General features: G+C 32.9%; 5 protein-coding genes and 1 pseudogene across 6 annotated transcripts; 3 read left to right on the top strand and 3 right to left on the bottom strand.

Moving 5' to 3' along the window:
* The first annotated feature begins 1,672 nt into the window (after nt 1-1,672).
* LOC137819211 (uncharacterized) lies at nt 1,673-2,837 on the top strand. The gene is made up of 3 exons (XM_068622991.2): nt 1,673-1,847; nt 1,936-1,997; nt 2,546-2,837. Exons 1-3 carry the CDS (start codon nt 1,790-1,792, stop codon nt 2,660-2,662), a joined length of 237 nt encoding a protein of 78 aa, XP_068479092.1. The 5' UTR covers nt 1,673-1,789; the 3' UTR covers nt 2,663-2,837.
* A 20,030-nt stretch (nt 2,838-22,867) lies between these two features.
* LOC137818535 (AT-hook motif nuclear-localized protein 11) lies at nt 22,868-28,165 on the top strand. 2 transcript variants are annotated; one of them, XM_068622022.2, is made up of 6 exons: nt 22,868-23,797; nt 24,206-24,673; nt 26,838-26,905; nt 27,036-27,167; nt 27,393-27,554; nt 27,639-28,165. In XM_068622022.2, exons 2-6 carry the CDS (start codon nt 24,253-24,255, stop codon nt 27,876-27,878), a joined length of 1,023 nt encoding a protein of 340 aa, XP_068478123.1. In that variant the 5' UTR covers nt 22,868-23,797; nt 24,206-24,252; the 3' UTR covers nt 27,879-28,165. The 2 variants fall into 2 exon arrangements, with proteins under 2 accessions (XP_068478123.1, XP_068478122.1); XM_068622021.2 differs by having other exon boundaries at nt 22,881-23,343.
* A 9,147-nt stretch (nt 28,166-37,312) lies between these two features.
* Nucleotides 37,313-38,763, top strand: LOC137819657 (F-box protein At4g22280). The gene has a single exon (XM_068623559.2). It carries the CDS (start codon nt 37,409-37,411, stop codon nt 38,513-38,515), a length of 1,107 nt encoding a protein of 368 aa, XP_068479660.1. The 5' UTR covers nt 37,313-37,408; the 3' UTR covers nt 38,516-38,763.
* A 5,314-nt stretch (nt 38,764-44,077) lies between these two features.
* Nucleotides 44,078-45,003, bottom strand: LOC137819641 (kiwellin-1). Its single transcript, XM_068623543.2, has one exon. It carries the CDS (start codon nt 44,803-44,805, stop codon nt 44,239-44,241), a length of 567 nt encoding a protein of 188 aa, XP_068479644.1. The 5' UTR covers nt 44,806-45,003; the 3' UTR covers nt 44,078-44,238.
* A 10,270-nt stretch (nt 45,004-55,273) lies between these two features.
* On the bottom strand, nt 55,274-56,007 carry LOC150024774 (inositol-tetrakisphosphate 1-kinase 1-like; annotated as a pseudogene).
* A 5,161-nt stretch (nt 56,008-61,168) lies between these two features.
* On the bottom strand, nt 61,169-62,094 carry LOC137819574 (kiwellin-1). The gene has a single exon (XM_068623464.2). The coding sequence runs from the start codon at nt 61,894-61,896 to the stop codon at nt 61,330-61,332; it is 567 nt and encodes a 188-aa protein (XP_068479565.1). The 5' UTR covers nt 61,897-62,094; the 3' UTR covers nt 61,169-61,329.
* Between the last annotated feature and the right edge of the window lie 9,995 nt (nt 62,095-72,089).

The raw sequence follows: 72,089 nt of genomic DNA, 5'->3' as shown, positions 1-72,089 counted from the left end.
ACCCAAACCAAATGGGAGATACATATATTCAAACACCAATTATAATTTCAGAAGTTAATTTGTTGGAGATCTCACATCGACTAGAGATAAGGACATTTCATAATATATAAGTGAGTGCAAACCTCACCTCATTGAGCTGGTTTTATGAGGTTGAGTTAGGCTTAAAGCCCACTTCTTAACATGATATCAGAGCTATTTTCGAGCCTATCCTAGCAAGTATTTGTTGGGTTTATCAGGCCACCCGCCGTCGGACCGTTATCGGACCACCCATAACATATATCTCCACGCACGACGTGAGGAGGTCACCTCATTGAGCTGGTTTTATGAGGTTGAGTTAAACTTAAAGCCCACTTCTTAGCATAATTTGTTCACCATTACCCACAATCAAATAAGTATTATCCAAAATAGTATCATATCACTCTCTAATTTCAGACTAGACCAAAAGAAGATTTATATAAAATAAATTTCTTATATTTAATCTTCAAGAATCTAAATTTCATCAGCACTATATATTTAATCTTCAAGAATCTAAATTTCATCAGCACTAACACATAAAACTGTAAGAAAATTTCTAGACAAATCTAAATAATGAAGTTTTGTTTTTAACATGTATATTCATAATTTTTAGGCCAGTTTCAAATTTATTAAAAATCAATTAACTTTTTCATTGTATCCTAAAATATAATAATAATAATAGTAATAACAAAACTTAAATAATAATGAAGAACAATAAGAATCTAGTTCCAATATGCCTAGTTATTGTTGTTGAAAAGAACTTATAAATTGTTGAGTTCTTTTATTGTTTTAAAAAAAGTCCACTTAATGATCACATTCTCTGTTATGGGTTATTAAATGAATTGTACCAAGTATATTTAAAACCAATTTTATGAGAAAAAAAATAGTTGTTGGGTTATAAATTAAAAGCTTTTCCTATTCACTTTATGCGTTAGGGAAGATTTTCATATTCATGGGAGTAGTCTAATTTTGCTTACATGCCTCTTCACTGTGAGTGCTAATTTATAAGGATGTTGAAAGTTACATTGGATTGTGTTATTTAGGTTGTGAAGTTATTTTAATTGAGTCAAAAATTTATATGCACTGAATACTTAGACATTTTTTTACCATTTTTATTGAAGTTAAAAAAACATATTTTTTGAAATAATATTTAGTAATCTATGGTGTGCAAGAAAATAAAAAAAAATATGAATATGAACCTATTAAAATATTTTCTTCTTCTAATACTATTGGTGTCAATATAATTTTTTGAAATAATATTTAGTAATCTATGATAAATAGAAAATTTGTTTCGGAATGAAATGATACTAAACAAATTCATACTTTATTATATAATATTGAAATATTTCCACACAAAAATTTCCGTAAATTAATAATATAGAAAACTAATATTTGGTCTCATTTTTTACTTTGTCTCTATGAAATTATTTTGTAAAGTAATTATTATAAAACAATATGAGAATTTGATCTTAAAATTATTTTGTAATTGATAATATAGTTATAGAATAGTCATAAATTGCTTTTTTTTTAAATACTTTTTAAAATGTGATACTTTAAATTTATTTTAAAAACAATTTTTGAAAAATCTTTGAATATGTTTCTATTTTAAAAAAGTAAAAGTTTTTTTATAATAAGAAAAAAATACGCACAAAATATTAAATAACTGATGTATCTAAAGAAAATTCACTAAAACAAATTTCTAGGGTTAGGGTTTAAACTATCATAACCCTAACTCTATTCATCAGTTCAGTGTTGATTGAGCAGCAGAGGAACAATGTCGAAGAAGAACAACCTCGCCAAGAGAAAGAAGCAATACGAATTCGATCTCCAAAGTACTGTCATCTTCGATTTCTCCCCAACTCAATCTCACGTTTCAATATTCATGTTCTGATTTTCGTGTTTGTGGTGATTTTCGTTCAGGGGAGAAGCAAGAGAAGATAAAGAAAGAGCAGAAACTCCATGCGAAGAAGAACAGGATGAAAGTCAGTGTTTGCTTCTCAATTTCCCAATTTTTTTCCGCGGGGATTTTTATTTATTTGCGGTTTTAGGTTTACTGTGTTTCATTTGGATTTTAAAAAGGTTTTAGCTTTTTTATGCGACAAACTGGTCGTTGAATGCTGAGATAGTGGGTCAAATTTAAACTGTCATTTTTCTTAATTGGTTGAATGCTGAAGTAACCAATGGTGATTGCCCATTGGGTTTGGATTTAGGGTTTAGTGCAGAAGGGGCTAGTTTCTAATGTGACGAACAGAGGTTTGAAGTTTTATTAGTAGAGATACTCACGTTTAGTATCCAACTTTGACTGGACCAGGATTAGCTCCAAAGCTGTATACCCTGTTGAGAGAAAAAAAATTGAAAGCTGAAATAGGGTAAACAGAGTGTATGCTATATGATCTGAATATTAGATTCTAACTTTGGACAGGAAGGAAAACCGAAAGTAGAGAAAGTTTGAATTGTGTTTTTTTGTGTGTATGTGTGTGTTTTGAAGATTAATGTCTTTTGTTGGGTTTTGTTTTTGCTGGGTATTTAGGTTGATGGAAGCAACAAGAAAAAGAGTGGATTTCAGGTGGGGAAGAGAAAAGTGAAGGTCAAGTTGACTGCCCTTGCTAAAGCTAAGGCTGCCCAGGCAATGGAGCTTGACAACTGAGGTTTTTCATCTGCAATTTTCTACAATGTATTGAGATTGATGAACGACAGTGTTGTTTTAAGATTTAATAATACTTTGTGTTGTATTCTGTTCTGTTCAGATACATAACTATGGTAGTGTAAGGTGTATATTATTTGACAAATTATATTATAATATTATTGTCTCTCTTTTACTATATTTTCTTCCTATCAACTGGTTCTACTTCTACATCTTTTTTGATTGATTGATACGATTTTATACTTGTGTCTTCTTTATGCTGTACTCGCTGCCTATACACTATGTCTGTCTTGCAAGTTATTTGCTGAGATGAAGAGAGCTTAGCATTTGTTTCCATGATGATGTCTAAAATTAGAAGAACTGGTGAGGTGCAATTGAGTCACTTTTTTGGTTTCAATTCTAATGGATGTATGACCAGAAAGGTTTCATGTCCACAAAAATCTCTTTAGTTCAGCAATTTTATTTAATTTTGAGGCAAAATGGTATACTTTTCTACAAATCAGGGGGTTTAAACTCTTCATTAAGATACCTGAAAAAGGCAATGGATTTTCTCATGTTAAATTTGAACATAACTAGATCTTGTTCAAATCTTGTGTGTATCTCTCTCCCCCATAAACATTTATTAAAATGATAAAAAAATGTCGTTAGAAAGTGTAAGTAATTGACAAAATGCGTTTCACCACTAAAGGTATTGTCCAAATTTATCAAGCCATTCTAAATTTGAACTCATGCCATGACTATGGTAGCAATGTGCAGATTCGAAGCATTAGATTTTATTCTATTTTTTGCTTATTCATTTTTTGGAATATGCCCGGTTTGTAATGCTTGCTAAAAATACAAGATCGAAGGAGATTGATTAGAGAAACTGGTAAAGAAAATAACTTAAGAATAAAAGGTAAATTTACTAGGATTTTTAGTCTCTCCATTTGCTCTATTAGTTTGGCTTTAAAATATTTTGTAATCTTAGTTCAACAGACAATTTGGCTACCAAATGAAATGCATTGCTTCTCTATTACTTCAAATTATATATATATATATATATATATTAAATTTCAATAGTTAAAAATGTAAGATGTGTCTGGAGAATTTTATAAGAAAAAAAAGATAAATAAGATTAGTTTTTTTATTAATTAAAGTTAATTTATCTATAAGTTAGTTTATACAAGTTATTTAATAAATTTATTTTTACTTACAGAAAAAATAATTTCATTTTTCTTTTCTTTTCATAAGTATAAAGCCTCATATTTATTAAGAACACTCACTTTTTCATTTAAAATCCATTTTATAAAACAAATTCATGCAAACGAAAATAGAAGTGTGCTGAAGGAATTAATACTTTCAAATGTGCTTAAGAAATAAGTAGATTTTAAAAAATGAAAAATATTTTTGTAACCAATAATAAACAAACGAGTTTTGGGTCAGACTTGCGTGAATGAAGCTGAGCCCATAATTGCACAAGCAATAGTGACCCAATAAGTCTTAACAAATAAAACAATTAATATTTACACCTATGAGTTTTACTTAACACTTTTCATTTTTTCTATAACTATTCCTTCGGAAACTACATTTTACAATGAATTAAAATTTCAACATATTTTAAAAGGTATTTTCAGAAGTGTTAAAATTTTAACACATTTTCACAAGTACTTTCAAGAACCTCAAATTTAGAAGAAAAAAGAAATGAGACAGTAAGAGAACAATGTTTGTATTATTTTGAAGAATTCATGGCAATCATGTAGAACCCAAATACTTGTGTGTGAAACTTAAATCCTTAACTGTTTTTATTTGTGAATGTAAGTTGGTTGGTTTGTGTTACTCATCTGCGTCCATATCATTGGAGTGTTTGTTGTATGGAAAGTGATTAAAAATTGAAATCCAAGAGTGGGAAGTTGCATTAAAGAGATGGTGACGAGACGTAGCAGACAGCCTTATTTATTTGTGAAAACCAGATGGACTTGACAGAATGTGATCCAGTTATTCCTCCTTCCCTGTGTTCAACATTCATCACACGCCTTGCCTCACATCACATAGTCAATGTCTATGCCTACTATATTAGGCCACCTATGTTTTATTGTAAAATTCTTATCTTTTTTTAATCATATTTTCTCTCAATACTTTTGTTTATTCTAATACCATCACTACAAACAAAATTATGAAATAAAAACTAATTTTTAGAAATCAAAATAATTAGTTACAATAGTAACTAAATTAGAGACCATTTTAGAAACTAAATAAAAAATTAGTTTCTAAATTAGTTTCTATTATTGTTAAATAGTTTCTAAATTGGTATCTACTTAGCAACCAAGGTTTTAGAGACCAAATTTAGAAATTAAATAATTGGTAGTTAAAACCTTGGTTGCTAATTAGATACCAATTTAAAAACTATTTAACAATAATAGAAACTAATCTAGAAACCAATTTTTTATTTAGTTTCTAAAATGGTTTCTAATTTAGTTACTATTGCAACTAATTATTTTGGTTTTTAAAAATTGGTTTCTATTTCATGATTTTATTGTAGTGCATGTTTGAATCCGGATGAGTACTATTCACTCTGATCGAAAAGCGAGATACAATCTTGTTTGGTTCTAGTGTTGTGCGAGGATGTAAGGGTGTGAATTTATGGGAGATGAATGAAAAAGGTCTCTTATGAGTTGTGAAAAAAATTAGAAAAATACAGGTAAAAAATGTTAAAATGTCAAATTTGTCCTTATTTTTTTTTTGCATGTTCATTGTTCATTGCTGAAGGTTGTAGTTTGTTCACATTTTGAATTGACCATTAAAAAAAATTGTTGCAACATAAGCGTGGTGCACCTTTGCTTGAACCCTTTGGTTCTTCTTTCTCGTGTGAGCTTGAGGTGTTGTGTTCGATTTGGTTGACTATTGGTTCTGTGTTGGCTCTTGTTGTTGTTTGATTTTACGTTTCTTATTGATTGGTTGGTGGGAGAGTTGAGTACGTGTTGGTGTTGTGTGAAGTGTTGGTGTGACAAAAGGTTGTGGCAACTATGGTGGAATTGTGATGGTTCCATGGTGGGTGCATGCTGGGAAGTGATGTTTATGAATTGATGTAAGTTTTGATGGATGACAAAAGTGTTACATAATGTGTGTGTTCTAGCATTAGACAATCTCTGTTTTGCAGACTGTTAGTCGGTCCATGTTTTGGTGAATTAGACGGTCTATATATATTGCTTAGACGATCCTTGTTTTGGTGGATTAGAAAATCTACATATATTCTAGTACATAATCATTCTTTTTGGATTAAACGATCTATATATAATGCTTAGACAGTTTGTGTTTTGGTAGATTATGCAGTCTATATATATTGTAGTAGACAATCCTTTTTTTTGTTGGATTAAACAATCTATACATTGCTTAGGCGGTCCCTGTTTTGGTGGATTAGACGACCTATGTATATTGCAGTAGAATGCCCCTAGACAATCTATATATATTGTAGTAGACAGTCCCTATTAAGGCGTCCATGTGCATTGCATCTTCTTCCTTTAGCTTCTTCTTCTTCTTTGTTCCCTCATGTTCTTTCAGTTTAAAAAGGAAGAACAAAAATGTTGAAACTAAGTTCAAATTACACCTTCTCCATTATAAAGACTCATAACCGATTATCAAAGACTAAAAATTGATTTTGGAAACACCTTTAATCAATTATCCCATTTTACACAATTGATTATCAACTCCCATAATCGATTATCCAATTTAAACAATTGATTATACCATGAGTTTTTGGAAAGGATAATCAATTATGCATCTCACATAACAAATTATGGATTTTTTTATATATTTTGGTTTTGTAATTTGCATTTGCATTTATTTATGTTTATATGGTTGTTGTATTATATGAAAGCCACTTTGAACATTTCATAATTCATTTCCACACCTTTTTGTAGGTTGATTGCAAGTTGTGAATGAGAGTTTGAGGTTTAAAAAGTTCACTTCCTTGTTCAAGTTTGACATGTTGTTGTTGAGGTTAGAGTTCCTATAATTTTACATAAGCAGGATTGACATTGTGAGAAAAATCTTACTCTCATTCATGTAAAAAAATAAACATGTTTAGTGGTTTGATTTTTATTTATGTCTTATTTGCAACTTCAATGCTTTTTTAGAAAAAAATTAAATGCATATGTATTAAATATTTTTTTTACGTATTATTGTATAAAATATGTTATTATTATTTAGATTAAATAAAAATTGTAAACAATGAGTTAAATAAATTAATTTATTATATTAATGTATGGAATTTTTATTATTAGTAATTTTAGTTTTTAATTCAAAAATGATTCTTTCATTTTTATTATTATTTTTGAATAAAAAGTGTTTAAGTATTTTATGTATTTTTATGCATTTTGTGTTGTAGGTGTTGTGAAGGATGGTATTGAATTGTGTTGTCTCGACTGTGGTTGGTGACTTTGTTTAAATCTTCAAGAGGCTGGTTCACAAACTATTAATGATATGGTTATATGTTTTGTTTGACTTTAGAGTTTAGCTACATTTGAATGGCAATTGAACATTTGCATAACTTAGACTAGCTTACATAAGGTTGAAGTGTGAATCTTGTGTGTAATCATAACCATTAATCCTAACTTTAACACTAAACCTAAACCTAAATTCTTACCCTAACCATAACTTTAACCATAAACCCACTATATACCATAACCCTACCTCTATCCCCATACCTAAGCCTAAGCCTAACTTAAACCCTCAACTTAACCTTAACTCACACCCTAATCTAACCCTAATACAAGTTTTGTAGCCATGACTTCTTCTTCTTCAAATAAAGGACAACGAAGTCGTAAGAAAAATAAAGGAAAAGTCCCAACAACTGATGGTGCTATAGAACACCGAGAAATTGAGGGCGTACTAAATCAAACATGATTTTTTTAGTCAACGTGATTAGATGATTGAGTACTAAATTTACGGGAGATGAATGAAAAGGGCCCCTTACGAGTTGTGAGAAAAAGTAGAAAAATACAAGTAAAACATGTTGAAATGTCAAATTTGTCCTTGTTTTATTTTTCGTGCATGTTCATTGTTCATTGCTGAAGGTTGTAGCTTGTTCACCTTTTGAATTGACCATTAAGAAATCGTCGCAACATAAGTGTGGTGCACCTTTGCTTGAGCTCTGGTTCTTCTCTCTCACGTGAGCTTGAGGTTTTGTGTTCGGCTTGGTTGACCATTGGTTCTGTGTTGGCTCTTGTTGTTGTTTGGTTTTACGTTTCTTATTGATTAGTTGGTGGGAGAGTTGAGTACGTGTTGGTGTTGTGTGAAGTGTTGGTGTGACAAAAGGTTGTGGCAACCATGGTGGAAACATGATGGTTCCGTGGAGGGTGCATGGTGGTCTCGTGGTGGGAAGTGATGTTCATGCATTGATGGATGAAAAAAGTGTTACATAATGTGTGTGTTCTAGCATTAGACAATCTTTGTTTTGCAGACGGTTAGTCAGTCCCTGTTTTGGTGAATTAGACAGTTTATATATATATATATATATATATATATATATATATATATATATATTGCTTAGACAATCCTTGGTTTGGTGGATTAGACAATCTATATATATATATATTCTAGTACACAATCATTTTTTGTTGGATTAAGCAATTTATATATATTGCTTAGATAGTCACTGTTTTGGTAGATTATGCAATCTATATATATTGTAGTAGACAATCCTTTTTTTTTTGTTGGATTAGACAATCTTTACATTGCTTAGGCGGTCCCTGTTTTGGTGGATTAGACGACCTATGTATATTGCAGTAGAAGGCCCCTAGACAATCTATATATATTGTAATAGGCGATCCCTATTAAGGCATCCCTGTGCATTGCATCTTCTTCCTTTAGCTTCTTCTTTTTCTTTGTTCCCTCATGTTCTTTCGTTTTAAAAAGGAAGAACAAAAATGTTGGAACTAAGTTCAAATCACACCTTCTTCATTATAAAGACTCATAACCGAAAGACCAAAAATCTATTTTGTAAACACCTTTAATTAATTATCCAATTCAAATAATCGATTATCCCATTTTACACAATTGATTATCAACTTCGGTAAATGATTATCCAATTTAAATAATCAATTATACCATGAGTTTTTGGAAATGATAATCAATTATGCATCTCACATAATCAATTATGAATTTTTTTATTTATTTTGGTTTTGTAATTTGCATTTGCATTTATTTTATGTTTATATGGTTGTTGTGTTGTATGAAAGCCACTTTGAACATTTCATAATTCATTTTCACACCTTTTTGTGGGTTGATTGCAAGTTGTGAAGGAGAGTTTGAGGTTTAAAAAGTTTACGTCCTTGTTCAAGTTTAGCCTGTTGTTGTTGAGGTTGGGATTCCTATAATCTTACATAACCAGCATTGACATTGTAAGGAAATTTTTACTCAAATTCATGTTAAAAAAAACATGTTTAGTGGTTTGATTTTTATTTATGTCTTATTTGCAACTTCAATATTTTTTTAGAAAAAAATTAAATGCATATGTATTATTTTTTTATGTATTATTGTATAAAATATGTTATTATTATTTAGATTAAATAAAAATGTAAACAATGTGTTAAATAAATTAATTTATGATATTAATGTATGGAATTTTTATTATTATTAATTTTAATTTTTAATTTAAAAATATTCTTTATTTTTATTATTATTTTTGAATTAAAAATGTTAAAAATATTTTCATGTAAATATGTGTTGTTGAATTTTAAGTATATTTATGCATTTTGTGTTGTAGGTGTTGTGAAGGATGGTATTGAATTGTGTTGTCTTTGGCTATGGTTGGTGACTTTGTTTAGATCTTCAATAGGTTGGTTCACAAACTATTAATAATATGGTTATATGTTTGACTTTAGATTTTAGCTACCTTTGAATGACAATTGAACATTTGCATTACTTAGACTAGTTTACATAAGGTTGAAGTGTGGATCTTGTCTGTAATCATAACCATTAACCCTAACTTTAACACTAAACCAAAACCTAAACCTAAACTCTTACTTTAATCATAACTCTAACCATAAACCCACCCTATACCATAACCCTACCCTTATTCCCATCCCTAAGCCTAAGCCTAACATAAACCCTCAACCCGCACCCTAATCCTAACCCTAATACAAGTTTTGTAGCCATGACTTCTTCTTCATCAAGTAAAGGACAACGAATTCGTAGGAAAAATAAAGGAAAAGTCCCAACAACTGATGGTGCTATAGAACACCGAGAAATTGAGGGCGTACAAAATCAAACATGCTTTTTTAGTCAGTTGATTAGATGATTGAGTATGAGAAGAGGTTTTACACGAGGCTAGTGTTGACACCTAAAGTCACGAATTTTCCCTTTGCATAGTCAGGGTTTTACTTTCAACATCATTTGCACTTCCAAGGTTTGAAATCAATTTCTAATGCTGCAAGTTCTGCACTTTGAAAATCTTATGAGTGTTTTATTCCAATCTAAAGATTGGAGAAATTGGTAACCTCTATAATGAGATTAGCAAGAAGAAGAATAAAATCACACCTTTAGATTGATTGACTTTTGCTCATTTGAAGTACAAAGATTAGAAATTGACATATTCAAACATACCTAAGAATCTAAGCTACGATCATGACATGACACTTACATCCATGATCAAACCCCAAATGCACGAGCGAAATGTAAAAAATGTAGGTAGTTTGAATATTAACGACAAACTACTGCATTACCCCTTCATGCACATCTTGAGTCTGTGGGCTAACAATTTTGCTCAGTTGTTCTATGAAAACAATTTTATGTTTTGGGTCATGAAAAATAATATATTGATTAATTGGTCTCATTACATCATGCACCATATGATTAAATATCAAGACAACAACATGTCTCTTCTATATAGCATTCACCACACAGATTATGGCTTAATGCAATGTAAACTTATCCATCAATGCAATTGTGAAACTAGGGTGGTCACACTATTTTGGAAAAAAACCTTCACTAAGTTGAATATCTTTTAAGTCAATGGTGTCTAACAACATGGTAGAGATCACAACGATGATGAACAAGATGAGGAACACCCACCAATACCAGACAACTATGTTGAAGACATTGCAATTCAATCCTTAATCCCTCATGATACTCTCATGTTTTCACAAATTTAGAATAATATATAGGACTTGCAACAAAGATTAAATAATTTAACGATCAATGTAAATATAAATTTTAACATTCATCAAAAAATTAATCAGGTGGAAAAAAATTGATGAATTCTAAGACTCTTTAATAGTTGTGATCTAATTATTGTAATTTTACTGTTTTTTCCACATAATATTGTACAATGTTATGTTTAATATTAATCTGACCTTAGAATGTTTATCACAATTTTAATATATTTTATTAAATTTTACTCTATTCACAATTTATAATTATCAAAATTTATTTTTAGATATTTTTCATTCACAATGTCATATATTTTGTATCTTTTCAAATGAACTCTTTAACCGTAACAAAAATAATATTTTAATCCAAATGATTTTAATGTACAAATAAATAAATTATATTTTATTTTCAATTAATTTTGATGACAAGAGCATAATTATAATTTTATTAATTAAAAAATATGAATTACACACATCACATCGTACATAAACTTTTACAAACTTTTTTCATTTTCTTTCAATTTTTTTTATTTTTTCTAATTCAAATAATTTATATTTTTTCAAATTCTTCTATCTCCTCTCGCTCAAAATTATCTTCAAATCTAAACAAAGAATAAATGATAGTATACAAGTTTATTTTATTATTTGAAACTAATTGTTAAATTTGTATATTCTTAAAAATATGGTTATTATAAGCTGGTCAATAAAATTAGTGGTTGATGGATTGTCAATTTTTATTCAAAACCGAAATAACTTTATTTTATTATTAGAACGCCTTTGGACATTCGGAAAAAGGATTAAAGTGAACGAAATTAAAAACAATTTGTTTTATATATTTTTTAACTCTCTTAATTCCTTTCTCTTTACATTTATAGTGTGGTCAAGAGATAAACATAGTTTTATAAATCTTGTCATTGATTTTATTTTCAGAAAAAAATTCTAGTTAGGAGTTTGGACTTGTTATGAAAAAAAATTATTTTGAAATTTGATTGAGATAATTGATCATTGTTATAATAATTAATTATATTAAAAATAATAATATTTGGACGTCATAGTAAAAAAAAAGCTTTTATACTAGTTTGTTTTATCTGAATTGTAAAATAAAATATTTCCATGATAAGATTTAGAAAGGCACAACGTACAATTAATGGTTGGAAATCAAATTAGAAAATAAAAAAGTTAGTTAAAAATAAACATTTAACTTTTAAGAATTGATGAATTAAATATTATCATCATCTAATGATAATATCTTGAAATTTAGGCTAAAATGTATGAAAAGTAAAATCTAACTTTTAATCATAGTTTCTAAAACCTTTTTTGTTCTATCAATCAGATTATAGTATCATACTTAAAAAAAAAATTATATTCAGACGTAAGGAAAAGATATTTTTATTTATTTCATATATTAAATAAATATTCAATGAAAAATTTGATCCCATGTTCCCATTCTACATGCTATTCCATTTCACTACCGACAAACATTCAAACACAACCTAGAGTTAAAATACTACAACTAGGGATGAATTTATTTATTTGCTACATTCTACAAGTATGAAATACTTTTAAATAATTCTACAAAATAATTTATCTTAGTTTGGCAATGAAATAGACCAAAAACCATAATTTTAGGGAAAACAAATCTAAAACATATTTAACACACATTTTATTATAAAAATCATAGCTATTAAAATTAGTTAAAAATATATTTAAAACTCAAAATTAATTTCATTCACCTTTGAAATAGACTTATCCTTAACATTATGAAAGAGGTTTGTTTTGTGGACCAAACAAAAAAGTTAGGAAAATTGTCTCTTCCTGTTTTTGTTTTTTACCCTCAAAACTCAAGTGAAACATTTTCATTCTATTTATATATCCTTCCCCTTTTGCTGTTTTAATTATGTAAAGTGCAATTTTAATTATGTGGTCTCATCATTGGTCTCTCTCTACACATAGGTGAATTTAATAAACCAATTTAGCCATTCATTTAAAAGAAACCATTAGGTTTTGTTGATTAGTTGATGCATAACTTTGTGCTAATTATTAATCTAATGATAGCTTAGATAAAGCAAGCTAGGAATATAGTTGTATTGTCATGAATAATGGAGTGGTAGTTGTCCTTTTAAATGCATTTTTTTTTGTGTTCTTAGAAGAAAAAGAAAAGATGTGAATGGAGTTCTAAGGAACAACAACTAGGGTTTCATAGTCAAAGAAATACTCATAAGTTGTTGAGAAAAACTTTTTGTATACCAAAAGACAGCACTTATTCCCCCAACAAATAGAGGTTGAGGGTTGCCTCATCATCCAACATAATCTTTGCTCTTTTAATTCCTATCTCATCTTTTTCTTTCTCCATCAACTTCACCACTATATATTCAAAATGAATGTGAAAGAGAAAATATTGGGAAAAAATATATTGATGGGTTATTTTATCATTAGTATCATTAGATTGGTTGTTTAGTTTATATGTTGGTTTTCTTTATTATTAGGGTTTGGGTATGTTTAATCATTGTTGCCATAATGACATCATTTTGTCATAATTTGTTATATTGGAAGTTTGCCTCTAATTATTTTTTGTTGAAATAAATTAAAAAAAACACATTACATATATGTGATCATCTAAAGGTCAACCTAGATAAAGTGTTTTTGTAATGTTCAAAAAATTAACATCGTTATAAAATCGCGTTCCCTCAAGACTTTTGATTGTTCATACACATTCAATATCATGTTCTTTTTTACATCTTATTATTATATAAAATCTCACTCTATTCTAAAACCTTCTTTTATTTATAAACAAAGTGTGAATATTTTTAAAGTATGATTTTTTATCTACAATATAATATAAGAATAACCAGCAAGGAGTATGTGCTTAAACAAAATAAAATCCTTAAGTATATTGTCATAAGTTTGATTTCGGATTATATGCATGGAATTTTTTGTTGTTGAGAGATTCACTTTTGACAACATCTACATTTAAAATAATTATTTGTAAGATTTTATAATATTTTAATAATAAATTTAAAAAATAGGGAAATAAAAGTTAAACGTTAATTTTTTTAGTTTATTTTAAAATCTTTATAGTTTTTCAGAATTTTTTTTTACCTTTACTTTGTCTGTACGATATAAAAATAGTTTCTGATTGAAGAATTTTTGACATGTGATGTTTCGGGAGTTGGAAGAGTACAATTTGATTTGATTTGGAGAATTGGAACTTGGTTTTGATAAATATAATTAACCCTATTTTTATTTCAAAAAAATTCTTCTACTTAATAAAAAAATTCTTCTACTTTTCTTAAGTGGATGGTTAAGTGGAGATTTTACTGGTGTAAAGTTGATTTTCCTAAAACTTATCTAAATTGATTCGATTGCATGAAAGGATTATCAAGTTATGTTTGTTTAAAACACTTCAATTCATATAATCAAAGCTAATCTTATAATTTTATAATGTTTTTTTATCGATAAAAATAAATTAATAAATATGAATGTTCTAACTCTATACCCATATGCTACGGTGTCAACGTAATCTTATGAAAAAAGTTCAAAACCTTACAATAAAATCAAAAAACCAAATCCTCAATCCTTTACAAACTTTCTTAAATCTCTCGGCATAAAGTTAATAAAAGGATCACCATCATTCTTATCTAAACCCAATCCAAACAAGTAATATATATCTAATCAACATCACAAAGTTGTCCAAAAAATCATAACCCAACAAATCTTATATTGGAACTAGTTAACAACAATTCTCCACAACTATATATTACCTTCCCCTATGTTAATCCCATAAAGCTCAACATGACAAAGAAAGACTCCAAACAACAACGATATCTTACCTTTAAGCGTTGCTAGATTCCAAAAGCTGAGCTCAACACTTGCAACTCTAAGTGAAGAGAAAACCCCCAAAGGTGAAATTGTGAATCCAACAATTTGCACAAAACTATAAATCTAGGTTTGATAACTTGATGAAGTTAGTTTAATAGTTGAATGTGTGTGATAGGATTTAAGCACTAGTCAAAATAAGAGAATAAGGCCTTGAAAATTTGGCAGTTATCCATGTCCAAAATTTTACTTGTACCATCATGAAAATTTGTTGACCATTTGGTATATTATTGTTGAAGATGATATTGTTTCTCATGGTCCATGTATTCCACCCATTTCTATATGATGGTTATTTTGTGAATAATATGAAAGTTGAAGATATGAAAATCCCTTGAAATTGGAATGAGACTCTCAACGTGTTTTGATGTTAGGGTTGTGTAAGCATAAAAATAACACTTATGATGATTTTGTGAGGGGGTATAATCCTTGTTTATGTTGAAATCTTTTGAAAAATGTTGGTTTTGGCTATTTGGCGATCTCTTAGCTTATATATCGCTCAATCATCCTATCATTTAGAAAAAATTGAAGCGGTCTGTAATCATTAAACTCACTACTAGCCTTCATTCAAGCAACGTGTTGGTTGTTCAAACAATAAAGTGTATAACTCAAGAGATGATTTGTAGCTTGAGAGAGAGGTTGTGATGATTCTCTCTCCTTTTAAACCATATTGCTCAAATTGAAGAGGACATTCAAGCAAATAGTTGGAGGCTGAAGTGTTGTTTTAAATGCTTAAGCATGACAAAGACGATGCACACATGTCTTGAATATGTGTGTGACACGTGTCTTGGACACTTAAGTGTTGATTGAATGCTCAAGCGCAATGGCAATGGGGGGAGATTCATGAACTTCTTAGATTATTTCCATCAAGTGCTTTTTTCTCAAGCACTGACGTAAATACTCAAGCAATGAACACTCAAGTAATAAAATGGTTACTAGAGTAAGGAGGACCCAAAGATGGTGTTGTTCTTAGGTTGCATTTCGCTTAATCAACAAGTGTATTGCTCAAGTGAAATGCTTGATAAGTACATTGTATACATATTCAATATGTATTGATGGTGTGAGCTATAAAAGGTATGATTAATTATACATGCTATGAAAATATATTATTAATTATGGGATGCGTGACATGATGTATTCATGATATACATATGCCCTTTATTGGTTGTCATTTGTGAATAGTAAATTCTAATTGAATTGGCTGATATACATGTATATGTGTTGATTTATATGTATATAAGATTTGACCTTGGTCGAGTGTCCCTAGACGAGTGATTTACATGGTTATTAAAGGGTGTTATAGGATACCTAAGGTAATATCATGCCTTGAGTGACAATAATAAATATGACACTCATTAATAGAGTTGTCTTAATTTCACCAATGATCTAGTCACATAGACATGACTTTAAGACTTTGTTTGGATTAAAGGGTGTGGGGAAGTGGAAAGTTTAGGGTTGGGGGAATGAAAGTGTGGAGAAAGTTGAGGTTGTTTGGATTGGAGTATGTTAGAGTGGATGTGTGAGGAAAATTTATTGAAATTGATGAGTAATGTGATAGTTGTAAGAATATTATAAATTATTTTAAATAGTAAAATTTGTAAGATTACAAATTTACCCTTGTATAGAAAAGAAGAATAAATAATGATTAATCTTTTTTTTTGCATATTTTAGTTAATTAAAATAATTTTAAGTTTCATTTATAAATAATTATATTTATTTTTTTTATTATTAATAACATTAATAATATTTATTATAAATAAAAAAATAAAAATAATTAATAATAATATTATTATTTTTTTAAATTATTTGATTTACATTTATTATCATTATTTCAGTTAATATTATTATTTAAAATTTTATTATTATTTTATAAATTAATTTTAAATATTATTATTATTTTAATATTTTTATTATTAGTATTAATAATATTTTATATTTAGATTATAATTTGATGATTTTTATTAAAATTTATTATCATGTATAAAGATAAAAATGACATAATTGTATTTTGTTAGATGCTGATGTGGTTCTCTCATCTTTCTTTGCAATTTACTGAAGATGTAAACAGTACTACTTCAGACACCCACTCACTCTCATTTCTTATCAAATTAATAGATCCAAACATAATATCTTCTCACTTTCCGTCTTCGCCAACAGTAAATTGGTTGAAACAAACACACTGTAAGTGATGAGAAACCATACTTATATTTGGCTTGGTAGCATATGCTTTGTGTCACCCTAATATTCAGAACATAGGCCACTTAGGATATGATGAAATATCTCTTATAATATACTTATTTTTTTTATATCATATAAAATAATTAATATAAAAAATAGTTCACAAAAATATGTCACTCCTCACCTCTTCCTTAACTTTTGTTTTCAATATTGGGTGAATTAGAGAAGAAATAAATAAAATAAAAAAGGTAAAAAGGATGTATTATTTGGATGACCTATAAGAAGAAAAAAATATTAGAATACTTTTTAGTTGTTTGTCCATATGAAAAAGAGAGTAAAAGTAATTTTTAGGGTATATTTACTAACCCTTTTATTATATTATGTAATGAGAATTCACCAAAAGAAAATCCCATAGTTTGTAATTGTTTTTGTCTCCCTTAATTTACATAAAGAAACTCACCATTTTGATAATGTAACATGTTGCATTTGCCATTTTAAATGATGAGAAATGAAGAATAGAGACATGGAAAAGAAGAAGATATAGAAAGACATCAAAAGAGAACTACAATTGCATCTCTCTCTTGTATATTATATATAATATGAAAAAAAGAAAAGAAAAGATTGTTAGAAAAGTGTTGTCCTTGTCAAGTTGAAAACAAGAAGCATTCCCCAAAAGAGGTATATATTATTATACAGATGAAAGTTATGATGAAAGCATTAATATGGAGAATGACTAAAAATGTTATTAAAATTTGTAAAAGAAGGTGAGAAGTACTAAGGACAAGATTGGATTAGCATGTGGAGAGATGAGGTTGTGAAAGACAATATAAAAACGTTAAAGTTGTGTTCCAAAGGTTAGGACATTATGGTATAAACCGAGAGATAAAGTACTTCCATATATGGAATAAGGAATCTAATCCATGATCCCATGTGGGCCAAATCAAGCACTTCATTTTTAATTCTATCTCCTTCAAATTAGATACTCAATAACACACACATGCTCCACACACCTTCTTCTTCATCATTCATCTCAATGCCTTTGGAGAGAGAAACACACCACATGTTCAAAATAACCACATGCTTTTACCATCTTTACACTTCAACAAAAACTTCATATAATTACCATATCTAACTTTAGTTTGTGATAACTTATACAACACATTTCTCCAAATCTCTACTTTTACTAAACATAATAATATTTTTTAATATATAAATGGATGAGATAATGATATTTTATAGTATATAAATGATTGTAAATTTTATTTAATAAATTAATTTTAAAAAATTAAGTTATACTTAAAATATACTTTCTAATATTTATTTTATTAAATTGTATTAAAAAAATAAATATTAGTTATATATTTACCAAATACCAAGTACATACTACTAAAAATTTATTAAATAGAAAATTTTAAAGATAAAAATAATTAATTATTATATTAATACATTTTAGAAACTAAAAAATTATTGGTATATAAGTTAGTTTCTATTATTGATACATAATTTTTGAATTGGTATCTAATTAGCTCTGAAGATTAATTTGGAACTAATTAAGTAGTAGTTAAAACCTTAATAGCTAATTAAATATCAATTTAGAAACTATTTATTAATAATAAAAACTAACTTAGGTACCAATAATTTTTTTGTCTCTAAAATAGTATTTAATTTAGTCAATATAATAATTAATTATGCAATAATTTTTTAATAGTGATAGTATTAATTAATAATATATATATATATATTAATATATGATACAAATAAGTATGATTATATAAGGTCAAATTGTATGTAAATTTACATTCTAATATAATATTCAAATCCATTTTATATTTATTAGAAAATCAGTTACTGCATAAACTTAACAAATCCAATAATATTGAACCATAAGATACATTGTTAAGAAAAATAAGTCAACTGTCTACAAGAAAATCATGAAATAAAAATCAATTTTAGAAACAAAAATAATTAGTTGCTATAGTGATTAAATTAGAGACAATTTTAGAGATTAAATAAATTTTTGATTTCTAAATTAGTTTCTGTTATTGTTAAATGGTTTTTAAATTGGTATATAATTAGTCACCAATGTTTTTCTACCAAATTTAGAAACTAAATAATTAATAATTAAAATCTTGATAGCTAATTAGATATTAATTTAAAAATTATTTAAAATAATAAAAACTAATTTATAATTTTTTTTTAATTTTTAAAATGACTTTTAATTTAGTTACTTCAACTAATTATTTTGATTTATAAAATTTTTTCTATATTTTGATTTTCTTATAGTAGTGTAAACATAATTACAAAATAAAATATATAAATAAATGATAATATTTACTTTATAAATAGTGTAAAACTGAATTAAGTATAAATCTATATTATACAATAAAGTAGTTAACTGTTTTGTACGAAAATTAATCATCAAGAACAGTGTCATGTTAAAAAATATATATAATTTATTTATTTATTTTGTATATGATTTGAGTTGAGATTATTACTTTGTTTTTCAAAAATTCATTTTACTGACATGTTTTTCAATAATTTATTCTTATAAATATGTGCATGACCCACTACCTACCCACTGAAGCACTGTCGCAATTATTGACCTATGAATAAATACCACAGTCAACATTTTAATTTTAAATAAAAAGATACCATTTAGATAACACACTTAGTAGTACTTCTGTGGGGTCAAATTTTTGACAAAATATGTTGACCCACCTTTTTAATTTTTTCTAAAAATATTTTAAAATTCTTGAAAAGACAATTAGTTTATAAAATGACATAACATGGAAAAAATGCCTAAAAAATGTTTAAAAAATAATATTTTATTTAAAGATATTTTTTTAATTTATGCAAAAATTATTTTTAATGATCATTAAATAAAAACTAATTTTTGAGATAAAAATTAATTAGTTACTATATTAATTAAATTAAAGATATTTTAGAATTTTTTTTTATTTTTAAATTAGTTTTTATTATTGTTAAATAATTTTTAAATTGATATCTAATTAGTTATTAAAATTTTTACAACTAAATTTAGAATCTAAATAATTGATATTAAAACTTTGATAGCTAATTAAATATTAATTTAAAAATTATTTAATAAAAATAGAAACTAATTTAGAAACTAAATTTTTTTAATCTATAAAATAAACTCTAATTTAGTCACTATAATAATTAATTATTTTTATCTTTAAAATTGGTTTCTATTTCATAATTTTATTTCATAATTTTTTTATAGTGGATATTCAAACCATTTATCAGTATTTTAGTAGCATTTTGTTGTTTAAAAACTATAATTTACCTCTAAGCATGCAAATTAATTGGTGCAAAGCATTGACTCTATTTACTAATTGAGAGTTAAAATTTAGAATTGAATATTTGAATTTTTAGGTATATAATTGAAGTTTGATTGGTCTGAAAAATATAATTTTGATCTTAAAATAGAAAGTTTATTTATATATTATGGCTAAAGAGAAAAAAGGGGTTTTGTGAAGGAGGTGAAGTGGTGGGGGAGAAGGTATGCAAAATGTGCATTATGCAATGAAAGTTAGAGAAGATATTTTGATGAGTGGAGTGAATGGTGTGATGCAGAGAAAGAGAAAGAGAAAGTCACATGCAAACAAAGTCAGCCATCTTTCTGAGACCAAACCCGTTTTGAGTCAGCTCTGTCACAACTTGTTTCTCACTACTTTTTTTCTCTTACACGCGCCTTTCTTTATTCTCTTCTCTCACTCTCTCTTTGTTTTACTGAAAAATATAAATTTTTAATATATATATTCAATTATACGAGTATCTGGTATGACACCCGTAAAACATATATATATGAAATGTCCAATTCAAAAAAGATTTGTTAAATTTTTATAATTATAATACAGTTCTAACACAATTTAACAAAAATAAAAATTAATTTTTTTAAAATTCAAATTTTATTGTATAAATTAATATTATGATTATAAAAATAAGAAACAAATCCTTGTCAATCAATCATGAAAACCATATTTCTGTTCCAAAAAATAATTTGGAACATACTTATGCACATAAATCTTTATTATCAATTTATATAATTCATAATTATATAATATATAAATCCGTATCACCGTGTCCTACATTTTAAAGATTTTATGTATCTTTGTATTTCGTGTCCGTGTCGTATCAGTGTCGGTATCTGTGCTACATAGATGATGAGTTGTAGTAAAAAAAATATAAAAAATCCAAATTCACTCATATACGTGCTTTTAATTTAAATTTTATTTTACTGAATCTTCTATTTATGTAGAAATAATTGTCTTGAAATATAGCAATAAGTAACATAAATATCTGCTCCTACCTAAACAAGTCAAATAAATAGTTGGTTTATCCTTTAATAAAACTTGACCCAAATTTTGAATTGTAGAGTAAATATTTTTTTTAAATGAAAACTATTGAGAATACTTTTATTGTTTTGTAAAATATTCTTAATTATATAATTTAATTAATTGAATTATGATACATTGATTATTAGTAATAAATAATTTATGATACATTAAGTATTAATTAGTTTATGATACATTAAGTATTAATTAGTTTATGATAAATTAAGTATTAATTCATTTATGATACATTAAGTATTAATTAGTTTATGATAAATTAAGTATTAATTAATTTATGATACATTAAGTATTAATTAATTTATGATACATTAACTACGAATTAATTAACTCTGCTTAACAACTTATCCATTTATTCTTTTATTACCCCAAGATATTTTAAATTTAGTGATATTTAAACGTCCAAATACTACTACTTGCTTAGGAATACTCGCCCACCTTAGCGCGTGCACACTCGCATGCTCATCTTTGTATGCGCAATATTTATCACAAATATATTTATTTTTATTACATTTTATCAATTTGTTTTTTATTTTTACTTTTTATGAAATACTATGTAATTTGCAAGTGGAATATGGTAATTAACTTTGAGTTAAGAAAACAATTGTGTAAAACATTAATTTCGAAAGTTGTCTGAGTATTCTTTTGGTGGGTTTTAATAGTCTGAAAGAAAAAAATTGAATTAAAAAATGAAAAAAATCAAATTATTTTTTATCCTAAATTATTTTTTGTTCCTATAGAAGTAGAGCTTTGTCTGTATTTTGATTTTTATAATTTTTTAATATTGTAATATTTTTTTAAAACATACTTCGTTTGGTATTTAATTTTATTTACAAATTCTTGATATTTTATAATTTCTAGATTATTATTATTATTATTATTATTATTATTATTATTATTGTATATATCTTGAAATAGTAACAATCGTATTTCCTTATATATAATAAACTTACAATTAAAGCTGCAAATATTAAATGAGAGTATGTTAAACTAAATATGTTATTTTATTAATAGTATTAATTTTTTTTAAATGAGAGTAAGAGTTTAGATAAGGAGGGAGTAATCTTTTAAATGTTTTAAGACATTTATTAATTAATTCTCTCTTCAATTTAAATGTAAGTCGACATGTATTAATTATTTATAACAATATTATTGAAAAAACAGTTAATTTTTTTAAAAGGTTAATATTTCAAAATAAAAAATATTATTTTACAACAAAGAAAATATTTTTAAAGAAATATATTAATATTTAAAAAATATTAATTGAAAAATTATTGCAATAAAATAAATATTTAAAAGTTGTTATCATTGTAAGAATAGAAAATTATAAACTCATTTAAATATTGAATAAAATAAGTGTTTATTTTAGAAATGAATAAATCCTTTTCACTTCTTAAATAAGCGATTATTTAGAGATGTTTATTTTTGAAAGACTTAACCAAATTTATATAACATTAACATAATCAGTAATTATAATTTTTGAAATAGAAATGTCTGAAAATAGATTAAACATTAAAAAGTATAAAAAAGTAAGGTATGAAAGAATGTGATTATGAAAGGAGGAAGAAGAAGAAAAGTAAAAAGAACAGAAAATATTCATTATTCAGTGTTATCCAGTTGAAGTCGAAAGAGAAAAGTGCTTTTCTATTGAGGTTTTGTTTGTTTTTGAAATGCAGTGAATAAGGCACATAGCTACCTAGGTAGCTCCATAGCATCATTCATTGTTCATCACCCCAACTCAACTAGGAGAGAGAAATCTAAGAACTCACCTCACTCACCCCTAGAAAATGTATGAAACTGATAAGGACTTGTGCTACTGACACACACCAAGAGAGAGAAAGAGAGACATCACTATTCATTACTCATGTTTTGTTTTTTTTCCTTTTTTTTCTCATCCTCAGTTAATGTTGTTGTGCTACTTCACTCTCTTTTTTGTACACACTCACTTCTCACTTTCACACACAATAACACACTAACACAACACACTCTCTCTCTTCTGTGCTCTTCTGTCACCCACCGCTCTTTAATTCCGCATGAAACCGTTGAACGTTTTTCAACCCTGTGCCTTCATAAGGGTCCTCCAATTTCCACCACCACTACACACACCCTTTTGAGTTTTGAATCTCTCTCCTCACAAGTTAGTACTTTCTTTTTTCCCTTTTTTTTCTCTCCATGATTTGAAGTGAAATTCATCTTGCATTCATAGCATTTTATCACCTGTGATTGTGGTGTGAAATCTGTTCTGGTTTTCAAAAAGGTTGTCGCTTTCTATGTGGTGTTTGTGACATTTTGTACTGTTTACTTGAATTCGAAACCGGGGTTAAAAATTATGTGTTTTTGAATTGAAGTAGTTGAGTGGTTGGTTCTTCATGATAAATAAGTAAAAGAATTTATTTTTGGAGTTTTGATTTTCTGGGTGTTGGCATCAAAGGGTGAGTGAGGTTAATATCCTACATGGTTATGGTCATGTGGTTGCCATGGAATTTGCTTGGCGTTTAAGGTTTTATCATGGGTTGGTGAGTGTGGACCTGTTACAGTTCACCTGGCCTTTATCTTCAATGTGAAGCCTTTTGTTGTTTCTATATAATTTGGTAAGCTGTATGTAACCTAGCTTCTCTTTTTGTCTTCTCTGTAAATTGGTCTACTACTAGAATATCTGTGTGAACTACCTTCTAGCTAGGCTTTCCACTCTTTTCATTGATCTATCTTTCTACTTTTTGGTTGTTTTCAGCTTGTCTTGTACCTTTAATTGAGTCCAGGGTCCCTTTCTCTTCCTTCATATGTATATTTTCAATAGGGTGTTAATGTGTCATCCATGAGAAACTTCATCTTTGGGAAGCCTGTGCTTCTGATTTGAAGGACATGTTATTGCTGCCAGTATAATTTAAGCACTTCTTGACAAAATTGTCATAATGATAAACTATTTCACGGTTTTCTGATCTGTGCATTTTTTTTTCTTTCCTCCAAAATTTGTGACCATGGACTATATATGGGAACAGAGATAGGCGGAATTGAATATTGAGGGGTTTCCAGGTCTAGTAAATGCATGGATCGAGGAGACCAAATGACATTATCTGGCTCTGCATCTTACTACATGCAGAGAGGAATACCTGGTGCTGGAACTCAGTCTGAACTGCACAACTCGCCTAATATTCGACCACTGTCTAATCCTAATTTACCATTTCAATCAAGCATTGGTGGTGGTGGTACCATTGGATCTACATTACCATTGGAATCTTCAGGAATTTCATCTCCATGTGTAAATGTGAGTGTTCCTTCTGGTGCACTGGCTGTGGAATCTGTCAAAAGGAAGAGAGGAAGGCCTAGAAAATACGGGCCTGATGGATCTGTGTCGTTGGCATTGACTCCAACACCAGCAAGTCATCCTGGAGCCCTGGCACCAGGCCAGAAACGAGGTAGAGGGCGCCCACCAGGATCAGGGAAGAAACAGCAGTTGGCTTCTCTTGGTAAATCCCCATCTCAGCTTTTATTTTGTTCTGCATTTTGTGAAAGCTGAAAGTAAAGTAATGATAATTTGAAGTTGAGTTGAGATGTTGCTGCTGTCTAAATCCTTTTGATTCTAACATCTTAGTAAACTGAAGTAACAATGGCTTCTGTATTGCAGTGGATAAATTGTTATTTTCTTTCTGATTGCTAGATATGTGGATTGTGTGTGGGATGGTTGAGCTCTCAAACTTTTTGGTCTATTGAGATTACTGTGTTAGTGCAAAATCTGGATTTTGCTTTGAAACTGTTGAGAATTATTGTGAAGCTAGATTGTTTGGTTGTTGTATTACTTGCTTATTCTTACTTTTATCCAAGCACACCACATATTGTTTTCATTTTTTGAGATAACAATTGTTTATTTGTTTTTTCATGCTGGAATTAAAATATCAAATGGATTGAATCAACACTGAGTCAGCGACTTTTATATTTCCATATGGTTTGGTATAACTTGTCAATTTCTTTACACTCAAAGTTTTACTGATTACAAGATAAATGGGTTTAGCTTTCAGATGTTTTGGTTTATATGAATATTTCTTGAGTTGAACACTTGACTGTTTCTATCGTTACAGCACTTGTTTTGTTTAATATTAACAGAAATTTTAAATTTAAATTTAAATTCAAATATTATTACTAAGGTGTTTGATGCTCTAGCATTTCCTAGAATTCAAAATTACATAATTTCAATATTTTCTCCAGGGTTTTTTTTTTATATATATTTTCATATTGCCATTCTGATAAAAAAACTCAGGTAAATCAACAACTTTTCTATGCCAATATAATTGGGTATAAGTTAATAAATTATTAGTATATTTGCAGACATAATTTTGTTTGTTACAAGATAGATGCAATGTTTGCAGACAGTTGAACCCTTTGGTTTATTGACATTATGGCACTAGTACAAATTATTGTAGATTTTGCAACTAAACTACTGGGAGTTTTAAATTTAACTGTTTCAGTCTTTTAGCACTAATTTGATGATTAAAATTAAATATGATATAATTATTTATTATTACTCTGATAATATATACAAGAAAGGAAATGTTTTTTTCCTCTTAGTTATAAGTGAAATGATATCAGTGTTTAAAAACTAGGCTTGAATTGGACCAGAAACTGAACTTGCATTTCATTGCACATTTACTGCAGCTGCAGCAGTCGCATGTGAAATTTGCAGTAAAATTATTGGCAAATGATAATTACATATCTCTCCTATTTAATAAAGATACCTTCAGTTGGTACTTTTTGCCAATATTTTTCTTAATTATCCTTCTAATTTATTCCCAATTTAAATTATTCTCATTGTTTTTTGAAAAAATTTCTGCTCATCCCCTTTACTCTGCCATACACCCTTTCTCTGTCACTCATCCACTTACCCCTTCTAATTTATAAGTCATACTTGTTGAAAGTATTATTCTTTGAAATAGAAAAATGCCATTTAGTACCAGTTAAATCATTTAACTCTATAGGTATTCTTGCAGTACAATATAATTTTATGACATTATTATTTAAAATTAACTAATTTAACTATTGGTCTTGATGAACTATGTTTTTTTTTTCTTATATATAAAAATGAAGGTAGTATTGTTAGAGCTAATATACCTATAAATTAATTTCAACAAGTTGATTTTTTACCATGCCTAAGATAAAAGTTGTGTTTTTGGCAATAACATTACATTATTTTCAATAAGTCATGTCTTTATTGTTATTTGTGAATGATAGGCAGTTTTGGTTTATTGAGTAATGTTCCGATCTCAAGTCTGTTGATAATATCACTGTGGTCAATCACAACATTCGAGGTATTGTCCAGCTCCAAAGCTTGGATAACTTTATACCTCTCCATAACTGTTATAACTGCTGCAGAACTACTCTGTTAATTTCAAATCAATTGTTAACTTAGGAGTTTTAGTTTGATTCAAAATTGTTTGTTACTTTAGAAAACTAAGGAATACTGATAAGATTTTCCATTTTACTTTTTTATTCTACATTACAATAAAACAACACATATAAATTGATTAAAAGTTAGGGGAATGACAAGGGTATAAGTTAAATGTTCTTTTCTTTAAAAGGATCATTTTGGTTCTGTCTGTAAAGGGTGATTCATGTTTGATGTTGAGTGGTTATTGCTAGGTGCACTGATGTCTGGTTCAGCTGGGATGGGTTTCACTCCTCACATCATTACCATAGCAGTTGGAGAAGTATGCCTCTTACTTTTGAAAAGTTGTATCAATTTTACTCTAAAAATGATTTCATTTGAAACATAATGTGCTCCAAGATGATCCTTGCACTAAAAATGAAGAAATACTTGTGCCATTTCCTTCTCTGTAGGACGTTGCAACAAAAATCATGGCATTTTCTCAGCAGGGGCCTAGAGCTATATGTATTTTGTCAGCTAATGGTGCTGTGTCTACTGTGACACTTCGTCAGCCTTCAACATCAGGTGGCACTGTCACATATGAGGTTTGTAAAATGTTGTGTTTGTTTGTACATTTATGTTCAGATAGTCATAGTGCTAGAAGTGTGTTTTCTTGAAGCATTTTATTTTACTCAACCATAAGTTTTGGAGCCATCTCAAGTGGTTCATTCATCTGTATGCTTTCTTTTGTTTCTTTTTCCTAACGCTTTTTATCTTGAAGTTATTTACTTTGGTTATGTATAATTATTGATGGACTTTGGTTTCAATAGGGGCGTTTTGAGATATTGTGCCTGTCAGGCTCTTACTTGGTTGCCGACAGTGGCGGCTCCCGCAATCGAACCGGTGGATTAAGTGTTTCCCTTGCAAGCCCTGATGGTCGTGTCATAGGTGGAGGAGTTGGTGGAGTGCTTATTGCTGCAAGTCAAGTTCAGGTAAATGCATTTTATTGCTGCCATCATAATCATTCTCATGTCAAAATCAGGAACTTGTTGAATTTGGATGTTGTATTACCACAGGTGATAGTTGGAAGCTTTACATGGGGTGGATCAAAGACAAAGATAAAGAAAAAAGAACCTTCAGAAGTGGCAGAAGTTGCTATAGAGAATGATCATCAGACAGTTCATAATCCAGTTGCAGTGAATAGCATCTCCCCGAATCAAAATCTTACTCCAACTTCATCTTTAAGTCCGTGGCCAGCATCACGACCATTGGATATGCGCAATTCTCATATTGACATTGATTTAATGCGCGGGTGACAATGATTTTGCATATGGCAGTACTGAGTATATACTTCAGATTCATGGTCACTCATCTAATTTTCCTGTAGTGGTAACTCCAGCATGGAAGTACCTACAGCAGAGTAGAAGCCAACTGACTTATGGAAATTTGATAAAATGTCACCTATCTCTCTACCCATGATTGACTTTAGGGTTGCACTCAATATTTTTGTAGCTGTGAGGAATTTTAATTCGAAGATTTTTGCGTTCTTGGTTGAATATAGACTCTTGTTTATATCCTATTTGAAAGAAATTGACTTTGAGCAGATGTTTTGTGGTTTTGGGGGACAAATTGTGATATAAACTAGTGTGATTTTTGTCATTGAACTATGGTCTCGTGAAAGACAATGACAAAGGGTGCATGAAGATTTACTACTGGGAATAGGAAGTGTTGTGTCTGGAACTGTTGGTGTTATGCTTTGGTTGATGATTCTGTGTTTTGCCTTCTCAATTCTAGTGTATCTTATTTTTGTTGCCAATGGTGAGTTACCCTGAACTTTTCCAATATACATTCTCTTTTGTAATTTGTGTGGATTAGGGAGTGAATTTGAGGAAAAAAGTGTAGGAAAAGTGGAGTTGTATAGATTAAGGTAAATTGAGTGGAAAGAGAATGGAAAGATTATGAAAATTTGTGAGTAATACAATGAGTGATTGAAGTTGTATTTTTTCAATTGATAAAGAAAGCAAAATTATAAATATGTCTGTGTTAAAAAATAATTAAATAAGAAATATAATTTAATTATTTGTGTGTTTTAGTAGTTTATAATTATTTTTGAATATTCATGACACCACCTAACCACCATGAAGCGTCTATATAGAAAATGTCTACAAGGGACCGTAGAGCATCTAGAGGAAGTGTCTAGATCACATTTACGAGAGCGGCTTTAGTAATAGTCGCATTTGTAAATCATGTGCTGGATTTATAAATGCGGCTATGGTCCATAGCTGCACTTGTAAATAATGGTTTTTTTAGTGCAATCTGTTTAGTGCTAATCTCATATAAATTAACCTATTCAATTATATATACCCAACCAGACAAATATATATATTCAGATAAATTTAGGGAATCAAATATATATTGATCAAAATATACATTACAAACACTAATCAAATTACATATAATTCCTACACTATTGATCAACTATCCTTGAATTATAAAAATTTACGAAATATGTGGACCAAAAATGTCTCACATATGCTATGGCATCCGAAGTCATTGGTGCTTCATCCATGAAGAACTGCATTTCAAAATATGATTGACATAAATTAGTTTTAAGATACATATATGTTAAAGAATTATAAAAATAATTTAACATATCATGTTACCTCTTTCCAATCACTTTTAAGGCCTAGTCTTACAATGGTAATCATCCATTGCATAACGTAATAGCCACACTCATAGCTTCCTGGTTGTTTATTACACTATAATCCAACAAAAAGTAAAAGTTAGTATATTGATAAACAATGATAAGAGAAAGAAAAAAATTACAAACTTTTATTCTTATCCAGTTCAAATTATTTGAATTGGATCGACCTTTTAGGATGTTATATCCACGCCTTGCATGAACTAGTTAATACAAAAAACCTCATTAGTAGATGATTAATTAGTAACATACAAAGTTAAGTTTATTATAGTGTACTTACATATCAATGATATTCTTAAAATTTGTGGGTATCTTCTTGTGCAGGGAACAAAACCACACAACAGTCTTATCAACCATTGATAAGACAAGTAACTGCCAATGATGCCTATATCATCCATGAAAAGAGTTAATAAATATTTGACGACATATAATTAAACTTACTCATTAATATAAGAGCATAAATAAATTTGTTTTTCCTCGTTTTCCAAGGTGTTAGTGATGTATGCTTGGCTCTCATATGACCTTGGTCCAACGGGATTAGTATATGCAGGATCTAAGAATCCATACACATTTTCCTTCTCCTCAATGAAACAGACTCCATGCAAAAACCTACAAGTTATTAGTTAAAGCATAATCAATAATAATTTAACATAAATAAATTGAAATATAGGTAAAGATACTTACATCATAAAAAATTGAATTATATTTATATTGAGCTCCTGATTATATTTATATTGAGCTCCTGATTCCCAACTACAAATTCTAATAAATCTGTGTTGTACATGAACAATGACAATTCAGTGTTTATTTGAAAAAACGTATCATCCCACAAAACTTCAAAAGGATGATGACCAATCTGACTAGCAACTAGACCTAAGGAAGCTATAGGATCATCAACTGGAACCTCATGCTTCTTCTTTAGACTTGGTTTCCGAAGAAGTTTCTACAAAATAAAGAACATTTGTATTAAATTATATGTAATATATAAATATAAATATAAATATAAATTAATATAATGAAATGAAATTATTACATGAGGTCGTGGCATAATCGAATGTGTCTGGGCCAGGCAATGAATGTTTGAAATGCATCGGTCACAGTGGTTACCTCATCTGAAGGTAGTGGAACCGAGCATCAGGTACTCGTACTTTTTCAATTGCTACCTTCGCCACATCAAGGGAGAGAGGAACGATGGCCTCTTCATAGACTTTTCCAAGGGCCACCACCTGAAGAAGCTTGTCGGCCACTACCAGTAGCTCACATTCCCTCGTCTGCCCAATGATATCATCCTGATGTTGTAGGAGCCGCACAACTCCCCTTTGTGCGCTTGGGAGTGGGACTAATAAGGGGTTGAATCGGCTCAGCAAAAAGTTGTTGCGATAGAAACTATTGTCGCATTCGATCATTCTCCTTTCTCATCTCCTCCATTAATTCTTCACGTATCTTAGTCTTCATTTGAGTTTCCCTCTCTTTCGAGGAGGATGACTGTCGTTGTGAAACTCCAAAATATAGTTTAATTCCAACCCCTTGTCCAGCTGCACGAACACGACCACAGTGCTCAGGTCGTCCAATTGTTTCAACCAGGATATCGTGACGACCTTCAGGAACAAAATTACCTTGGGATTCCAAGGAATCCTGCGAGAGACAAAAATCATATCAGTTTTTAATATAATTAATGCTTTAAAATAAATGAAAAATAACTAAAAATAACTTACAATTTTTTCGATGATAACCCCGGATTGCTCAGAACTTGGTGCACCCAACTTTTTAATTCGGGCCCTCTTCCATTTTACATGGCGAAAAGGTGGTGATGGAGGAGAAGTGACCCTTGTTTCCACATTCTCAGATGACGTCCCCTGTCTAGATTGCTCCTTTTCCACCATCAGTGATTGCTCAAGTTTTCGATACCCCGAACGAGAGAGTACGTGCGGGGTAACATTCTTCAAAGCTATCTCTTGAGTTTTCTTCCGACGATCCTATCATAATTGAAATAAACAAAGTGAATTAAATAAGATAAACTTATTAATGTTATATAAATAAAAATAGTTAAGTTACTTCACTTACCATCCAAGCCTCATTTTCACGACTTTCTTTAAAAAGACGCCATGTCACTTCATCAATATGTTTGTACTTTAAACATGGATTTTCGTCTTTAAGGTCGCCAAAAACGTATCTCGAAGTCAGTCTTGACTTAAAGTGACAAAATTTAAGTTCGATATTGGATATAATCTTTGATCGAAGCGGTTCCACATCAGGAATTTCAAAGTTTGCCTGGAAAATAACATCACCAAATTAAAATTAATCAATGAATATTAAAAAACATTATATGGTAACAATAATAATGTAAAGCTTACCAGAACATCCTCCCAGATCATGTTCCGATCGACCTCTGACACCTCATCCCATGAATTAATCAAAATGGAGAGCCTCTCATGAGAAACAACTCAAAGATAGCTCATAAACTCATCTGCTTTAGGACCAAAAGCCACTCCAGTGTTGACGTCAATGTCAACACGTGTCTTCTCACCAACAACATGTTTCAATGCGAGACACTTCAATCTAATAGGTCCTCTGCTGCCTCGTCCGGATCGAGGTCTGATTGGAGTCTGATCGTCATCCATATCTCTGTTAAAAAAATTAGGTAACAAACATTAGTTAATCTGCATCGAATTAAAATCATGTAAAAATAATACATAAAATTCTAAATGCTTATGTACGGGTTGCATGTGGGTTGAATGTTCATATGTAAATTCCTTCACTGTGGTCTTTACGGGTTGCATGTACATCATCAAGTACATTGTCATCTTTATTAATTATCATTGGTGTGAATGAACGGGTTTCAATATCATCTATGGTCTCCCCTTGTTTTTCCCGTGTAAAACGACATACCAATATTTTGACGTAGGATCTTTCACGTAGAAAACCTGAGATGCTTGTTGAACTATTATAAATGGCTCATCTCAATACCCTGTCTTTCGAAAGTCCACTAGTGTGAATCCTGATTCATCAATTTTAACCCACTTTTATTGTCAACCCATTTACATTTGAAAACTGGAACGGAAAACTTAGTGTAGTCAACCTCCCATATCTCTTCTATAATCCATAGTATGCCATTGATCTAAGTACTGGATTTGCATATTTCGAAGTCGAAAGCTGCATTGACTTGGCTTCAAGAGTAACACCTGAATTTTGAACTGTACTCTTTTCATCCACAGACTTCGTGTAAAATATACAATTATTCACTTCGTACACTGTACATGAGATGACATCAAACCTCAATCCAGTAGCCAACCAGGTCAAGGTCTCTGATGCCGTTGAATCCTTGAACACCTCATCTTTAAACCAAGGCGTGAAAGTTCTATTATGTTCCATCAAGACCCATTTCTCTGCTTGTCTTGGGTTATTTGCCTTCACAATGGCTTCATGAGCTTCTATGTAAGATATAACTTCATCTCTGTTATTCAATATGTACAAATGTGCTTGCAAGACTTCTAATCGAGATTTGCTTACAATATTCACACCACGTGAACATTTACTTGTAGAACGCCTGTGGTACCATGAATTAGCTGGAAGACATATTGGATTTGCTTTTGACATGTACTATGAACAAAATTCAATACTTTCTTAAGCTATGTACCTTTCAATCATTGAAGCTTCTGGACGATAATGATTTTTCACATAACCTTTCAAAATTTTCATATACTGCTCAACAGGATACATCCATCTTAAGTACACTGGTCCACAATATCTAACCTCTCTTACAGATGCACCACTAGATGAACCATGATGTCAAAAAAAGACCGAGGAAAAAACATCTCCAATTCACACAAGATAACAACAATTTCATTTTGGAGTTCATCTAGTTTTGATGGATCAATGACTTTACAACAGATGGAAGAGAAGAATGAGCACAAACGGGTTATGGTATGTCTAACATTTTTTGGTAAGATCCCACAAATAGCTACCGACAACAACTGTTGCATCAAGATGTGGCAATCATGAGACTTCAACCCAATTAACTTCAAATCTTGCATTGACACTAGGCTTTTCACATTTGAGAAATGTCCTTGTGGCACTTTCACACCCTTTAGACATTAACAAAAACTATTTTTTTCATCTTTTGACATTGTGTAACAGGCTGGGGGGAAATATGTATGCTTACCCATTTCTATGGGTGCCAACTACCTCGTATATTCATCTCAATCAAATCTAAATGAGCATTTAGACCATCATTCGTCTTCCCATTAATGTTAAGAAGTGTACCAATTAAGCTATCACACACATTCTTCTCAACATGCATTACATCTATACAATGTCTGACTTCTAACCTCGACCAGTACGAAAGATCAAAGAAGATTGATTTCTTCTTCCAAATGTTTGTCACAAATGACTTTTTTTACTTACCGAAGGTGTGGTCTATGTTATTTACCTTTTCGTAAACCTCAACAGTAGTTAATGAAGTTAGTGGACCACTAGCCTCTTGGTGTCCATTAAAGGTCTTTTTTAACCTCCGGTAAGGATGATGACTTCTAAGAAACCTCCGATGCCGAATATATACTGTCTTCCTTCCATGTTTCAATTGTTGAGAAGCAGTATCTTCTTCACATATTGGACATGGTTTATGACCCTTAACACTATAACCTGATAAGTTACCATATGCCGGAAAGTCATTGATGGTGCAAAATAACATGGCACGAAGCTTGAAAGTTTCATTAGCAAATCCGTCAAGTACTTCAACACCCTGGTCCCACATTAACTTCAAATCTTCAATTAGGGGACTTAGATAAACATCTATATCATTCCCTGGCTGTTTCGGACCGGATATCATCATAAACAACATAATGTATTTTCGCTTCATGCACAATCCAGGAGGTAAGTTGTAAATAACTAGTAAAACAGGCCATTGACTGTGATTTGTACTCATATTACCAAACAGATTCATTCCGTCTATAGCTAAACCAAGTCAGATATTTAATATTCATATTATTAATATTCATATTATTAATATTAATAATATGAATATAATATTAATAATATGAATATAATATTAATAATACAGATATTACATACGGATTTTTGGCCGTATGTAATTCGTATGTAAACCTGTTTTACATACGGATTTTGGGTCTTACATACGGATTTCGGCTGTATGTAATTCCAATTTTTCTTGTAGTGATACAATCATTAGGACATGCATGTATCTTTTTATAACAAATAATCTTTTTGGCCTCATAATTACGATTAAGTAGAGTATTTTCCTCTGGAAGCATATCCTTCAACAACTTGAAATGAGTTGTTTTGCCTTTTTGCACTAGTGGTTATTCACCTCTATAAAGAGAAATGACTAATAATTAGAAAAAACACAATTAATATTAGGATCCTTCTATAACTCTGGTATCCATATCCTTTAATAACTTGAAATGTTAATTGCCATTAACGTCTGATTGTGATTTCTAAGTTGTTTTTATAAGTATGCGAGAGATTGATATTTAGGAAACATTCTTAAGAATTTTATATGCGAGAGATCGATATAAATGAATTTTATACGGGCATCAATTTCAATCAAAGAACTTAATATTGACATGCTAATCAAAATACAAGAGAGTGAGAGAGATGAAACCTAATCCCTATTTTTCCAACTGAAACAACTAATTCTTTGTTTGTTTTCTTATTGATCAGTGCCAACATAACCAACTTAAAACATTTTTTATTGTTCTGTTGTTATATTTAGCGAATATTGTACTCGGTAATTCCTTGTTCCTTGTGGGATCGATATCCGTCCTTAGGAACAATTATTACTTTTGACAAATGCGGTGCACTGACCGTATAAAGTCATTAGTAACTTAGGTGATCGTTATTGGATTGGCCTCTTAAGTCCCTTGAAACAAACAATCAACTAGGTTTTCTCTCAAGAACAACTTGCTTCCATGGGAAGAAATAACATGTAAATTTTATATATGCTCAAACTGTTGTGACAACGTTTTCTAAAATATGCAGTAAACTAGTTACGGGGGGACGAAACACTAAAGTTAGCAGTTGCATTATAACATAACATCCACCGTCTAATACATAAAAGTAGATTGAAGACATGAGTAAGATATAAATAACTAGTTGGTTTGTAGGATAACCACATAGTCCTACTTAACAACCTCAAACATCGAGCAACAATGTCCCTTACACGAGTGTTGATAAAATATAAATGTTATAATGGTTTTAAATTGTGTTTGATTTGTAATTTGGCACGACTTTAGTGTAAGAAAAATATTACAAAAATTGTGTCACTTATGCACGATTTTAATTGTACGAAATTTACACTGAAGTTGTGCATGAGAGAGCACGACTTGAGTTTTATTGAATATTTTTTAAAATTTTTTTTGTTTGTTTTTTAAATAATTAGAATGATTAATTGAAATATTAATTTGAAAAACTTAATAAAATTAAGAAAGATTTAGTTATTTTGTAATAAAAAAATTAATTAAAAAATGATGTTAACCTAAGACATTAACTAAAAGTCTAAAATAGACAATGTCTCAAAGTACTAAAAAAAAAACTCTTAAATAAATGGTTGATTTTTTTGAAATTTTGGTATCCTTTGATTAAATAACTTATTTTATCTTATTTCAAACAACTTTGTTAAATACGTCTCAGTTTTCTATCAACTGTTGAAATTTTTTCTTACAAAACTTTATAAAATCTTAAATATTTTTAATAATTAAATTAGTTATTCTATTTAATAAAAATAAAAATTCTTTAAAAAAAAATCAAATCGTATTTTACATATACAACTTCCATAAAATTTCGTACAACTGAAATCGTTTATAAATGTCATCACAAATAGTATATCATCACACATCTTTAATTAACTCTTAATTAAAAATTCAATCAAAATCGTCTTTGTACCTTCCATCTATTAATTTTACACTAAAATTGTGTAATCCCGATACAACTTTTACATGAACCACACATTCTGAACTAAAGTCAGTTGACTCTGACACACACGGCTCACTTAAAGTCAAAATAAAAAAAAATTCCATTAAAGTAATGTAAGTGTAAAATTGCACAGATATCCATGGAAAAACCAAGAGTTCAAACCTTTTTTTATTGTTGAAAACCAACCATAAGCAGCTAAAGGAAAAAGGTTTGGTTGTACTGAATGGCGTTATACATATGTTCGTTGTTTTATGTTGTTCTGCCGTAGATGATTTGGTTTCTACTGAAGTGATGTTTACCTAAACTCTGAATTTATACGAGCGTGGCATTGCAGTTCAGTTGCTTTCCTAGTTCAAGATGCATGTATCATGCAATACCTTTTGTTTTGTGTCTCAAGGAAAATGCTAGAAAGTGACCTTTGTACCATCCATGATATTTTAGTGTTAGACCCTACATCAACCACTCTACCACAGAATAGGATAACCAATGAGAGTGATGCTGAATTACAAAAAACCAGAACACCATATAATCAACTGATATATTGGATAATTTTTTATTATGAGTATGCATTAAAAAAACAAAAAAATGAAATAACATTTTCCAAAAATCTTAAAATAATTTGTATATAATAACTAACTAACCCTAGGTGAGCTTTTGTTTTAAGAGAGTCTCTCATATTTAAGAATATACACATTTCATTGTATATAAATATAAGTGAGTGCAAACCTCATCTCATAACTGATTTTAGAGAATTCAGTTAGGTTTAAAGTTCACGTCGTAATATGATATCACAGTTATTTTGAACTTATTCCTAACAAGTGTTTGTTGGATTTATCAGATCACTCGTTATTGGATCGTTATCATATCACTCCATAATATGTTATTCCACGCGCTATCGTGTGTCATTGTAATAATATACTCTTTTTACAAGTTTTCCAATGGAGTGAAATTCTATTACAGTAGTTTACATTTTATAGAGCTTGTGAATCACATTTTATACCCATGAGTCACACTAAAATATCTTAATTATTAAATCTTCACTAAAAGTTTACAAAAGGAAAATGCCATCAAAGATATTTTGTAGAAAAAAGCAAAAACATATTTAAATAAGAAAACAAATGGGTGTACCAAAATCAAAGCCTTTTGGAATTGAGACACACTTTAGGTTCCTTCTGAACACTATGATTGCAAGAACCCCTACACTTGACAGGAGTGATGATGAATGAGAGAAAATCAGGAGAGGATAGAATTAGCATGTTATCAGATGATGTACTGTGTCACATCCTTTCATTTCTTACCACCAAGGAAGCCATAGCCACATCCTTGTTGTCTACCAGGTGGAGATTTCTATGGAGCATGCTTCTATTTCTTGACATTCATTGCTCCAAACCAATCATAAAATCCCATGAGACTGTTAAAACATTCTTGGCGCCACGCATAACACAAAGCATCACAAGGTTTCATCTCAAATGTAATAGCCATAGTTGTTGCTCACATTACGTGGAACAATGGGTCTCTGCAGTGATAGCAAGAAAAGTTGAACATGTGGATATCTCCTTATGCATGTGTCACAGAAGCGTGCTCAACTTCGCCACCTTGTTCACCTGTGCCACATTTGTCACTTTGAAGCTCGAGGGTCTCTTCAATCTCTCTATTCCTCTTGATGTTCATCTTCCTAAACTCAAGACTTTGTACCTGCACTTACATGCATTCACCTCCTTCTCCAGCATCAGGAACCTTATCTCTGGATCTCCAGCTCTTAAACTTTTCCACCTGAAGCAGAACTGGTACTTGTCACATTTCAACGAGTTGAAGATTGTGCGAAATTCCCGAGTTATCCAACTCTTCCAACGCAAATGGTTTTACAACCTTGTTATACAAAGTGATCGTAGTTATGATTTTATCTCAGACTACTTGGAAAGTGGTAGTAGGTCAAACATTGTGAAAGCCAAAGTTTATATGACAGTGTATGGTGGCATCAAGGATTTTTACGCTAACCAGTTTGTTTGTGAGACTCTGAAAGAATTAAACAATGTTGAATTTCTGTCTTTGGGTGATTTTAGGGTAGAGACATACCCTTTCAGTCTTGATCTTCCACTGTTTAAGAATCTAGTTGAGCTAAGAGTTTCTCTTAAAAACAGAAACTCCTTGTATATGGAACTTCCTGGGAAGTGTCCTAAGCATGAAATTCTCGAAGTTAATATCATGGATGATCGGTATGATGCTACTCAGAGGTGTAAATATCGTATTAATGGCGGAGTAAGGGAACACGACTTATCAATTGTTCCTTTTTCACCTGAGACAACATTGTTGGAAAGTTGAGACAGCTTAAGAGATATTATTGGGTTGTTCTTTGTTATGTTTTCTGTTTAAGAGAAACTATTTCAGGGGACTTCTATTACTTTTCTTCTTGTTTTCCTGGTTTTATATTACTAGGGTCAAGGGAAATAGCCAGTGAATTTGAGCCTTTACTCCATGAACTCTGCTGTGATATTTAATTTTTATTTGGATTGGATTTTACACGTGTAATCAGAATTTCCCTAAAATATATATAAACTCCGCTAAAAGAAAGCATGTGGCCTGTTCTAGGGCTTCAAACATGATGTTGTTATTAAAAAGTGCTCAATCTTATAAATTGATTTAAAAAGTAAGATTTATTTTTGATAAATTGACTTAAAAAGTAAGTTTTGTTTTTTTATAGCGAGTAATCTTATAAGTTGAAAAAACTTTCGTTAGGATAGGTGAGACCATATTAAGAAATAGACTTTAAATCTAATTCAATCTTATAAAACTGGTTTATAAGGTGAAGTTTTCATCCACTTCACTTATGTACTATAAAATGTTATTATTTTTAGTCGACGTGAGATTTTTGTTGGTGTTGAGGGAATAAAATAGAGCAAGATATTTTATTATCTTTGTTAACCATTACATTTATAATACTTCCAGTAGTTGTCTCCTAAATGCTTATGAGCAGTTACTTAGCAATGTTTATTCAACAATTAAAATAGAAAAATAAAGAGTCACATGCAGTTACTTGCATTTATGTGCAGTTACAAAATCATAATATCTAACACTCCTCCTTGATTTTTGAACTGCAAACTCCAATCTTCTGTCTTAAGTATTCAAACTTGCTAGCTGGAAGTGGCTTGGTAAACAAATCTGCAAGTTGATTTTCAGCTTTACAGTAACAAACTAGACACATCACCATTCTTCTGCACTTCTTTTACAAAAAATAACTTGATATTAAAGTGCTTAGTTTTGCCATGAAAAATTGGATTGTTAGAGATTGCAATAACAACTTGGTTATCAACAATAATATCTGTGCTTTGCTTCTACTCCAAATTTAAATCAGTCAGGATCTTTCTTAACTAGAGAGCTTGATTCACAGTAGCTGATAGAGCAACAAACTCTGCTTTAGCAGTGGATTGAGCTACTGTTTCTTGCTTCTTTGAGCTCCATGAAAACATCCCTGATCCAAGGCTAAAACAATATCATGATGTACTTTTCATGTCATCAATTGAACCTCCCCAATCACTGTCAGATAAACCAGTTAACTTGAACTCCTTATGCTTCAAAAGCTTAACTCCAAAGTTCCAAGTTCCCTTGATGTATCTGATGACTCTCTTAGCAGCCCTCATGTGAGTCTCGTTTGGGCAATGCATAAATCTGGATAGAATGTTTACTGCATTTAGAATGTCAGGTCTGGTTGCTGTCAAATACATTAGACATCCTATCAAGCTTCTGAATTCAGCTTCATCAACTTTGGGAGATCCATCTTCTTTGACCAGCTTCTCCTTTTGATTCATGGGAGTGCTTGTTGACTTGCAATCTTCCATCTGGAATTTTTTAAGTATTTCTTTTGCATACTTCTTCTGACAAATGAATACTTCATCCTGACTTTGTTTAATTTCCATCCCAAGAAAGTAAGTCATCAGACCAAGATCTATCATTTCAAAGACCTTCTTCATGTTCAACTTGAATTGATTGACCTGATCAAGATTATTTCCAATGACCAACAAATCATCTACATAGAGAGAGATTATCAAAATGTCTGTACCATCATGCTTGACATATAAAGTGAGTTCAGATAAACTTTTCGCAAACCCCAAACTAATTAGGTGATCATTTATTCTACTGTACCAGGCCCTTGGGGCTTGTTTCAGGCCATACAGTGCCTTCTTCAGTGAGTACACTTTGTCTTTATTTCCTTTGTCCACAAAGCCTTCAGGTTGCTCAACATAAATTTCTTCTTCAAGAAATCCATTTAGGAATGCTGATTTGACATCCAACTGCACTTTCCAATTATTTTGAGCAGCGAGAGCGAGAAGCAATCTGATTGTGTCAAGCCTAGCAACATGTGCAAATGTGTCTGAATAATCAACTCCAATCACTTGAGCATATCCCTTGACTACTAGCCTTGCTTTAAGCTTGTTGACTGAGCCATCGGGATTTAACTTAGTTTTAAATACCCACTTCACTCCTATTATTTTCCTGTCATGTGGTTTATCAACCAGCTCCCAACTTTTGTTTTTCTCAATCATTGACAACTCCTCCTCCATTGCAGCCATCCAATGTTTATTATTTTTTGCATCATGGTATCCGGCAGGTTCACAAATAGTCACATTGCATCTTTGATATATATCCGAGAGTGATCTTGTTCCTCTAATCGGTGTATCATATGTTAGTTCATTCTGCCATTCTTCATCTACACGTTCTTCTAGAGTGTTGACAATAGATAAATCCCTTGATTGACAAGGAATCTTATTTGACTTATTTGAGTCTTCCCAACTCCATTGTTCATCTTCCACAAAATACACATCTTTGCTCACAATAAAACGTCCAGTATCTGTTTGAAACATCCTATAAGCCTTGGAACTAGTACTATAACCAACAAAAATGCTAGTTGTTGCCTTCTTGTCAAGCTTATCACGTTTAGTCTGTGAAATATAAGTGAAACACAAGCAACCAAACACTTTAAGAAATTTTAAAGATGGTTTGTATTCATACCAAACTTCAAATGGTGTCTGTTCTTTCACTGCCTTTGTTGGAATTTGATTTTGTAAAAATACAGCAGTGTTTGCTGCTTCCGCCCAAAAATTCTTCTGGAGATTCTTCTCATGAAGCATGCAACGAGTCATTTTCATTATAAATCTATTGCTCCTCTCACTAACTCCATTTTGTTGTGGAGTGTATGGGGCCGTTAATTGATGCTCAATTCCTGCCTCCTCACAAAAAAGATTGAAAGTTTATGAAGTGTACTCTTTGCCATTATCAGATCTTAAAATTTGAATTGTGCAACCACTTTCATTTTCCACCCTGGCCTTGAATTTCATAAATACACCAGCAACTTCTGATTTTTGTTTCAAAAGGAAAATCCAACACATTCTTGTTAGATCATTAATGAAGGCTATAAAATAAAGGTTACCATTTAATGATGGTGTTCTTTGAGGACCACAAAGATCAGTATGAATGAACTGCAATTTCTTCGAAGCCCTCCAAGCCTGTTTAGGAAATGATTGCCTATGTTGCTTCCCAAATTTGCATGCTCGACAATTGGTCAGTTCATCATCAAGATCAGAAAGTCCTTCTACCAACTTCTTTGATTGCATTTGAAGCATCCCTCGATGATGAAAATGCCCGAGTCTTTTGTGCCAAATTTCAGTGACACTTTCTTTGGATTTAAAGGCCATGTGCTCCTCCTCCATTGGATTGAGAGCAAAACTCTTTCCCTTCATTTCAACTTTAAACAAATCTCTGCCATCAACATCTTTGATTAAGCAATGTTTATTTTCAAACATCACTTTATAACCTTTTTCCAACAATTGACCAACACTCAAAAGATTGTGATCAATCTCTGGCACAAAAAGAACATCTGTAATGATTTTTGTACCTTTATAGCTTGTGATAGCTATTGTGCCTTTTCCTTTTACTGCCAGGTGTTCACCATTTCCAATCCTCACCCTTTTAATATCAGTGGTTCTCAATTCCTTGAAGAGTTCCTTATCATGTGTCATGTGGTTGGTGCAACCACTGTCAACCAGCCAACTCTCACTTGATTCTCTGCTTGAGAAACAAGTGGCTACGAACAAGTGATCTTCCTCTTCTTGATCAACAACTTGAGCATCTGCCTCTTCCACCTGATTTTTGTTTTTGCATATCACTGCTTCATGTCCAAGTTGGTTGCATTTAGAACATTTGGCGTCAGGTCTTCTCCAACATTTGAATGGTGGATGACCTAACTTATTGCAATGCTTACAAGGAGAATAATTTCTCCTTTTGTTTTTATTGTGTGTAGCCACTTCTCCATTTTCTTGCTGGTTCTACTTGCTTTTGTTTTTCCAGCCACCTTCATGTTTGGCTGGTAAAGCTCCCTCAACTACTCCATCTTGTCTCATGGCTCTCCTTTGTTCTTGTGCTTGTAAAGCATTTAAGAGCTCCGCGAGAGAAATCTTTGATAGGTCCTTTGTATTCTCCAAGGTTGTTATGGTGGCTTCAAACCTCTCTGGAACTGTTACGAATCGTTTTTCCACAATTCTTGAATCTTTAAACACAGATCCAAGCAACCTCACTTTGTTGGCAATGGTTAGAAGTTTGTCTGAGTACTCTTTTATGGATTCCGACTCCTTCATTCTCTGCAATTCAAACTCTCTGATTAGATTCAGGGCTTGCATTCTCTGAATCCTCTCATCACCTTCATATGCTGCCTTGAGGTAATCCCAGATTTCTTTTGCTGACTTCAAGGACATTATCCTTGTGAATACCATAGGAGATACAGCTGCAAATAGACATGCTTTGCCTTTGATCTCTTCTACAGCTTCCCATAAATCCAATGCTTCTAGGTAGGTCTCCATACGAACAACCCACATTTGATAATTGTCTCCATCAAAGACAGGTGTTGCCATTGTTGAAAAATTTGATCCTCCTTCCATTGGTGCACTCTACTAACCTCACAGATCCCTCAAGAAAATAGCTCTGATACCAATTGTTGCTGTTGAGGGAATAAAACAGAGCAAAATATTTTATTATCTCTGTTAACCATTACATTTATAATACTTCCAGTAGTTGTCTCTTAAATGCTTATGAGCAGTTACTTAGAAATGTTTATTCAACAATTAAAATAGAAAAATAAAGAGTCACATGTAGTTACATGCATTTATGTGCAGTTACAAAATCATAATATCTAACAATTTCCAACAGCTGTTGCTTATTCGAAAGCAATCTCTCAAACGAGGTTGGAATCAAGAGAAGGATTCAGACTACTTCTCGGTCGGTCAGCCTGTTATTCCTCTCTTTTTCTCAAGGCGGGCCCCCTTACTCTCCTTTTGCTGCTCTACTTCTCGTCCTTCTGAAGTTTAGACTCAGATGGTACCCGCAGAAGTCACTCTGATGTTCAAGTAAGAATTCGGTATTCGGTACTTGACACTATTAATATTGTATGATGACGTACCTAGTTCTTGGAATCTGGGCCTATTTATATTATTATCATGAGTCCTTTGTTATTGAGCCGTATTAGGAAGTTAGGTCATGCTTAGTAATGCATTACCTAATGTTTGATCACTTATTAGTTTCATTAATCCTGTTTAGACGTAATGGTCTTTATGGTGTGGGTTGGCCTGAACCAGGTGTCGAGTCATGTCGATTGTGCGGACCCTACCAGTACATATATTTTCGTTTAGATAGACCTGGAGTTTATACACTATTACACTTGTTATTAGAGTATACATATGCTTTCATCTCTTCTTGCCTTCAGAAATTAGGACTCTTTTGTCATTTTGGATGAATAGCTTTTCACAAGAATTCTATCCGTATAGAAATTAAGACTTTTCTAGTTGCTTTATGCTTGTTTTATGTCGCCCAGACCTTAAGTTTAGTGGACAAATGTTATTGTTCATAAGGCATTCTTTGAATTGATATCACTTTATGTAATTAAGGAACTAAATGGGATCACATGACAATACATATAAGGGATTACATGACAATACAAAAAAAACAACACAGCACAACCCAAAGAGCAGCTACACATGTACTAGTATTACAGCATTAAATTAAGCATCAGCCCATGTAATTTTCAATCCACCCCACTGATTGTGAGGCACACCTAAGGCATTCCAGACAGCTTTGGAGGCATCAACAATGTTGTTGGAACAAGGGGGTTGATAATCATGGTCTTCATCACATCCCATGGTAGAGTCACACTCGTCCACCACCATGGCCACAACACTTTTGCCATTTGCACTGATGGTAACGTTGTGGAGGCACCTACTACTATTGTTAAACCATCCAGTGGAAAGTGCAACCACTGGTGTGTCATCAGAATGATACTGGTTGTCACATGCAGAAGGCCCTCCTCCATCTCCACCCTTTTCAAAACTGTTGAGAGTGAGTTGGGCCTCGGTGTTGCTTGACACTGCTGGAGAACATTTGTACGTTGTGTACATCTTGCCTTGTACACAACACTCTGAATCATTCTCTTGGTTGCATTCTCCTGGTGGGGGCTTCTTTCCTGTGATTCTGCCACTGGGACGACACTGTTGTGCTTCACAACACAACCAATTTGCTGATACGAGAATGAGCAGCAAAATCAAGGATGCTATTGAGGTAGAAGCCTTCATTTTGTATATCTTATCTTTTTCACTACGTTCTTGTGCTGGGTGCTTGGTTTTGGATGCTAATTTATAGGTGTGATGTGCTTTCTAAATCTGAAAGAGAAGTTTAATTACTGCTACAGTAGTAACATCCAATGCAAGGTTCCATTAACATTGAACTGTGGTGAGAAAATTATACATCAAAATTATACTGTACGTATGTGGAAAGTAAATTTGCTTGGTTATAGCAACGATATATTTGGTCAAAGTTTGAGATGAAAAGCTGAAGCCTCTCTTTTGTCACTTTTAATTGATATTTGATAGTCTTTGAACCATATGATACGGCAACGATGTATTTGCTTGGTTATAGCAACGATATATTTGGTCAAAGTTTAGATGAAAAGCTGAATGAGATGGAAAATATGGAGCAAAGTTGTGACAGATGAAGTTTGAAGCTAAAGGCCTCTCTTTTGTCACTTTTAATTGATATTTGACAGTCTTTGAACCATATGACACGGCAACGATATATTTGCTTGGTTATAGCAACGATATATTCGGTCAAAGTTTGAGATGAAAAGCTGAATGAGATGGAAAATATGAAGCTAAGTTGTGACAGATGAAGTTTGAAGCTAAAAAGGCCTCTCTTTTGTCACTTTTAATTGATATTTGATAGTCTTTGAACTATATGATACGACATCAGTTTATTTAATATATTTTATACACTTCTAGTACTTCAAATTTGTTAATATACTTGTTAATATCAATGCTGTCTGGAAGAATGTTCGAATCGTAGTGGTTGGTGAGATTTAGAGACATAGAAATAAATATTTTTTTAAAGATAGTGTGATTGATCATCCTTTGTTCAATTAAAAATATGGTCGTAGGTTATTTATAATTTGTTCTTACATGTTTTTTTTATTCTAATTGGTGTCTTGATCCTCTGGTTTGTATTTGATCAAGAGACTTTGAAACTCTAGACATTTTGCTTTCTTTAGAATGTGTGGGATGAGGTGTTAGGTTGTTTATGAAGTGGTAAGCTTTTGGGGGGGGAGAGAGGTGTTGTATTTTGTTCTGTATAAGAGTTGGACCAACCCTGAAGTGGTTCATATTTTTTTTTTTTTGTTGATAAAAGAAAATACATCCTTAGATTAAGTTTTACATATTTATTAAAGTTGATTATTGTAAAGTGAACCTTCTTTTCATGTTGGGCAACAAGTTAAATTTTTACTAAAATGGTATAAATTTATCTTTTAATTATTATAATTTGTAAAAAAATTTAAAATTATTAAAATGGATAAATTGTGTCAAAGTCACACGATTTTATTATGAAGAAGTTGTGTAAGGTTACATAATTTTAGTGTATTTAAACTTAAATCGTCAAGATGACACAACTTCATTATAATTAATTTTTAAAAAGTATATTCATTTTGATAATTAAGAGATTAAATTGTACCAAATTAGTAAAATTTCCGAAACAAGTAATGTAATTAGAAATTTAAGTTGAAACATTATTAGCATTATGGTACTTATTAGATTTAGATTGTGTGTTTTGGTTAAATTTTCCAAGTTAATAAGTAACCACAGTTAATTTATATTGGAACCCATCCGATATCGTCTAAGATATCAAAACAGAGTGCTATGAAAATTAAGCAAGAGTTGCAGAGGTTACGCACACTACAAAAACGTTGTATATGGTGGCGGTAATTTTTTGTATAAATTGACATTTATGAACATCACAATTTACAGTTGTCGCGGTTTTCCAAACCGCCATAGAACTGATCGTCACAAAAATTTAATATGGCAGTCTTACACTACCAGCCGCAACATCCACCACTTTAACGCTTTGTTTAGCATAACGATTTTTATATGTAATTAGCGTTAGTCATAATTATTGCAATTTATTTCGTTGAAAAGGATTTCAATGCAAAACACAACGCATGTAAACACCAATATATAAGGTATAATGTGACGTTTTTAACTGTCAGTAGTATAATAATAAAATTATACAAAATAATACATTGGTTTCACCTAACGTAATTTTAATTCTAAATAATGGAATTTAGCCCCCACTTTTTTATAATATGGTTTGCATAATTAAACTAAACATAATATATTTTCATAATAAAAAAATAAAATATTAATAAAATAAAATACTATATAAAGTTATAAGCATCCATTCATTGCATTGAAAATTAAAACACACATAATTGTTCAAAAGTTGATACATAATTGAAAATTAAAACAAACTATTACAACATGTTCATCCCTAATCAGTTTTGCTTGCAACACTTGATCTTATTACTTGATTAGGTGATGGAGCACCATTTCTAACATTTGATGCCTGAAATAAATAATAAATAATTTTAAGTTAATAATTTTCAATGTTTATAATTATAAAATAAAATACACCAATAAATATGTTTTCATACAAACATTAAATTTATCATAAAATTTTCAGAATATCTAAAGTTTTCAAATCTAGGACGACAGTGTTTTGTCCAACAAAAAGGCAATGGTATCCTCTAAAGGGATGGAAAGGCTAGCATTCTTAATAGAAAAAACAAGACACCCTTACGCATAAACACACCTCCAATGAGTATCTTTTGCTATCTCCCATACTCTAACAGTTTTATCCAATGAAGACGATGCAATGTATTGATTGTTTGATGTAAAATCAAAATCTGAAAATAAACAAGACAAAATAGGGTGTTACAATGAGATTCTATCCAGACTGAAAATAAAGTTCCTCAAATAAAATTTTTAGAGGATAATATTTTAGCAAATATAAGTTGAAGAGTAAAGTAGTGCACAAGTGCTGAAATCCCCATTAAATTCACCAACATTCTGATACATGGAAATAACACCCTGACTCATGCAAGCACCTTGAATTGCTTACACATTCAAAGCACTATAAAAAACAGTAAGCTTAAGAGAAAATGACTTTTTTATGCATAGCTCTGTATGAACAGAAAGATGAAAAGGTGTAAATCTAATTTCATTTCCTCCCTTTACTAGGTTTACTATCACTAATTAAATGCTAGTTAACCTAATCTAAGCATTAATTATTTCCTTTATTCAGTAGTGACAGCAGAATGTAATTCAACCAAAGAATAACTAAACCGCCAAAACCAAAAACCCATTATTACTAATTAGCATTGCAGATTCTCCAACAAATAAGTAGTTGACCACCCATTAGTTCAAATTCGTTGATTATTTTTGACTATTGGAAGTATGAATCGATGTCCCTCAGAGTTTGCAGCACATAGCAAGTAGAAAAATATGTTGGTCCAGCACAACAATAGAACGTAGATAAAGCAAAGTTAGAGTGTAAATTGTAAAAGCTTAGTTACCTCGAAAGAAAGAGAGTTAGGTGAGAAAGTAAGGGTTTCACCATTGGCCTCAGAAAAGGCGTGAATAGGAAAAGTTGGAGTCCAGAGAAATGTGAGCATGAGCATCCACTAGTTCCACTTCCTCCACTGTTTTTCTCAACTCACTGATATCCATTATCTGTAAAGGACATGCATTCCAAGCAAATAAAGAATGAAACACCAGTCATCCATTTTTAAAGTTATTAGTCTCTTTGGTTTTTCAAGTCAGTTTTTACTTCACTTTTGTTTAGCTACAGGAGCTCACCTCTTGGCCAAGATGTCCAAGATGAATTAGCTGATAATATTGAGCAATGATTTAACTAGAATCTGCAAGTGAAAATGAGAAGGTAAGTATATGGTATGATTATGTAACAACTGGTAAATATTAGGTATGACATGGTTCTCACACACCAATATTTTGCACCAAATTAATTTAAGCTAAACCAATGCAATTGCAGCACAAAAACCAGAAAAATTCTGCACCAAAAATAAGCAGTTGTAACCAACCAACTGAATTCAACAACATTTGGCACCAGATTAAAAAAAAATCAACCCATGGTTATGAAATTGTAAGGCATGGTTTGCTGAATTTTCTTAGCTCTTATTATAGCAAATCAACACCAACAATATCTAGTCTCAACAGTTTTGTGTGTCGAGTTGCTTAAACAGAACTTACAACTTCAATTCCAAGTGATTAAGACCATAAAATGCACTACACCAGCCAACAATTTTCACCAAAATTAAAAACGTTGTACCAAAAGTCACTACAGTTGGTACAATACAATTTACAAAAGTTATCAGAAGGCACTTCTTCTCCACATAATAGCCATACACCTCAATTTTACACATGAAACAAATATATGTTCACGATTATAATGGCAATCCAACAATAAATTTGAAAGAGAAGGTTATCTTGAATTCATACCGTGCAAGCAAGTGACTGTTGCAACGATGACGATTGAAATCGTTGCGAGGAGGTGTCCTTCAAGTTGGCAACGATTAGGGACAAAACAAACGACGACGTGTGAAGAGTGAGGGTTTCACGACGATTGTGGATAGAACAAACGGTGGAGTGTTAGGTTTTGCGGAGAGTGAGGGTGGAATGAGAGGGCACGAGAGTGAGACAACGATAGTGAAGATTTCGGATAGTGAAGGTTTCGTAAGAGTGAAGTTTCAGATAGTGAAAGTTTCGCGAGGGTGGAGGTGTGCGGTGGGACTGAGGGTGAAGTGTTTGCGGTGAGGGTGAAATGTGCGGGGAGAGTGAAGATTTCGAGCAAAGTGAAGAGTGCAGGGAAGAGTTTGAGAGTCAGTGAAGGATTTCTGAAGAGTGAATAGGGTATGGGAGAGTGAGAGGTTGTGTGAGTGAAAAAGGTTTTATGAGTCAAATTTGGTTTCCAAAGAGTCAAATTTTTTAAAAAAAAAACATGGGAATGAGGAGTGGTATGGAGGGATGGAAAACGCAGGAGAGTGTATATTTCGAAGGAGGAATTGTGGTAGTTCAAAATGACACTTTCTGAAGGATAATTGTGGCAGTTATTAAAATGTCGTATTATACGGAAACTTATGGCAGTTGTTAATAACCACCACATTAAAATTGTCACTACATACACGGTTTTTTGTAGTGGCAGTGAATGTGCCTGTTTTGTTTTAGATCTAGGGGGACAGTTTTGTAGACCCGAAAAACAAATGGAAGTTGGACAGTCTTCTTTGTAGTTTCAAGATGGTCCAAGTCTGGTGCCACCTAGATAAGAGGAGCGTCTTCCTCCTTTTTTGACGTCTTCCTCCATTTCCAGCGGCCTCCTCTTTTTCCAACGGGATAACTTTGAAACGTTCATTGTTCTCAATCTATAAATATGTGTCTCCCTTTGCTCCAAAAAACACATCTCCCTCACGGCTTCCTCTCTTCCTCTTCACTCCTTTATTCTTTTCTTTTAGGTTTAATTACCTTATTCGTCCATACATTTAGGGACAATAGTCTATTTAGTATAATGGTTTTTAAAGAAATCAATTTGCTCCCTATGTTTTTTAAAATGTATACAAATTGGTCTATAAGAGTAAAGAGGGAGAGTGAAAGGATTAGGAAGAAGAGAGAGAGAGATTGAGAGAACTTTAGTATATGATATTCAGATTTACATGTAGAGCAGCCTGGGTATTTATAGTACCCAGTGCAGTATGGAATACAAGTAAACAGTTAGGACTGTTATAAACAGTTATTACTGTTATACCTAATATCCCCCCCTTAAATTGATGGTTTAGGATACACCATTAATTTATGTGAGAAGGCTGAAAAAGGGCCAGCACTTAAAGGTTTCGTGAAAACATCCGCGATCTGTAAAGTGGCAGGGACATGTAGAAGGTGCAGTTGCTTTTGTTGAATAACATCACGAACAAAATGGAGGTCAAGCTCAAAGTGCTTGGTCTTGGAGTGCATAATAGGATTGGATGCAAGAAGAACAGTGCCAAGGTTATCCGAGCGAATGGTGGGTAGAGTAGGAGGAAGACGAAGTTCAGTGAGCAGATTCTGGATCCATTTGAGTTCAACAAGCGTAGCAGCAATGCTGCGATATTCTGCTTCAGTAGAGCTGCGAGAAACAACCTTTTGTTTCTTTGAAAGCCAAGCAATAGGATTCGAGCCGAGAAAGACAACAAGGCCGGAGGTAGATTTCCTGTCATCAGGATCAGAACCCCAATCAGCATCAGCAAAGGCATTGAGAGTGAGTTGAGAAGGGCGCCGAAGATGAAGACCATGAGTGGTAGTGCCAGCTAGGTAACGGAGAATACGTTTAACAACATTCCAGTGGTGATGTTGAGGGTTGTTCATGAACAGGCATGCTTTGTTGACGCTATTGTCGAGTTCAGGACGAGTAATGAGGATATATTGAAGAGAGCCTACCACTGAGCGATAGAATGAAAGATCGTCTACAGCAGTGGTAGCGTCTATTGTTAGACGAGTAGTGGAGAGCATGGGTGTTGGTTGAGGCTTGGAAGAGAGCATGTTGGTTTTACGAAGGAGATCCTGAATGTATTTAGTTTGAGATAGATGTAAGCCGCCATCCAACGTCCAAGTGGCTTCAATCTCGAGAAAGTAATGAAGAGTCCCAAGGTCCTTTAGGGCAAAGTGCTGACTTAGAGAGTGAATAAGACGCTGAATGGCATTGTTAGAGTTCCCTGTGATTAGTATATCATCAACATAGATTAGGACAAAGAGAGTAATATTGTTGTGGAAGTGAAGGAAAAGAGAGGTGTCACTTTTAGTAGGATGAAAACCAAGAGAAAGCAAAGTGGTACTTAGCTTGTGAAACCAGGATCTAGGTGCTTGCTTCAACCCATAGAGAGCTTTGGTAAGTTTGCAAACAGTGTTGGAGTCACCAGTTTCAAAACCAGGAGGTTGACTCATGTAGACAGATTCCTCAAGGTCACCATACAAAAAGGCGTTATTAATATCAATTTGATTGACAGACCAGTTTAATTGAAGAGCTAGAGTAAGGATAATACGGATGGTGACAGGCTTTATCACACGACTGAATGTTTCAAAATAGTCAAAACCATATTGCTGATGAAAACCTTTGGCGACGAGGCGAGCTTTATTGCGCTGAAATGAGCCATCAACATTGTATTTTATTTTGAAAATCCATTTGCAGCCAATGGGTTGAACTCCAGGAGGAAGGGTAGTGAGAATCCAAGTGTTGTTTGTGTTTAGAGCAACAAGTTCTTCTTGCATGGCAGCAAGCCATTGGGGAAGATGTAAGGCCTCTTTGGTGGATTTTGGAAGAGGCAACACAGGGACAACAGTGTAAGCACTTGGACCAAGTAAGGCAGCCTTCGCACGTGTAAGCATAGGGTGAGTGTTGTGAGGAGCAGAATGTCGTGGAGGTGAAACCGTGGAAGACAAATTAGAGTGAGAGGATATGGATGCAGAGGAAGCAGGTTGATCATATGAAGAAGCAGGGGCGATGGGTTGTGAGGCAGGAAGAGCTGGTTGTGACACAGAGATAGTTGGTTGCTGAAAAACAATTAAACTAGGTGAAGAATCGGAGGGGCTATTTGTGGGTGGAGAGACAGAAGAAAAAGGGTTAGAAAAATCAACATAGGGAAAAACAGATTCATTAAAAGTAACATGACGAGTAATATACATACGCCCAGAGGGAGAGAGACACATTTAGCCTTTGTGATTGGAGGCATAGCCAAGAAACACACACAAAGATGAACGAAAACTCATTTTATGTTTATTATATGGGCGAAGCAAAGGATAACAAGCACATCCAAAGGTTTTGTAAAAAAACATAATCAGGGTGTGTGTTAAACAACAAATAGTATGGGCTTTGATTATTTAAAACAGGTGTGGGTAAAACATTGATAATGGATATGGCAGCAGTGAACGCATAGCCCCAGAAATGCATGGGTAATTTAGAGCAAGCAGGTAAAGTCAAACCAATATCAACAATATGTCTATGCTTGCGTTCCACAGAACCATTCTCTTCATGAGTGTGAGGGCAAGTTAGACGATGAGATATGCCATTGGATAGCAAAAAGGATTTAAAACAGAGAAATTCTTTTGCATTATCAGTCTGAATGCTTAACAAAGGAAAACCAGTATGTTTTTCAACATATATTTTGAAAGATTTGAAAACAGTGAAAGCTTGTGATTTAGCATGAATTAAATAGAACCAAACATATCTAGTGTAAGCATCCACAAAAGAGATATAATAAGAAGCACCATTAGTGGCAGGGGTAGCCGATGGCCCCCAAATGTCAATGAAAACAAGCTGTAAAGGTTTAGAGTATATAGTTTGAGAAGCTTTAAAAGGAAGCTGATGGGACTTGCCAACAACACAAGATTCAAAAAATTCATGTTTAGCAGTAAAGGGTATATTACACATCTTCATTATTTGATGAATCACTCTTGGTTGGGCATGACCAAACCGGGAGTGCCACAAATGATAAGCAGAAGAGCCAGTAGTGAGTGCAGTATTGTAAGCAGAATATGATGCAGTCTGAACTAGATTGGGAAACACATAAAGACTATCTTTAAGCTTGCCTTAGAGCAGGATTTTGTTGGTTCCCTGACGTTTAACAAGGCAAACATCAGCATGAAACTCAAAGAAAACATGATTATTACGGGCGAACCTGGAAACACTTAATAGATTTTTAGAAATAGTAGGAACATGCAGAAGGTGGTGTAAAGAGAAGGTATGATGAGTATTAAGATCTGTAAAAGTTGCAGAACCAATAGAAGTAATAGGAAGCTGGAAACCATTACCTACAACCACCTTTTCCGAACCTGTGTAGGGAGTTGTTGTGGAAAGATTGGTGCCATGAGCAGTGAGATGATGGGAAGCACCTCTATCATGGTACCAAAGGGGATCATGGAGATTTTTGGGGTCCCGAGGATCGAAGGTTCATCATCACAAAGAGATGAAGAAAAATGAGCAGTATTAGCAGTAACTTGAGATGGAGTGGAAGAATCAAACCTATGCTAACAGTGAAGGGCAGTGTGCCCATATTTTCCACATATTTGACATTGAACCCGAGAAGAGAAAGCAGTAGAAGATATCTTGGGAAAGTTCTTGGATGATTGAAAGCGGGGTTTAGAGTAGAACCGTTGTTTGGCGTGACCAGAGGGGCGAAAAAAGGAGGAAGAATGTGTAGAACTGGAGTTGTAGAGAGAGAAGGAGGATGGGACAGAAGCAACATTTGCATGCAGAATGTGATCAACAGATTGTTTGTTTTGTTCAATACGGTTTTCTTGAGCAAGAAGCAGTGCTTCAATGTCTGCAACCGTGTAAGGGTCAAGACGGGATGTGATAGAGGTTATAAAGGAGTCATATTCGTCAGGCAACCCATCAAGAACAACTTCAATGTGATCTTCGGTGGACAACCCACAACAGCCAATTGATCTACGGTTTTCTTGATATCAAGAAGGTAGGCAGAGATAGAGCGGTCCTTCTTGGGTGTACGCAGCTGCTGCTTGTGCTTCTTGATTTGAGCATGGGTTTGGGACGCATAATGGGTCTGGAGCTTTTCCCAAACTTGGGCTGACGTGTCCATGCCAACCATCTGGGTGAGGACACCTACGGTCATTGATGCCAGTAACCAGGCCAAGATTGCTTGATCTTGACGATCATACTGGATGTATTTGAAATTCACAATTGGAGAAGTGTCTTCCTCGATAGAAATGAGACGTGGAGGAATGAAAGACCCATCCAGAAAGTAAAGAAGATCTAAACTGTGAAGAGTGGCATTAACTTGCTGCCGCCAGACAAGGAAGTTTTCTGAATCCAGTTTTAGAGGAATTGGCGTATGAAAGATATGAGGGGGAAGGGCTTCGGGCTTGGCAGAAAAAGGTTCAAAATTGGGTTCAGTGGTAGATGATGATGCCATTTTTGGCTCTGGATACCATATAAGAGTAAAGAGGGAGAGTGAAAGGATTAAGAAGAAGAGAGAGAGAGATTGAGAGAACTTTAGTATATGATATTCAGATTTACATGTAGAGCAGCCTGGGTATTAATAGTACCCAGTGCAGTATGGAATACAAGTAAACAGTTAGGACTGTTATAAACAGTTATTATTGTTATACCTAATATGGTCATTTCCTTTAAATTTCACCTTACGACGTCAAATGTTGCTTATGTGGCAAAGAGATGTGATTGAGAAATGTGACGTGTCAAGATCAGATGCTGACGTGACGGTGTGTGGTTGTGGTATTTTTTTTATTTTATTTCTCTATCTCTTTGTTTAACTACTTTTTTTTATATTTTTAATTACTAAATATTATCTCATATCATAATTTTTTTATATTATTGAATATTTCAAAATTCGGCATAGTTTTATTTTATAAAGTCCACCATTAAAATTTTAAATATATTTATAAATAATTTTTACATGTAATAGGAATTATAGTGTACTATCTTGAAATTAACAATTTAAATTGATTAATTTAAATATAATATTTAAAAAAAAACATTAAACAATAATATTTTTTGTGGAAACACAACTTCAAGTATGTCGAGAAGCACCTATGGAATATCTAAATACAGTAGTGGTTTGAGAATTGATAGTTTATTAAAGAATGTGAGGAGGATGTTGAACTAGGATGATAAACACATTGAACACTAAATACTAGATTTTCATAATTGTAAAGAACTCTCTTTGTCTTCCAGATAAAGAGAAACTCCAATGGCACCCTCATCCCTATCACCACAACCAGTACCGTTCACAATCCTAATTGCATCTTTCACACACTCCTCACTCTCACCCATTTGGTATTTCTTGCACAACCCATCACACAAAAAAGTCAGTAAAAACAGGTTCAAAATCCCTAATAACATCGAAATTAAATAGGTTCAGCTTCATCACACGTCTCAACTCCCGAGCTATCCGAGTAAGGAAGCTCAGGGGAGGCATCTTAGCATTATCCAAATGCATCATCTTATAGTACCTATAGTCGATTATTTCATCCCTTGCCAAATTTGAAACCTACGAAAACGCCCGTAAATCCTCCAAAACCCTCATCAACTCCTCCTCTCCCACATCCGGCAGCGACTTCCTGTTCACACACCTCACGCTCTCCCCAACCACTTCTCTCCTTCTGCTTCCAGATCCGCCGGTCGAACAACTTCGCCTTGTCGTTTATCACAATTTGCTTCGGAATCCCGACAGTCCAGGTCTGGTCGTCGATTTTCAAATCCAACACAACCTGGAGCATCGAAACCCAGTTAAGGAGTCTCTCGATTGATTCTGGTGAGTCTAGAACAACGGCATTCGAGTAATCTTCCATAAACTCCTTCGCCCACACCAGAACCCCTTCCCACACCAGAACCTCTTCCGTGCTTTCTGTCGACCACCAAGACCTTCTGTACATGTTGTCGTCAACGCCAATGAAGGATCTGAAACCATCTATCCAACCCTTTGTACATGTCGCGGAAACGCACCACGGGCTCGGGATCACACCACAAGATACCACCTCACAATCACAACGAAGGCACGAACCACAGGATCGCACCTTAGAATGTCGTTTTTCAGAAACCCTAAATTCCCAATTCAAAATAAAAAAACCCTAACCCCTATTTCAATTTTCACTAAACTAATGTAACCATCGACCTCAATTGACACGTCACACCTCATAGTAAACCAAATTCCCTTTCTCTCTGCCACATAAGCGGTCCTTGACGTCGTAAGAGGGGACTTAACGGAAATGACCATTTTGGATACATTTTAAGAAACATAGGGACCAAATTGATTTATTTAAAAACCACTATACTAAATTGACTATTGCCCCTAAATGTAGGGACGAATAAGGTAATTAAACCAAAAAGAAAAGAATAAAGGGACTTTTACTTTATAATTTTTCTGGGTTTTTGGGTTCTTACTCTAGAGGAGTTTACTTGCTAGTTCTGATCCTCAAAATTATCTATGAAGTTCATGTTGTATCTTGGGGGACTTGCACAATACACCGGGATAAGTTCTTACCGATAGTGTTCACCCACGCCTTAGGAAACCAATATTTTTGTTTTTTTCAGCTTTATTTACTACAATCGTACGGACTTATGGTTGTCAGTACATACAACAACAACAACAACTTTACTTCAAAGACGTCAAACGTTGTTTCCACAACGCAAACTATTTTTGCAAAACCATTTTTGGACGTCTTGAAAATTGAAGTATTCACCAGTTAGAATTTCTGACGCTAGCAAGAACGCGTGTCCACCCTGTTGGATATGTACGAAGTAGTTTTTGCACTTACGACTTCTAAACCTGACTCAAGAACGTCTGCGAAAAAAATTGATGTTTAGAGCCATGTAAATAAGGTATGCCGACACACCTTACTCAATGCGTTATCTACCGATTTGTTCGATGTTTATTACTCTTACAAGGAAGCAAAATATATTTGGGATCCCCTTATCCTCAAATACACTACTGAAGACGTCGTTAGACAAAGGTTCGTAATCATAAACTAATATCGCTTAAAGATGATTGAAGACAAGGACATAAAAATTTAAGATAAATGAGTACCAAAAGTTGCTTGAAGATATTAAAGTAGAGAGCATATACTTGCCTGATGAATTCGTGTCCGAACTGCTGATTGAAAAGCTTTCGCAATCTTGGACTGACTACAAGCAACAACTAAAACACATGCGCAGACAAATGTCACTACCAGATGTGATCACCCACATCATCATTGAAGACACAAACAGAAAGGAGTGTGCTGCTGCAAATGCCAAAATTTTGTTTGGCAAAGCAAATATGGTAGAAGATAAACCAACTCCAAAAACGTACGAGAAAAAACCTGATCACAAAAAGAAATATAATGATAAATTCTTTCGTCCCAATGGAACTAACCCCACCATCAATGAAAAGAGAAATTGCTTTAACTATGGAAAGTCAGGTCATCATGCACCTCAGTGCAGACATAGGGCAAAAAATGACTATCCTCCTAAGATAAATCTAGTCGAATGGGAAAATACCATTGTTTCAGTTGTTTCACAAGTAAATCTTTTGACATATGTGAGTAAATGGGTGGTAGACTCCGGGGCTACCAGAAACATCTGTGCAAACAGAAATGTGTTTACCTCCTACACAAGTGTGGGGGGTGGAAAAGAACAAGTTTATCTCGATGATTCCAGGACAACTCCTTTCTTAGGAAAAGGAAAGGTTCTTCTAAAGCTTATCTGGTAAAACTCTGGCTTTGAGTGAGGTGCTACATGTGCCATCAATTAGAGTTAATTTGATCTATGTAGCATTGCTAGGCTAAGTTGGTGTTAAAGTTTCATTTGAATCTGCAAGATTGTTATGACAAAAAACAATGTTTTTTTAAGGGAAGGGATATTTTGATCAAAGTCTTTTTGTATTAAACATTTCTGAAGTTATTAATGAATCTAGGTCTTTTGCTTATATTGTTGATTCGTACGATCTATGGCATGCTAGATTAAGACATGTGAATATTTCGTATGTTATGAAATTGCAACGAATAGGATTAATCAACATGCATGGCAAACAAAGTAGTAAACGTGATATATGTGAAGAATCTAAAATAACAAAGAAAACATGTCATTCTGTAGAATGACAAACTGAACTTCTTGGTTTAATTCATACCAATCTTGTTGATTTAAAATAAACCGTGTCTAGAGATGGTAAAAATTATTTTGTAAGATAAATAAATGGTTTTTCTAGATACACCAAAGTGTATTTAATTAAACACAATAATGAAGTTATTGATATGTTCTTAACTTATAAGGAGGAAGTAAAAAATCAATTGAATAAAAAAATTAAAAGAATTAGATTAGATAGGGGTGGTGAATATGTTTTGTTTAATGATTATTGTGTTAAAGAAGACATTATTCATAAAGTAACCCCCACCATATTCACCTGAATCTAATGGAGTAGCGGAAAGAAAAAATAGGGCTCTTAGAGAAATAATGAATGTCATGATTATTAGTTCTAATGCTCGTGTTAATCTGTGAGGTGATTCTCTGCTTACCGCTTGTTTTTTGCAAAATAGGATACCACATAAGAAAACTGGTAAAAAAACCCTATGAGTTGTGGAAATGTTATCAATCTAATCTGAAATACCTAAGAGTGTGAGGGAGATTAGCTAAAGTGATGTTACCTGATCCTAAGAAAAGAAAAATAGGTTCTAAATCATTTGTTTGTATGTTCTTAGGATATGTAGAACATAGTGTTGCCTATAGGTTTCTAGTTATTAATAGTGATATAATTGAACATAACATTATAGTAGAGATGAAAAATGTTGAGTTACATACAATAATATTGTTTTTAAAACAAAACTATTTCTTGGATCTAAGTTTGAGATGAAAGACATGTTGGGAAAAACGGGTAATTTTCCCACTAAAACAGAACCCTAACAGAGCTACCCGACAAATAATATTGAATAAATAAAGCGGAATAATAAAAGAGATAAAGAGGAAAAAACACACCGGAAAATTGTTAACGGAGTTCGGCCAATTTATTGTCCTCCCTTCTCGGCCGACACTCGGGTCGACGGTCATCTTCTTGCGCTTTCGGAGGGGAGTAGTTTTTTGTCTTGTCGGCTCCTCCCTTTGTGGGGACTGCTTTGCACCTCGGCCTCTTGTTCGACGGAGATGCCCAGCTTGAATAAGTTCCTTGATCTTATCCTTCAATTCCTGACACTCCTCAATAGTGTATCCATTGTTTCTGTGGTACCGACATCTACGAGTCGATCGACGTTGTCAGGGCTTGCGACCCTCCTCGGTGGTGGAATCAACTCGGCATCCAAAGTCTCATATAAAATTATTCCCCTGTAGGCGTTTAAGGGGATGTATCTTGTGAACCGTTGTCCCTGGTTGTCTCTGCACCTATCTCCTCAACCAACAGCTGGTCGATTCTGACGCTCCTTCTCCTCCTTCCCCTTATCTCCACTTGCTTCGGCTCGGGCCTGATTCTTGAATTCTATCAGGTCCTCCAGCTACATTGGCGATTCTCCACCTAGGCTCGTCCAAGTTTGCAACTAGTTGCATGCATAAGTTGTCAGCAAAGGGTCCCAGTTGTAAAGTCGTGATCATGTGATGCATGGCCACGTCCGGACTCAGACTCCGGATGCTCATGGCTACCTTCCCAAACCTGTCGATGAATTTCCTCAGAGATTTTCCCTTCTCCTTGCGAATGTTGACCAGGACGATGGAGGTCAAATGATGCAATCGGCTGATAGCGAACAATGTCTCAAACTTGGACACCAGTGTCTCAAAGCTGTCAACGGAGTTTGGGGGAAGCTTTGTAAACCAACTCAAAGCTGCCCATTTTAGTGACATGGGGAACACTCGACACAGAATTGCGTCATCTTTTGAAGTGTAGAAGCCCATGTGTGTGGTGTACACGTTTATGTGCTCGTCAGGGTCGATCGTCCCGTTGTAACGGTCTTTGTTGAAGCCCTTCCACTTATCTGGTAGCGGCACTCCGATTATGGAATCGGTGAATGGGTGTCGGCGGGTCAAGTCCAACGTCCCGGTCATAGGATTTGACCTGTTTGGATAAGATTCACCGTCGACCTCCTGGGTGTGGATCTTATCCTTCGACTCCTCAACAGTCCTAGGACCGGTGAGGGTGGTGAATGACCTCCCGACAAGATTGCTCAGTCTAGTAGATTGTCTCTCTTCCACAAACTTTCTCTTCATTTCTTCATCCTCCTTCTGGAGAGCCTTAATCTCATCCTCATTCTTCCGCTTAGTTTCCTCGTTCTTTCTCTTCATCTCGGCCATCTCCTTCTGCAGAGACATCAAAAGTGTCATCTGCTCAGCATCAGACATTTTCTCGTTCACCATGCTTCAGATTGATACATCTACTTTCTTCTTCAAGCTAATTCTCTCGGTCCCACGGTGGGCGTCAATTGTTCTCGAACAGGGTTGGAACCAAGAGAACGATTCAGACTACTTCTCGGTCGATCGGTATGTTCTTCCTCTCTTCTTCTCAAGGCGACCCCCCTTACTCTCTTTCGCTGCTCTACTTCTCCTCCTTTTGAAGTCCAGACTCGGATGGTACCCGCAGAAGGCACCCTAATGTTCAACTAAGAATTCGATATTCGGTACTTGATACTATTAATATTGTATGATGACGTACCTACTTCTTGGAATCTATGCATATTTATATTATTATCATGAGTCCTTTGTTATTGGGCCGTATTAGGTCATGCTTATGAATGCATTACCTAATGTTTGATTGCTGATTAGCTTCATAAATCCTGTTTAGACGTAATGGTCTTTATGGTGTCGATCAACCTAAACTAGATGTCGAGTCATGGTATCGATGTGCGGACCCTACCAGTACATATATTTTTGTTCAGATAGACCTAGAGTTTATACACTATTACACTTGTTATTAGAGTACACATATGCTTTCATCTCTTCTTGCCTTTAGAAATTAGGACTCTTTTGTCATTTTGGACGAATGGCTTTGCACAAGAATTCTATCCGTATAGAAATTAAGACTTTTCTGGTTGCTTTATGCTTGTCTTATGTCGCACAGACCTTAAGTTTAGTGGACAAATGTTATTGTTCATAAGGCATTCTTTCAATTGATATCACTTTATGTAATTAAGGAACTAAATGGGGATTACGTGACAATACATATAAGGGATTACATGACAATACAAAAAAACAACACAGCACAACCCAAAGAGCAGCTACACATGTACTAGTATTACAGCATTGAATTAAGCATCAGCCCATGTAATTTTCAATCCACCCCACTGATTGTGAGGCACACCTAAGGCATTCCAGACAGCTTTGGAGGCATCAACAATGTTGTTGGAACAAGGGGGTTGATAATCATGGTCTTCATCACATCCCATGGTAGAGTCACACTCGTCCACCACCATGGCCACAACACTTTTGCCATTTGCACTGATGGTAACGTTGTGGAGGCACCTACTACTATTGTTAAACCATCCAGTGGAAAGTGCAACCACTGGTGTGTCATCAGAATGATACTGGTTGTCACATGCAGAAGGCCCTCCTCCATCTCCACCCTTTTCAAAACTGTTGAGAGTGAGTTGGGCCTCGGTGTTGCTTGACACTGCTGGAGAACATTTGTACGTTGTGTACATCTTGCCTTGTACACAACACTCTGAATCATTCTCTTGGTTGCATTCTCCTGGTGGGGGCTTCTTTCCTGTGATTCTGCCACTGGGACGACACTGTTGTGCTTCACAACACAACCAATTTGCTGATACGAGAATGAGCAGCAAAATCAAGGATGCTATTGAGGTAGAAGCCTTCATTTTGTATATCTTATCTTTTTCACTACGTTCTTGTGCTGGGTGCTTGGTTTTGGATGCTAATTTATAGGTGTGATGTGCTTTCTAAATCTGAAAGAGAAGTTTAATTACTGCTACAGTAGTAACATCCAATGCAAGGTTCCATTAACATTGAACTGTGGTGAGAAAATTATACATCAAAATTATACTGTACGTATGTGGAAAGTAAATTTGCTTGGTTATAGCAACGATATATTTGGTCAAAGTTTGAGATGAAAAGCTGAAGCCTCTCTTTTGTCACTTTTAATTGATATTTGATAGTCTTTGAACCATATGATACGGCAACGATGTATTTGCTTGGTTATAGCAACGATATATTTGGTCAAAGTTTAGATGAAAAGCTGAATGAGATGGAAAATATGGAGCAAAGTTGTGACAGATGAAGTTTGAAGCTAAAGGCCTCTCTTTTGTCACTTTTAATTGATATTTGACAGTCTTTGAACCATATGACACGGCAACGATATATTTGCTTGGTTATAGCAACGATATATTTGGTCAAAGTTTGAGATGCAAAGCTGAATGAGATGGAAAATATGAAGCTAAGTTGTGACAGATGAAGTTTGAAGCTAAAAGGCCTCTCTTTTGTCACTTTTAATTGATATTTGATAGTCTTTGAACTCTATGATACGACATCAGTTTATTTAATATATTTTATATAGTTACGTCCTTTTTCACACTTCGTAGTATTTCATTGGTTAATATACTTGTTAATGCTATATGGAAAAGTGTTTCAGATCGTAGTTGTCGGTGAGAATACTTTGTTCAATTAAAGGTATGATCCTAGCTTATTTATAATTTTGTTCTTACATTTTTTCTTATTCTGATTGGTGTCTTGATCCTCTGGTTTGTATGTATTTGATCAATAGATTTTGAAATTCTAGACATTTTGTTTGTTTAAAATGTTGGGATGATGTGTTAGGTTGTTTCTGAAGTGTTTTTATTTCGATATGTTGGCTTGTTTTTTAATTGCTCAAGTAGAATATGTGTGGTAAACTTTTGGGAGAAGATGTTGTATATTTTTGTTCTGTATAACATCCTGAAATGGTTCATATTTATTTATTTTTTTATTATTGATAAAAGAAAATACATCTTTAGTTTAAGTTTTACATATTTATTAAAGTTGATTATTGTAAAGTGAACCTTCTTTTCATGTTGGGCAACAAGTTAAATTTTTACTAAAATGATATAAATTTATTTTTTAATTATTAGAATTTGTAAAAAATTTAAAAATTATTAAAATGGATAAATTGTGTCAAAGTTACACTATTTTATTACGAAGAAGTTGTATTAAAGTTACATAATTTTAATGTATCTAAACTTATATAGTCAAGATGACACAACTTCCCACACCTCAGAAAACTAATATTTTCGGTGTTTTTTAGCTTTATTACTACCATTTATACTGATTATTATTAATTTAACTTTTTATTAATTTATAAATATGGAGAAATTATTGTGTGGTTTAAGATTATAATGTGGTATAGTCTGGACTAATGAAATTATGACACCTAATAATATAACAATGACGAGGTGAATGAAATATTTCTAAATTATGAAAAACATTAATTTTTCAAATCAAATCAGGAATAATTAATGGATTGTTCTTAATTGATTAATATTTATTATATTTTTGAAACATCGAATGTGGTAAAAATGGAGTAGAGTGAAAACTAAAAAGAAAGATTGATAAACTAAAATCTAAATACATAATAATCATTTAAACTGGATGACCAAAATCCATTCATTTACGTCAGACGAAAAAATAAATAACTAAAAAGATGTGCAATGATTATTTTATAATTAAGATGAACCTGTTTAAGTTAGAGTCTCAGTTTTGTGTAAAACTCGCCTTAAATCCTGCACGCTCCTTCTTTTTCCTCACTTCTTCGCCAAAAGACTGTTTTTTCCCTTCTTTCTCCTGTGCCACCTTGTTAAAGCCTCCATTGATGACTCAAAGAGCAACTTTGTTTGTGCTCTTTGGCTAGTTTTCCGTAACAAAGTTTTTGTTTTATATGATTCAGTTTACATTTTTTATTAAGGTTAGTGTTCTAAAATGAAAATTTGGTAAAGGAAAAAATTATATAAATGGGAGGTTGAATGCAGATAGAAAATAAAAACGATGATACACATATATTATATATAGCAATCTGCAACTTTAAACAAAATGAAGAGCAATTGACAATTAGTTTAGATGAGAAACATAAAACATAACAGAAACATAAAACTAAGAGAAACATAAAAACTGAAAATAAAACCGAAAACATAAGTGAAGAGTCCTAAAGTGGCAGTGTTGGAGGTTGAGGAAAACGAGGTTGAAAACGAACAATTGAAAGGTCGTTCTTCCTGACTCCATCTCTGACATTGAATCGATATCTTTCAGTGATGCAAGAGAGATGGTCCATGATATTGAATTCAAGAACTTTAAGCTTAGGACACTTTGTGGGAAACTCCTGAAAGAGGGAGTCATTCCTTCTAAGAAGAAGACGAAGCTCAACTAAATTGTTGAACTGTGGGAGAGGATGAGAAGGCGTCACTGTATCCCTAAAATACTTGATATACAGACACTCAACGTTACGTAGTCCTCCAAGGATCCTGTAAACAATATCTGTGTCTTCAAACCGCACTATCAAATAAGCCTTCACTCTCACAATCTTTGGCCATGTTCCTAGCGCCAGAACATGTGATATGAAATCATAATCACCATCACTTTCTATGAAGAGGTTGCAGTGGCAGTTCCGATAGAACACTTGGATTTGTCCAGGGTTAAACAGCATCTTCATCTCATCCAAGTGATAGCCGAAACACTTTGGCCGGTGATAAAAGAGTTTAAGAGCCGGAGATTCGGATATAAGCTTGGAAAGATTAGAGAGGGGTAAGCAAGAGCGGACACGTAGATTGAGGGTGTTGAGATTAGGGAGATGAATAGAAGGAGGAAGTTCGAGATTCAAGGAGCCTGTGATATTCAAGGTGACAAGTGTGGAGGAAGTGAACAAGGTATTGAAGTATAGATAGATTTCCTCGTAGTGGCAGAAGGAGATATCGATGTTTTGAACTTTCTTTGCTACGACTGCAGAGACCCATTAATCCGCGTGATATGCGCAACAATCATCAGCGGTGTCACAGTGGAGATGAAAGTCTCTCATGTTTTGCTGTGTGTGTTTGGCCACGAAGATATCAACATCGGAGGAGTAGTGTTGGATGATTCGTTTGGAGCAGTTGATGTGGAGAGATGGAAGCATGGAACATAGAAGACTCCATCTGGTTGACAACAATGATGTAACAATGGCTTCCTTCGTTGTAAGGAAGGAAAGGATGTGACACAGAACATCGTCTGACAGCTTGCTGATTCTATCTTCTCCTTCTTCCGTCATCTTCTTATTCATTATTTCTACCATTTTTAGGGTTTCGGAAACTCAATTGCTTCTTAAGCACCCACCACTCTTCAAGACGACGAACGATGAACGAGGAACGACTCACTCCTGTTACATTTTCTGCTAAACATCTAAATTCTTTTATTTACAGAAAAAATAAGATAAAAGATTATAAATATTACCGTCAAAAAGAGATTGCTGATAAAAAAAAAATTACCGTCAAAGAGAAAACAGTTAACAGAATCATCTTCTCTCCTTGAATAAAGATAGAATAAAAACGAAATGTATTCTAATTTTACAGGGATTTAAAAAAGCAAATTTTATCATTTTTTGTAAAATTGTATGGAATGATTAATTATTGTTCTAATTAAATTTATTTCTAAAAGTATAATGATAGTTCATATAATTTTAATTATTTTTACTTTCGGATCACCATATAATATAATTTAATTTCAAATATTCATTAAAATTGTAATTGTATTAAGATAAAGTTTGTTTTACAAATAAAACATAATTACTATTGGTTATTAGAATAAGTTAGTTACTTTGTAGTTATATTCATATTTTCATATTTATGTATCATAATATTATTTATACCTATATATCTATACCTCTATATAAAGGGATTCCTCATTTTAACTGCTCTAAATTTTTTTCTATTTTATCCTTAGTTAATATTTTATTTTATAAATTTATTTTGGTTATTTTGACATTTTATAATTTTAAAAGTTAATAAATCAGTTATTTAATTTTAAAATAAAATTTTATTTGTTATTATATAACTGAGAGGAAAGTGGAGAGATTCGTTACATTTTCTGTTTTAAATATCTTCTTCTCTATTAAATAAAAATTAAATATATTTGTTAATATTTATTATTAGATGTGGTCTGCTTTAGTAGGAGAGTGGAGATATTGTTAGTTACTTTTCTGCTTAAATTGATTTTCTTCTATATTAAATAAAAAATTAAACCAACAAATATATTTCACTATTGTTACCCTTACTCTTTTGTTTGAATTTTGAAAGAATTATTTTTGTTATTTTCTAATTACTCTCCACTATTGTAGCATTTTTAAAATTGATTTAAGAAACAAATTTTATGATTCACATACCCTACTTTCCACTTACTCTCTCTCCTTTTCACATACCTACTCCCCCACATCCTTTTTTTTATCCTACTTCTCACATCATTTTTTTACCCTACTTCCCACATCCTTTTTTTACCCATACTTTCATTCTCACTTTTTTTTTAAAATAAAAGCTTTCATGTTAGGTATCACTATGCCACTTAAGATCTCAGCTAGGCTGACACCTCAAGTAACAACAATCATTTACCATCACATGAAAAAAAAATATTATTAAACAAAAGAAAAAAGAAAAGAAAAAAAAAAACAAAAATACGGGGGGACTAGACCAAAACCCATATGTTAACAAAAACGATACATAGATAGACTATACCTATTCATAAAGAATTCTAAGAACAGACAAGGTGGAAGCCTATTATACCAAAGAAAAGGTTCTCTATGAAAAAATCCTAAATTAGTCAACTTATCAGCACACGCATTTCCTTCACGAAAAATATGAGTAACTGTAAACCTAATTTTCCCACAGTAATTAAGACAAGCATTCCATCGATTACGAAGCATCCAAGGAACATTTGTCCTAACAGTAAACGCAGCACAAACCAAAGCAGAATCACATTCCAGCCAGACATTAGTAAGCCCCATCTTTTGAGCTTCCTCCATAGCATGTATAACCCCATAAAACTCAACAACCAGAGCAGTCTGAACTTCAAGAAACGCAGAAAAAGCTCCAATAAATTCCCCCATACTCCCACGAAAAATACCTCCGCAAGTAGCAAGACCAGGATATCCCCTAGCAGCCCCATCAGTGTTAATTTTTACCCAGCCTGGTGAAGGAAACTCCCATCTAACAGGAAGAGGACGTAGAACTTTACCAGTACGAGTGTTAATACCAAAAAACTTTAGCACATTGAAATCAAACATATCATTCTTCATTGAAGCTTTAGACGAATTACCCACTAGACAAGTTAAGTCTTTAATAACCAAAATAGCCCTAGAAACCTCAATCTTATCCTGAAAACGAGCATAATTCCTTATACGCCATATCATCCAAATAGAAAAAGTTATCACAGCTAGCTTAATTAATTTAACCAACCGACTACCATCACTCTTAATAAAAGAAAGAAGATCATCCTTATTAGAGAAATGATAAGTAGGAAAAATGTGTTGAACCCAACTCCAAATACGCAAAGCATTAGCACATTCAAAAAATAAATGTTGAATAGATTCCTCGTGCTTTTCACAAAGCGTACACATAGAACAAATATGCAAACCTTTATTTTGAATATGCTGATCTGTAGGAAGCCGCCCATGAAAAACTTTCCAAAGGACAAGAGTTTTGGAAGGCGGAATATATGAAGACCAAATAAATTTACCCCAACCACAAGAAACCCCTGGATCCAAGAAAAAAGTCCTAGCTGATTTAAGAGTGAGACGACCAGACTCATCTAGAATCCAATTAGGAATATCCTGTACCGCCCTAACCATGATATGACTAAAAAGATGAGGCATCTGCTGTAAAGACAATGGAATACTTCAATCACTACCTGTCCAAAACTGAGAGACTGTATCCGGAATACTAGCACCATCAGATAATCCTGCAATATTTGCTAAAGAAGAAGTAGCACACCATTTATCCTTCCAAAAATTAATAAGAGAACCTGTACCAACAGTCCAAGAAGTATAATCAAGTATAGTAGAATAAAACTGCTTAATTCCAGGCCAAAGAGATGACGATCTATAAACCATTCGAAACTCATATTTTGATTTAAGGACCCTAGCTTTCAAGAGCAGAGACCAAGGCTTGTTGCTATAAGCAAAGTTCCAAGAAAGCTTAAGAAGATAAGCATTATTTTCATGGTGAAGGGTAATAATTTTCAAACCTCCATTCTCAAGGGGAGAACAAATCATATCCCATTTAACAGTAGCTATACCTTTTTTCAGAATATCCCCAGTCCAGATAAAATTTCGACACCACTGTTCAACTTGCTTAAGAAGAGAAACAGGCCATTTATACAAATTAAAACTATAAGCTAGAAGACCCGTAATCACCGTATTGACCAACTGAACTCGACCCATCATGCTAAGAGATTTACCTTTCCAAGAAGCTAGCTTCAATTTGACTTTATCAGCCAAAGGTTGAAGAAAACGACCCCTTGGAGCACCAACAAAGATAGGCACTCCTAAATAAGTGAAAGGCAAACAACCATGACTACAAGAAAGAATACGCTGAATTTTGGTGACAAATCTTGTAGAATTATCCATGGTGAAAAAACTACTCTTAGAATTATTAACATATTGACCAGAGAAATCACCATATGTTTTAAGAAAATTTCTCAAATTTCTAAGAGACTTAGTATCCGCCCTACAGAAAATAAAAATGTCATCCGCATATAAAATATGAGAGGGAGTGAGAAAACCTTGTGGACTAGCCATATGTAGAATCTTCTTATCATTCACAAGCTTTGAGAGACCTCTACTAAGAACTTCCTCTGCAAGACAAAAAAGTATAGGAGACAAAAGGATCACCTTGTCTAACACCTCTACTACAAGGAAAAAAACCCACCAAACTACCATTTATTCTGATAGAAAGCATAGCTGAACGGAAAATAGTACTAATCCAACCGACAAACGAGGGGTGAAAACCAAAGCGTGACAAAACTGATAATAAAAATTTCCAACTTAGAGTGTCAAAAGCTTTGTGAATATCAACTTTGTAAGCCACATTGCCTCCGTGAACCTTTTTAGAAAGCAAGTTAATAGCTTCAGAAGCAATACTAATACAATCTTGAATCTGTCTGCCCTGCACAAACCCATACTGATTAGGAGAAATAATTCTGGCAGCCACAAGAGCAAGCCGATCTGCCAAAATCTTGGAAATAATCTTAAATTTAAAATTAGCAACAGCAATCGGCCTGTAATCTTTAATAGATTCAGCACCCTGAATCTTAGGAATAAGAGATACCACATTACTGTTCATTCCAGGGAGAACCCAGTTTTGTTTAAAAAACTGTTGGACTGCATTACAAACATCTGTCCCAATAATATCCCAACAAGAATGATAAAAAACACCACCAAAGCTATCAGGACCTGGAGCACTATTACCATTAAGGTTAAAAACAGCATTCTTGATCTCCAAAAAATCAGGACATTTAAGCAACATCATATTCTCCTCAGAGGAAACCAGCTCAGGAATATAAGTACCAATAAAATCTTCCATATTGTTTGCATCCTGATCATGAGAAATAGACTCGGCATAAAGAGTTTTATAAAAGTCCAAAATATGTTCCTCAATGAGTGTAGGATCCTCAGTAACAACATTATCAATTCGTAGACGATGAATCCCACTAAAATTATTCCTCCTCTTGACCACAGCATGGAAAAAAGCAGTATTTCTATCCCCATCTTTAAACCAAAGCATTTTAGCCCTTTCTTTCCAAAACAAATATTGACAGTGAAGAGCCTGATCAAGCTCCTCCTTAGCGATCATTTCTTGACAGAGAAGTCCATCAATATCAGACATACTAGCAGTCTCTAAATTTTGTTGAATACCAAGCAGAAGACCCTGTTTAAGAAGAACTGCATTGTGAACATTACCAAAAGAATTTGTATTCCAGTCACGTAGCTCAACTTTCAACCTTTTTAACTTATGATGTAAAATAAACATAGGACAACCAACAACCTTATTAGCCCAAGAATCATGAATAAGCTTCATACATGAAGCGTCTTGAAGCCACATAGAAAAGAAACGAAAATTGCTAACCTTCTTCAAAGAATTACTAGCAAGAATAGTAAGAATAGGGGAATGATCAGAACAATTTTTAACAAGAACCTGATAAGTACAAGAATCCCATTCATCCAAACACACTTCGTTACATAACGCCCTATCCAATTTTCTATGAATTCTATGGAGCCCTCTCCTTCCATTACACCAAGTATAGCAAGTACCGGTAAAAGGCATACAAGAAAGATCATTAGTATTAATCCAATCAAGGAATTCATTGCAAGAAACTTGATTAGGAGCCACCCCTCCTTTACAGTCATCGGCTGAGAGCACAGCATTAAAATCACCCATAATACACCAAGACCCTATGAAGGAACTAAGATCCCTCCACAAAACCCGTCTAGCCACGTATGTGGTAGCACCATAAACACCTGCAAAACTAAAACATTTATCATGCAAATGACAAGTTACAGAAATAAATTGTTCATTTACCAAGAAATTTCGAACCAAATTAGGAACCGACAAACACCAAATCTTAGCAGCTTTATTAACAATAGGAGACGTAGCCACCAAATGCATATTAACAGATTTGAAAATGACTTCAAAAACATCAGTGTACGAAACCATAGGTTCAGCAAGAAAAACCAGAAGAGGTTTGTGTAGTTTGAGTAAACTAATCAACATCTCCACAGTTTTGTGGTTTCCCAATCCTCTAACATTCCAGAAAAATGAAGAGACTTTCATTGCGACGGTGTGGAGAGAACTGCCTTAGCAGTTTTTTGGACTTACCACTCTTCTTAGGTGGTCTCCCTGGGTTTCTTTTAGTGCAAACTATTTCCTCCCCAGTATCACTGTCATCCTCCTCCATCTCGTTGGGATCAGCCCAAAATTTTGAAAGAACATTTGTATTTTCCAAACCATCAAGAGAGGAAAAGTGATTTTGTAGGACCAACGATAGTGCTTTAACATCCGCAGAAGATTTAGCCTTATGAGGTTCAACAATGGCACTAGACGTACCAATATAAGGATCACCTCCCACATCAGTAGTGTCTAAACCATCAAGAGAGGAGAAGTGATTTTTTAGCACCAACGACGGGGATGGTACAGTCACAATAGCAGAGACCTCCGCATGATGACCATCAATTGGAGTATTGGATAGGGTTGTAGTATGAACAGGTGATTTAACCCGCTGAGGAGAGATGGGACGTAACTGAGGTGATACCACCACAGGAGTCAAGACCTCCACATGATCGGAGCCCTTGGCTTGCATAAGGGCAGGTGAATTCCTTAGCGTCCTCGTTTCTGGGAAATTCGAAGTGTGAGTGGGCAATCCCTGCCTGGATTCATGATCCGAGGCATCTTCAAGAGAAGGCATATCAGCAAAATCGTCCTCCACTCCACCTGGTTTATCAAGAGCAGTATAATCCAAGAGTGACCCTGCTTTAGCTCCGGCAGAAGCATTAATGTTCAATTTATCAGTGTAACCTTCCACGTGCTTCGGCTGCGGATCTTTTTTACGATACTCTTTACGTTGTTTTGGGACCTCACACTTTTCTTTCTATGTTTTGATGTTTTAATTAATCTTTGTTAAATCCTAATTTGACCTTTGTTTTATGAAATTGTAATTGAAGTTTGTGACTAGAGGAAGGGAAAGACTCAACAAAAGGACTTGCGTGCACCATTACAACAATCGGTAATTTTCTTTATATACATTTCAATTTGTGAAACACTAATTTGACATTTGTCTTCTGAAATTGTGATTGAAACATGTGACTAGAAGATAAAAAAGACTCAACAAGAGGAGGCAAATGGTACATGATGAAAGTCCTCATAAGACACTTTTCGGTAACAATTTATGAATTTAAATAAAATCATACGGAGCATTAAATAAACTATATTCTCATTTCATCATATTTTACGAAAAATTTACTTCCAATTCGATTTTTTGGTTTTCTGTCATCACCATTTCTCTATCTTTGCTT

This window comes from Phaseolus vulgaris, chromosome 10 (genome assembly GCF_051622355.1).
Source record: "Phaseolus vulgaris cultivar YP4 chromosome 10, ASM5162235v1, whole genome shotgun sequence".
Classification (NCBI taxonomy): domain Eukaryota; kingdom Viridiplantae; phylum Streptophyta; class Magnoliopsida; order Fabales; family Fabaceae; genus Phaseolus; species Phaseolus vulgaris.
Note: the sequence above shows the minus strand (reverse complement) of the source record. Positions and strands in the feature narration are given on the sequence as shown.

What these genes read in the sequence shown, in the direction of transcription:
- LOC137819211 (XM_068622991.2), top strand. Translation starts at nt 1,790, where the DNA reads ATGTCGAAGAAGAACAACCTCGCCAAGAGAAAGAAGCAATACGAATTC. An exon ending in ATACGAATTCGATCTCCAAA is followed by an intron (nt 1,848 to 1,935) that starts GTACTGTCATCT and finishes ATTTTCGTTCAG; the next exon opens with GGGAGAAGCAAGAGAAGATA. An exon ending in CGAAGAAGAACAGGATGAAA is followed by an intron (nt 1,998 to 2,545) that starts GTCAGTGTTTGC and finishes CTGGGTATTTAG; the next exon opens with GTTGATGGAAGCAACAAGAA.
- LOC137819657 (XM_068623559.2), top strand. Translation starts at nt 37,409, where the DNA reads ATGATGAATGAGAGAAAATCAGGAGAGGATAGAATTAGCATGTTATCA.
- LOC137819641 (XM_068623543.2), bottom strand. Translation starts at nt 44,805, where the DNA reads ATGAAGGCTTCTACCTCAATAGCATCCTTGATTTTGCTGCTCATTCTC.
- LOC137819574 (XM_068623464.2), bottom strand. Translation starts at nt 61,896, where the DNA reads ATGAAGGCTTCTACCTCAATAGCATCCTTGATTTTGCTGCTCATTCTC.
- LOC137818535 (XM_068622022.2), top strand. Translation starts at nt 24,253, where the DNA reads ATGGATCGAGGAGACCAAATGACATTATCTGGCTCTGCATCTTACTAC. An exon ending in ACAGCAGTTGGCTTCTCTTG is followed by an intron (nt 24,674 to 26,837) that starts GTAAATCCCCAT and finishes GGTTATTGCTAG; the next exon opens with GTGCACTGATGTCTGGTTCA. An exon ending in TTACCATAGCAGTTGGAGAA is followed by an intron (nt 26,906 to 27,035) that starts GTATGCCTCTTA and finishes CCTTCTCTGTAG; the next exon opens with GACGTTGCAACAAAAATCAT.